The 72089-nt window shown below is 37.0% G+C and overlaps 2 long non-coding RNA genes across 3 annotated transcripts; both read right to left on the bottom strand.

Moving 5' to 3' along the window:
* Positions 1–35016: 35016 nt before the first annotated feature.
* On the bottom strand, positions 35017–41171 carry LOC141609091 (uncharacterized). Of its 2 annotated transcripts, XR_012527201.1 has the most exons (4): positions 40877–41171; positions 40554–40628; positions 38832–38952; positions 35017–35140 (listed from the first exon to the last, which is right to left on the bottom strand). It is a non-coding gene; the product is annotated as an uncharacterized LOC141609091 (long non-coding RNA). The 2 variants fall into 2 exon arrangements; XR_012527200.1 differs by lacking the exon at positions 35017–35140 and having other exon boundaries at positions 38658–38952; positions 40877–41170.
* LOC141609090 (uncharacterized) lies at positions 35379–37644 on the bottom strand. The gene is made up of 3 exons (XR_012527199.1): positions 37556–37644; positions 37371–37443; positions 35379–35484 (listed from the first exon to the last, which is right to left on the bottom strand). It is a non-coding gene; the product is annotated as an uncharacterized LOC141609090 (long non-coding RNA).
* Positions 41172–72089: the final 30918 nt, after the last annotated feature.

The raw sequence follows: 72089 nt of genomic DNA, 5'->3' as shown, positions 1-72089 counted from the left end.
AAACGTTTCTCAAACCGTCATAATGACGATTTCAACCCGTGCAACTTTCCAAATTTCAAATCTCGTTTTCGAAATCAAATTTGGCTTTACTAAGACGTCGTAATGACGATTTCAATTCTCACAATTTTTGATTTGCATACCGTCTTTTAAAGGTTAAAACGTTTTCTAACCCGTCTTAATGACGAACTCAATCCTCATACTTTCCAATTTCAAATCGTTTGAAAACGAATTTAACCGTTTTCAAATTTCAATTTAAAAATCAAATCTTTGAAAACAAATTTAACCGTTTTCATATTTCAAATCAAATTTCAAATCTTTGAAAACAAATCTAACCGTTTTCAAATTTCAAATCCAACTCCAAACCCTTTGGAAACAAATCTAACCGTTTTCAAATTTCAAATCCAACTTCAAACCCTTTGGAGACAAATTTAACCCTTTTCAATTTCAGATCCAATTTCAAATCATTTGAAAACAAATTTAACCGTTTTCAAATTTCAAATTCAATTTCAAATCTTTGAAAACAAATCTAACCTTTTTCAAATTTCAAATCCAACTTCAAACCCTTTGAAAACAAATTTAACCGTTTTCAAATTTCAAATCAAACCTTTGAAAACAAATGTAACCGTTTTCAAATTTCAATCCGAAATCAAATCTTCGAAAATAAATTTAACCGTTTTCAAATTTCAAATCAAAATCAAATCTTTGAAAACAGATTTAACCGTTTTCAAATTTTCAACCCAATTTCAAATTCTTTGAAAACAAATTTAACCGTTTTCATGGTCATTGTGATGACAATTCCAAATTCTTCAATTCTCGATTTTCAAATCCGTGATTCGGAATTTTAAAAACCGTCTTCGGAAGCAACACATTGTTTTTAGAGCCGCCCCAATCTCAACTTAAACCGTCTTTTGAAAACAAACCTAAAACAACCCTTTCAACTGGCCGACCTTCTAAAGATCTCTACTCTTCGGAAGCCGTCCATAAAACGACAAATGAATCTTTTTGAAAATTTCTATTTTCGAACATATCAGTCCACCTTTCTGATTCAGCCTCGAGTCGATTAGAGTCCAGTCGATTTCAAGTCAAGTCGTCTAGATACCGTCAAGTCTCCGCCGAGGTTAGTACCTACCTTCTGGTCTAGGTCGTATCGCCTAATTGTCGAGACATCTTCATTGACGTTAGCAGAGTCAAAACCCCTCGGGTATTAAACCCATCTCCCCCCTACATTACGGGTCAAAGGTCAAGTTTGTGTACGTGTCTTGTCCAACTACTTCATGCCAGCAACACACATCTAAACTGAGTCAGAGTTCGTCTGTCTAGGCATCACTATGCCAAAGTTGACACTCGAGTCAAAGTTCAAAATCATGCACCAAGAGTTCAAACACAAGAGGTCATTCACGATCTTTAATGAACTCATAACCTAGTCACACCGTCGCGTCTTCACGACAAAACTGCCTTTTGTACATATGTGTCGTACTTGCCTTTGTTTGTGCAATCCCTTGCCAAGACAAGTTATAATGCCTCTCGTTATATCAAATAGGAATCCCTTGGGTGCCATCGATCACCAACCAGAAACTCAAGAAGCTGATCAACCTTCATCTGCCATGACTTCTGCCGAAACCAACAACATGGTCCTACGACTCCTAGCTACCGTGGAAAACTTGAGCACTCGTCTCTCCCAAGTTGAGGACAAAATGATAGCCGGGAATTTTCCATCCTCTGATATTGAGGAAAGGGTTAAGCTCCTTGAAAGTTGGCTATTTGCCAACAACAAAACCAACCCTAGTTGGAAATCAACCAAAACCACTGAAGCCGATTCCTTTGGTTCTCCACCAACCAAAACCAGACGACCCCATAGGTCTTTCCCTGATCTGGGTATGCGTTATGCCACGGCCTTGGAAAGGCTAATCTCCAAAAGAAATCTCAAACCAATTGGTCCAACTCCGGACCCTCTACCAAACAAGCGAGGTCGAAGATGGAATAGAAACCTCTTTTGCCAATACCACCAAGGTCGCCGACATGACACTGAGATGTGTCTCCCCTTAAAAGGCGTCATCCTTGATATGATTTAAAAGGGAGAATTACCACTACCTCCCTCCACAACAACAACCCTCCAGAAAACCCTTTTGGAGACAGTCAGGGATCTTCCCTAGACTGCTCTCATCTCATCTCTCCTGACGATGAGAAAATTCATGCAATTGACGAGGATGGCATATAAAGCGCTATAATTATGCTCTCCATCTCTATCAACAACATATTCTCAAAGCTGCAAGTGGCTATCGATGATTTGAACACCCGGGTAGCTAATATGGAGAAGAGGTGTGGTAGTACCGAAAATGAACCTGACCATCAAGGAAACCAACCCTCCGTTCACCAACCAACAACTGTTGAAAATGAGGAGTCATCCGACGGTTCCCACATCCATGAACCCACCAACAAAGAACATGAAATCACCTCACCAAAACCCCCTTCAAAATGTCAAGCAACATCCCAAAAACTTCCCATTGACAACGACCAAATCCTGCTTCCGCCCAGGATTGAAAAAAAACAAAAACAAAACTCACAAAAACATTCCCAAAAACACCAATGTTGGAACCATGGGAAAACATCAAAGGGTATTCACAGATCTGGGAATAACATATGGCACCGCTCTGGAGATACTTGCTTCAGAAGGAATGCTGCAACGCATTGGTCTGACTCCGGATAAACCTGAACACAAAAGAACTCGTTTCTGGAACAATAATGCTTATTGCCAATATCATCAAGGCAAGGGCCATGACACCGAAACTTGTTTCAAACTCAAGCATGCCATTCAAGATATGATTGAAGCTGGCAAAGTCATAATTGCACCTCTCAGTCACGACAATCCTCCTGGATGTCTCAAGTCAAACAGCAAGGTTGAACGTTCTCAAAGGACATTCACCAACCTCAACATAACCTATGTCGCAGCTCTTCAAAAGCTTGTGACTAAAGGGAAGCTACAACCAATCGGGCCCACTCCGGACCGTCTGAATGCAGAAAAACCCGTTTCTGGGACGGCAGTGCATATTGCCAATATCATCAAGGAAAGGATCATGATACTGAAACATGCTATTCAAAATTTGGTCGACAACCATGAACTGGTAGCTTCATCCCTGGGCCAACCAATTGATGAAAACAACCCTAATGAACATCTCTTTCTGCAAGGAGATGAGAGCCTCATTGACTTTTGTCCTCATATCATCCCCAACAACGAGAGTGAAGTGCTCAAGTGGGCCAATGCTCAAGACCAGACATTCAAGCCACTGGATGCTGCAAAGGAGACCTTCAAGGAGGAAAATGATGATTAGGAATTCGTATCTACGATTAAGTATGAGTTCGAGTCCGAGTATTAGGCTTTCTCATATCTATCCTAGTGTCTGTCCTTTTATTCCTAAATGACAACTGGGGGATGTCCCCATGAGTCGCATGTATTCATCGAGTCCGTGCTAACCTGTTATTTATCTAAATAAAAGCACGATTTTCAACTATCATATATTCTCCCCTTTACCATTTCCCGTTGACAACGAGAATTGATTTGAGAATTGATTTAAAACAAACAATATGTTCCAATTCAATGTGAGTACACTCGAGTGACGTTCCGTACCGAGTAAGATGAGTACTCGAAAGTCCGTGTCCATTCTCTTTACCTATTCCATGTTTGGCAATAGAAACCTTTCATTAGAACCCGATGTAGAACGAGCTCTCAATCAAAGGGATCATACGACAAACCTAGATAACAAACCAGAACCTCTCCTTGTTCATGGTCAATGACGGAAGGCAAGCCCATTCCCCATAAAAACATCCCATCACCAAATATCAACCTCTCACCAACGGGTACATCCTCGTATGCACCTTTACCTGCCTCGAACGAAGGAGGGCAAAGAACCAATAAATCAAAAACCAAAGCCAAAGCAAAACCAGAGCCAAGGCCAAAATCAAAGGCCCAAGCCAATAGCCATTCACCAAAAGCCAAAGTAAAAGGCCAAAATCAAAGGCCCAAGCTAATATCCTTTCACCCAAAGCCAAAGCGAAAGGCCAAGAACAAAGGCCCAAGCCAATAGCCATTCACCCAAAGTCAAAGCGAAAGGCAAAATCAAAGGCCCAAGCCAATATCCATTCACCCAAAGCCAAAGCCAAAGTCAAAGTCAAAGCAAAAACCAAAGTCAATTCACTCAAAGCAAAAGCCAAAGACAAAGGCTACTCACCCAATGCCAAGGCCCAAGCCAAAATAAAAACAAAACAAGATTGAAACCCTTTTCTCAAAAAGGCCAAAATCCAGAGAAAGCATCCAACACACAAAATCCTGGACAAGTGAGTCCAACATACCAAGTCCAGGACCAACAAGTACAAAGCCCAGGACCAACGAGTCCAACACACCAAATCCTGGACTAACAAGTCCAAAACACCAAACAAATCAGTCCAAAACACCAAGCCCAGGACCAACAAGTCCAAAGCCCACGACCAACGTTTCTTCCCTCCAAACTTCGGGACCAACAAGTACAAAACACAAAAAGACCAAAACCTGATGTCAAAGAGCTAAAATGATAGCTCAAGACTGGTCAACTAACAACAAACCCAACCTTTCTTCACCCTTAAGTCCTTCCAGAGAATGCTACAGGGAAACCTATCTAGGATCCTGGGGATTCCCCTCGATATCATAACCAACAATTCTTCACCCCTAAGTCCTTCTAGAGACTGTTATAGGGAGACCTATCTAGGCTTCTGAGGATTCCCTCAAGCTCGTAATATCACACCTTAACCTTTAAGGTCCAGACACGGGAATCTGATCCCACATTAATTACCAGCCATTTCGTGCTCAGGCCACATCAAGCTTGAGACCCCATTCCGCACAACATTACAAGTCGTAACCTATCGGCCTAAACACCACAAAATACAAACTCCAGATTTTTATCTGTCAAACAAACCTATTATTACCATGCTCCATATTTCATAATGTCGAAGCCATTTCAACCTTAACCCAGATACGGAGTCTTCAAAAAGGACATCGCTCCCCGGAACAGGACATGCCCATTTCATTCTTAGAGTCTACTTTTAGTGTGCTCACGTAACAAGAAACATTTCCACAAACTATGCCTCTTCGATTCATGATCAAGAGGGATTTCTCTCCAATCAACCTTCGAGTCACCAAACGGAATTTACCGTCATGACCCTAAGCTCCATATTTTTATCTGTCGAACAAACCTATTAATACCAAGCTCCACATTCCATAATGTCGAAGCCATTTTAACCCTGACCCAGATACGGAGTCCTCGAATGCTTTGCTACCGAGTACGGGACATACCCAATCTACCCTTAGGGTCAACTTTTTTGTGTGCTCACATGATAAGGAACATTTTCACAAATGATACCTCTTCGATTCATAATCAAGGAGGATTTTTCTCAAATCAATTTTCGAGTCACCAAACGGCTTTTACCGTCGTGGCCCTCACACTTAAAGGTCCTAACATCTCGCGTAGTCACACACATTCAGAACTACGATCTGGTTTGATTTCACTTCACCTGAATACATAGGCAGTCCTTCAAGGACACAACCATACACCTCAAAATCAATTCAAGGTCCTAACAGTTAGCTTAGGCACACAAACACATGCAGAACTACGATCTGGTTTGATTTCGCAAACACGCGAATACATAGGCAGTCCTATTACAAGGGCGCAACCACACCCCCACAAACATTCAATTTTCATATCTTCAATTTGCAATCCATTGCACACACACTCAAAACTAAGATCTGGTTTGATTTCGCAAACACGCGAATACGTAGGCAGTCCTATTATAAGGGCACAACCGCATACTCCTTTCACAACATTTCTAATTTTCAATCCTCAATAACCAGCTCAGAACTACGATCTGGTTTGATTTCGCAAATACGCGAATACGTAGGCAGTCCCCCAACAAGGACACAACCGCATATCCATTTCAATCTCAACATCAATCCTCAAAAGCAGCCTACCCAGCTGCAAAATTTAATCTTATACCTCTTTACTGGGGGCTTCTTCCTTAAGACGTCGCCCATTCCTTGCTTTGTCAAATTCCCATCTTCTCACTCTGGGGGCATCTCTTTCAAGACGCCACCCGTCCTTTATCCTAAAACATCTTTTGAGTCTCAACTACAGTCCAAAATAAAACCGCCCATAGCCTAGTGCTCGGTTCGGACGATGACGAGGTCTTGGTTTCGTTCTCCGAATCATCATACCTCAAGAAAGGATCTCAAACGAGCAAACAGAGGCGAGGGTGTCTGAAGGAGATAATCAATTCGCGTTCCCCAGCCGAGCGGACCTTCTACCCCAAGAATCTGATGGCAAAGTCTGTCAAAGTAACCCCCGTGTCGTGTCGCTACTGAGTTTGTGTCGCATCCACGACCGCCTATTTGTCAGTCTGTCAGTATGCGTCCGTGTGCGTCAATGTCGTAACGATCACGTGTCTCCAATCCATCAATTCGTGAATCTATGAGAAATAAATTCCAACTCTTAGATAGCTTTTAAGCTTCACAACTTCCGAAACTCTTATCTCCCCTTACGCGAGATATTACGTGCTAATTAATTACATGTTTATGTGCTTACGTGCTTATATGCTTGTGTGCTATGTGCTTGTCTATGCGACTGCGGATTTGTCTGGTCACTAACCATGCAGGTAATCATGAGAAGACAAACTCACTCCAACTGAGTACTGGGTTCTTCCCAACAAACACCGACCCGTCAAGTCGAAGGGCTTTAACCCCGTCGATTACATGGCATACGCTACCTCCCAACAAGCGGCAACTCATATCCCTGGCGAGTCCCGAGAAGTTTATAACTCCCCAGCGAGTGCCGATTTTCAAATAGGATTCACACAAATGATCTATCCCCATGGAGTTCATTTAGGACCCCAGCAACTTAGAGTTCGTTGCTCCCTTGCCGAACCTCTCAACGTCAACCTGGTTGGAAGTCATTACCAGACAATATCTCGAAATAAGCCCGATGTTTTAGGCTATTTTCCACAGTCGATCATTCGTCCATCGATGGCTGGCGAGCCTATACGCACCTTCGATGGCTGGCGAGCCTCAAAACGTACTGCTGGCGAGGCTTTGCACGCGGACAAGAAGCAACTCAAGGACATATCCCGAATATGCCTCAGGTGTGACTCCTTCATATGGCTGGCGAGCCTCAAAACGCACCACCTTCAACACCGGCAGGCGAGCCTTTGCGCGCAAAAGATTCGAGGACGTATCCCGAAGATGCCTCAGGTATGACTCCTTCTTATGGCTGGCAAGCCTTTATACGTAGTCTAATGGACTTTAAATGACCCGAACTGGAACTCGACAGACTCTAAACTGTTCCCGATGGCAGGTCCTTGACTCGAATCCTCGAGTCGCCTCGACGTCGCCCTTCCTGACGGCAGGTCCTTGGCTCAAACCTTTTTGAGTCGCCTTGACGTCGCAATGGTCTTCAGGTTGTAATCTTCGATTGACCTGGAGATCATACTTTGACTTTCGCCCTGTCTAAGCCTCAGTCAAAGTGGGGGCTCTGTAGATACCCAGTATCTGCACCTCCCAAAAAACCACTCGATGGTGATCGGACTATAACGTGTTTTTGATATGCGTGCATGGATTGGCTATACGTGAGACGGTTTAATGCACTACTCTGATATGACAAATGATTTCATAAATGGTTTTCTAACTTCATTTGCATTAAAATAACATAATTTAGAGTTAAAACCGTCTTCAGACACAAAACCGACTCAGAAACCCGCAACTCGAGTCAACCTGAGTCAACCCAAATCCCGAATGTCAAAAATAATGCCATGAATGTCTTTATCATGTCATTTCCATTAAAATGACTGGTCGGACTCTTGAGGAGGTTCAGTTTTCGGTACTTGTCGTTAGGAGCACCTAGACCAAAACACAATTTATAACTCTACCAACAACTCTACAATTAGTAAAGAGGCAAGTAAAGGTCGGATCCCAAGGGATGGGAATTAAGATGAGAATTTCTATTGCAACTAGTGGTGTCTAAGGGTGTCACAATTTGGGGTTTGAAGTAGAAGATCACTAAACTAAATAGCAATAAAAGTAAACAAGCAAGATGATTAAAAAGGGATGTAATCAATTGATGAAAGGCACTAGGGTGTCATGGGATCATAGGGGATTCATGGGAATTGATCATACGAACATATTCTCAAATTATAACCAAGCAATTATTATTGTGATGGATCGAGTTGGTTTATATCTTACAATCCTAGGAAAGTTTGGGTCCCGGAGCCGAATCGATTAGATTGTACAACACCTACAAGTCGACTTAATCTTCCCTACTCAACTATATGCATGGTCTAATGAGACTCGAGTTGGTTTATGTCTTACAAGTCTCATTGAAAAGATAGGTGATGGGTAAAAAAGTGTAAGGATTCATAGGCTCACATTTCATCAAACATAACATGTGCATAAGTTGAGATCACAACAAGCAAGCAAATAAACTATGAAAACATATTAAATTGAGCATGAATCATCCCCCATGTTGGTTTCCCCTAATTACCCATTAACCCTAGCTAAGGAAACTACTCACTCATTATCATGTTGAACATGCTAGCAAGGTTGTCAATCATACCAACAAAGTGAAACATGATGAATAAATGAAGATAATTAACAATAATTAAAAATAGATTAAGAGAATTATACCTACTAATGACTCCAATAATAAAGCAAAGAATAATAGAAGGACTTGATGATAGATTGGAAGGTTGTCAATCTCCCAATAATAACCCAAATAATCTTCAATTACCCAAAACAAAGGATGAACAAGAGAGAGATTAAGGAAATGAAACTTGTATTAAAACTTGATTAAATGTTGATTACAAGATTAAAGAGAGATTTGATTGATATTAACTACACTAAAGATTGCTAAGAAGAACATGCTCTTCTAATTAGCCTAATGGGGTATTTATAGTGGGGATTAGTTACATAAATTAGGGTTTACTAAGGGCTTAAATGACGATTAAGTCCTTGAGGAATTGCCGGTCTCTAGGGAGACTCCGGTCTCCTTTTTGCCGGTCTTAGAAATATATGCGCATCCTTCCTTGAAGCTTGTAGAAGACGAAATGGCTGACAGACAATCCGGCCGTCCAGGGCACGGGACGGGCGGATTCTGGTGATTCTGGACGGGCGTCCAGCTGGGGAAGACGGGCGTATTGGACGTGTTTTGGACGGGCGTCCACAGGGGGAAGATGCTCGGATTGTTGTTGCTGGACGGGCGTCTTGTGGACAATCCGCTCGGATTGTCTTACAGCTTCTCTTCTTTTCTTCCTTTCTTCTTTTCTTCCTTTCCCTTCATAAAATCCTTGAAGATTTCCTCGGGGATGCAAGGATCTTTTCTCATCATTGCCCATCTACTATAGTATGTACAAAGGCCTTCTAATCTTGTCTTCTCTTTGATGCTTGGTCATTGAATTCAATCAATTTAGCTTTATTTTGCCATGAAAATGCAAGGTTTACACTCCTTTCCTACCAAGGACACAAAACCTCAAAGAATATGCAAAACAAAGGACTAAAGACAATAAATGATCCAAATATGCACTAAAAAGCATGGGAACAAGGCTAATTCGGGGACTTAATATGCTCTAATTATGGTCACATCAATGACCTTAATTAGAGTCAAAACTGACACCAGGCCAAAAACCGACTCAAAATTCAAATCCCGATTCAGACGGGTCAAACCCGAGTCAAGCACACAAAACACCCACCTTAAGTAACACCCAAAATCATCTTATTAGATGCCCATATTGTTACACGACATCTTATATGAATACCACATATCAAACCAACCAAACAAGGGATAGAGCAAAGGCCACGTCCAAATTAAAAAGGACAATACACCCATTTGTATCACAAGGTAGCTCGCGCCTCTTTAGGGTATCTGCTTAGCCTCTAAGCAAACTCAACCGACCTACCATCCCACATTTCTCTATAAATACCCACCATCATACACCACAATTCTCACACGAGCGTCCGCCCCCTCACTTCTCTCTTAAACTTCTAGACTCGACTTCCTAAGTCACAAAATCGACACGTGTTTACGACCTACCGATCGTAAACACAACCCTTACACATTTTGTTTGGTATCGTCGTCGTGCATTCGACCGGCCCATTTGACCAACTCAATTCATCAATCAACATGTTTTAATTAACATATTTTCAAAACAAAATCCTTTTTTAAGCCACTCTTTTAAACTTCTTTGATCGCGATTAGTCACAACGCGAAAACCGTCTCTAAAGTCGTCTACTTCGCAAACATCAATACACGTAAGTTTGAGGGTGTAAACAACTCATTTATTTCATGTCTTTACTGTTTTTATGAGTTCATATGCACGAACAATGCATAACATGATTCAAATATAGGTTAGACGAGCCAAAACCGAGTTTTGGCCCGAGACAGAAACCCTTTGCTATGCAAAGAGGCTCGCGTCTCTTGTGGGTTCTCGGGTCGGACTCAAACGTGTTTGTTCTCGTCTTTCCTCTTTATTTCATTTCTTATTTGCAATCGGTTTTTACCATTTCAAATGTTTCAAATCATTTTTATGACAAACGTTTTAGCCATAAATTATAATCACTCTTGGTTCCATATACCATGTCGGTTTAATCCGTGACTCGGTGACATTAATTGGTTAATTACATTTTAAAGGAATTTCTTTTCTTTTATTTGTCATTTTAATTCATTTTTATGATAAACATATTTTGATCATTACAAAAATCATCCTTGGTTCTTTATACCATGCCGGTTTAATCCGTGACTCGGTGATATTATTTGGTTAATTACATTTTAATGAGTATTTTAACACCCTTTTCTTTTATTTAGTATTTTTCTCATTTATTTACATTTGTAAACATATTAGTCATAATTCATAATCATCCTTGGTTCCTTATACCATGTCGGTTTAATCCGGGTACGATGATTAACTTGACTAATTACAAAGAAATGAACTTAACATAATTAGTTCAAATCAAACATTTTACATTTTTATTTGTAAACCATGCTTTTCAAACATGCAAATCCGACAACGAATATTACTAATATAATAGTAACTATTCCGAGTCATGCAAATCATACTTGCAAATCATTAATCACAAAAAACGGTTTTAAACAACCTTTTTTAACAACCAGGAGATGCCCCTTGGGTCAGCTCATGGCTCGCGCCCCAAGGCAGCTCCTATTTTCATGTTCTAAAACCTGGGCAGAGCCCTTTTACCTCGCCAATAGCCTCGCGCCTTAACAGGGCTGCCTGGCACTGTTCTGTCCCTTTTTAACATTTGTCTAGGACGATCCTGATTATGGTTAATCCGAATACATGACGGATCAGATTGACAAGCTTACGTTTTTACACTTTGTCATTTGACACCTTTTTCAAATAATGGATCGTGTTAAGCATCATAATCCGAATTTGGTAAATGGATATTTAATATTCCGTTTTCACATGCAAATCAATCTAAATCCAACTTTGACACAAATTTCTTGGTACATGCATAAACAACCGACTTAGGAAATATTCTCACATGTTAGGTTAAGCTTTTGGATGCACATTCATGCATTTAAACCATTCTATTAACTATTGCACTTAAACAACCACGATCGATCAGTAGAGGCCGCTAACGCGGGCGGGATTGGGTGTCTGATTAAAGGGCTTCCCAATACGTACCCTCACCCCTTACTCAGAACCTTTGGATAGTGGATGGCCTTATCCAGGGCGTACGATAGTCATTTTAGGCATAGAATGCTAAAAGGGGGACGAGTCCTTATCTTTAGTACCTATGTCAAACACCACTTTTTGCCTTGATTGACCTAGGTATAAAGTGGATTCGAACGGGTTCCAAGCATCCCATAAATGCTTGGTGGCGACTCCGAATATCTCAAACATCGTTTCGAGACCTTTGCCGAGATGAAACAGACTGATCTAAAGTGATCCGGTCGAAAGCATTTTTACGCCGCCGAGCGTGGCTTTCAAAAGACCGCTACATGTCCACAGATTGGCTTGGCGTGCAGGTGGCCCATGACTACGGACCGGTAGGCGGCTCTCGCCCGCAGACCGGCTTGTGGCCCATGTCCACAGGATCCGTCATCCACAAGAACCATAGGCACATTCTTTTTGAGGCACTGTACGATGATGTACAGGGCCAGGTTATGGTTGGCTCCGAAGGGAGGGATGTAACACCCCGTGATTTCGGACCATTATTATATTGCGGAAGTAATTTATTAATCAAGTAAAATTTGATATTAATGTATTTGAAGTAATAATAATTCAAAGAAATATAATTTTATTATATTTTGAAGAAAAATATTTATTTTGATAGTTTCGAAATGTTTAAAAATAGTTTCAACCGTGTAAAAACTTTTGAGTTGACCAAATCTAGTATAAAGTAGCCCTTGTTGACCTTTCGAAATTTGAGAACACGTGGTTGACCTTATTAATCATAGCTGAATTTGGGAATTTTGGTGGAATGTTGTTCGATGTAGTTCGTTAGTTCAAAGATGTGATTCTAATTTATGGTATCGGAGACTAGAAGTATTAAGTGGTGAGATAATGGAGTAAACAAGCCATGGTACTTGGGGATGACATAGTAAGTGAAGTTCAATGACGAGAATTGTAAAGGAGATACTTTGGGACTTGGATGGTAACAAATGAATTTGTGTGGTGAATTGATTTTGGCTCTTAGAACCAATTGAGTTGAGGAATACCTACCATTGTGGAGTCCTTGTTAGTCCTATAATTTGGTAGACTTTTGGGGCTTTGTTGAGCACCTTAGTGATATAACCTTATCATATCGATCATAAGCTTTGATGAGTGTTTGGTAAGCGGTAACCCTTCCATTGTGCCGCTTCTATTCTCCTTTCCTTCTCTTTAACGTTCGTTGAACCTTGTTTTTTATGCCAAATTTTACGTATCTTCTTCTTGCCCGAGATATCTTCTTAACTCGAATACCTCTTATTTTTGTCAACCGTTATCTTTACGGACCGACTCCTTAGTTTCCTAACTTGTCAGATTCATACACCCTTCGGAAATGTTTTACCGTTTCTCTATTCCGTTATCACTCCTTATCTCCTTAGTACAGTTGGTACCTTGTTGACCATGTTTACAGAGTTAGTGAGATGTGATTTGAGGATATAGGATTGACTAAGTAGTCGAGTTTGTGATTGGCTTCCATAATCACTTTGGATATGAGGGTTTGATAATGTATATGTTACCACATGAGAAATGTAAAATGTGGGATTATTAGCTGGTTTTAGTGAGTGATATTGATTACTACTTGAAGTATGGTATGAGAGTGAGAGTAAGCTACATTGTTGGGAAGTCTTAGCACTTGTGTTGGTAACTAGAAAGGGTAATGGTATGGTTGACACCAATTGTTAGGTTAAAGAACATAGTTTCAATTTATGGTTTTAGGAACTTTGAGGTGATATAGTGTTGTTATTATTGAGACCTTGTTCCTTGGGAATTTGATGGTAAGTAAGTTTTAGGGTGTCAAATTTGAAAGAATATTCCTTGAGATGTTGATGACCAAAATTGTAACACCCCGTGATTTCGGACCATTATTATATTGCGGAAGTAATTTATTAATCAAGTAAAATTTGATATTAATGTATTTGAAGTACCAACTGTGACACCCTCATTTTTTAGCGTTAAATAAACACGTAAATTCTACAGAAAAACTGACAGGATATGTTTGTAATTGGTTCAACTAGATAAAACCTGTAATTTTTAAAACTTTCCTAAACCATTCACAAACATTTCCAACTTAAGAGTGCCCAAAACCTGCAAATGCTAACAAACTAATTTACATAACATAACTAAAGACGGGGGATATAGTGATACAAACCAAAATAGAAGAGGGAGACATATGTCCCTTCAAAATATATACACAACCAAAAGTTAAAGGTTTCTACAAAATATAACCAAACTAAGTCCAAGGTTCTCTTGCTCACTAGCTCGTCCGTGTACCCCAACTAAGCATCATCAACCTGTCAATCGCATTTTATACAAACACGAAAGCCACAATTCAGTGGGGAGTAACTTCGAGTCCTCCCAACCATGAAATGTCATATTTAATGTAACATGTAGTGTAACATGTAACCAATATGATAAACAATTTAATTATCAAGTATTCTAACCTATGACCCCTAAACTGACCAAATTAAATTATAATGTGAAACATATAACAAATAGTAATCCAAACTTTATCAATTGTAACCGGCTTACATCTCACCTATTACAATTCATAAAATCACCATACAAGATAGGACAATATATCAAAGACAGGCATAAGTTCTTAGTCCCGTCAATAGTCACTCTGTAACTCGAGTCTATACCACGAGGTAGGGAAGGTAATCGAACCGGTATCTTGGCTCAAAGGTTCTATCAAAACATGGCCAAGACACAACACAACCCTAGCCTATAATCTGCGCAGACCTAGACATGCAGATACACACCACCGCACCCAAGACCCACAATTTTTCTAAAACAAAGTGAGTACCCTAAGGAGTCCACCAAAGGGTTGGCTAGTACTTAAGCTGACCACTTACTATCAAAATAAGTAACGAGGTCATGCCCCAACTTGGATATAATCCCACCAAGTCAGGAACACAAAGGCTATTAAGCAGTGAACATATACTCGTCAAAGACTATAAAGGCCTATCTATGACAAAAACAACAACCTGCAAAAAGTATTTAATACCAATACCATTTCTAGCAATATTAACAATATTAAAGGTTTAAGGGAATCTAGGGCCGTTTCTACAATATAAGAAACTATTAAATTCAATCAACAACACATGTAAACTAAAACTTAATAAATGGCCTAAAACAAGAGAAAGGCCGATTATCCAATTCATATAAAATTTCATCCAACCGAATTTTTACCCGCAACCCCAGTCCTGCGACAGGTACGGGTTAAATTGCGGCTGACCAATCACACAGCTTGATTCGACATCGATTGATCAAAGGGACCAAGGCTCAGTTTTCGGCATAATCATCCAAACATTACAATTATCGCTATAAAATTCATTTTGAGCCTATTCATTAAAATTTCATTTTATAACCTATCCTAACATGTGTCAACTACTAAAATAAACATAATTTTTACCATCAACATAATTTTTACTACTAATATGATTCATTTCAAAAGATTGCCCATTTGTTACTTATACTAATTATAACATTAATAAACCCGAAATGACAAATAATGCATGAAAAACCGCGAAACAAACAACGGGCGACCGGGCCACCGTGGGCCCGCGTGGGCCTCGCTTGGCTCTCGGCCGCCACCCCCAACCCTCCATTTCTCCATTTTTGTTCAGTTTAACATCGTCTGAAGCATCAATTAATCATTCCTATACTAATATGTTAACTTAAACTAACCAAAAGACATGAACTAGACAAGAAATTAACCCATATTATCATGTGACATAAACTACTCAAATAAAAATCACCAAAATCATACAAAAAGCAAAGAATGTGACGATTATTCGTCGAGTAACTCGAAATATGTTACCTTTAGCAACAAAATGAGCAATTAGCACCTTGAACCCAAACCCTAATATACAACTATCCACTATCTTCAACAATATACGAGTCCTCAAACTCGTCTTCCAAATCTTCACCTAAATAAACAATAAAAACACAATAATAAGTACAAAAACCGAAATATGCCCAAATTCGTCTTAAATCAACATCAAGAAAACTGAAATTAAAACATACTAGGATGTAGATCTTGAAGAGAGGATTCCGAAAATATAAATTTTGCGAAAAACGGACTAGTAACGAAGAAATTATGATGAAAATAGCTTAGAAATCTTAGGTTTTGTATAAAAATGGTGTTTAGCTAGAAGGTTCAAGGAGAGAGTAGGTGGAAAAGAAAAAAAAAATCAGAATGGAAGGGGGAAGGGAGGTGTGCCGCGGGATAGGAGAGGAAGGAACGGGTTGAGACGGAAATTTTATGAGTCGGTTTTGGTTCGTCTCGATGATAATTAGAACCGTTTGTCAAATGCAAATTCCGACAAGACCCAAGTTCTTAAACACGAGATTACAAGAAAATTGAGTACTCATATGACCCATTTCCAAAATCGTTTGCCCAATTTTCAAAAGAGTTGTCATTTTTCCCGATATGCCCTTATTTCGAAATAAAAAGTTTTTACACGGTTTAAACTATTTTTAAACATTTCGAAACTATCAAAATAAATATTTTTCTTCAAAATATAATAAAATTATATTTCTTTGAATTATTATTACTTCAAATACATTAATATCAAATTTTACTTGATTAATAAATTACTTCCGCAATATAATAATGGTCCGAAATCACGGGGTGTTACAATCACCCCTCCTTTTAAAAAGTTTCGTCCTCGACACTTAGAAGGAGAAATTATAGTAAACAACATCTTAATAATATCATCATAAGAAAATATAGGTATCTTTTCAATGAAACGGTGATACTCTTGTTGATCAGGCAGGAACATCCACATTTCATATCAAAGATAAGGTAAAAAGGCAAATCATTTGTATAAATCAAAAACCAAAATACCTTCAAAACGTTAATGAAGAGTTTTCAAGAATGTAAGTCTCATTCATGGAACGGAATTGCTCTTGTCGTGCACACAAGAACGCTAACTTTCCAAGTCAGAGACAAATTTAAAACAAAAACTATTCGCCGACAAGCGTAGAACAAGTTATCAAACTTTTCCAATAATTAGTTCTAATATCCGATCAACGTTAAAATCAAAATAAGAGAAAGGTAATCTACTCAAATTTTCTTTTTCAAGTTTTCAAAAATAGGTTAGGTTTGCAGAAGTGACATAAACCTTTATGAATGAATCGAAAGTGGTAGCTTGAAAATTTAGAAGTTGTACAAAAAGGAAAGTAACTTAGATAGCATAAAAACAAAGCATGTTAAAAAGGATTCAAGCTTAACTAATCAAAAGAGCTATGATGAATTTCATGGGGTAGGAATTGAAGTCGAACCTAAAAGGGTGTCAAAGGTGGAGTTTCATAGGTTACCAACATCAAACTTATGAGAGGAGTATGATAAAGTAAGGAAGAGAGGTATGAGCGGTAACGCTCATGATCAAGGAAGAAGGGAAATTAGACAACAAGGAAACGCCAGACACCTTCATCTCAAACAACATCACTCAAAACGGTTCCAAAAACTTCCTAATAACAAAACCCATAACCACATCCCTCCCAAGGGTTTCCTCAATCGCTTATGTTACCTCATCCTAATCTATTCCCTGAAACAAGGTACTACACTATAAGTGTGATCTCATCGCTCCAAATCCTCAAACATCCAGAAACAACTTTCACAAGCCTAAGGTCAAGGCTTCCAACAAAGCTATATTCGTATCCAACTAGTGTCAACTATGGGTTCCTCAAAAAGTAAACCTTCAATCAAGAATCCCAATACCAAGCTCTAAACTCCAAGAGAAGGGTCCTCAAATATTCCACAAGGTTCTCATTTCAAAACAAGGTAGTAACATACCAACCCTAAAATCCGAAAAAAATCGATAGGATCTCAAGTTTCTCTATCCTTTTACTTATTAAGGATTCCCAAAAGCGGAACTACACTCAGCTACAACATCATTCCATCATCACAAGTACTCAATGCGACCTCAATGTCTATAAAACTATAGGGTTAACAAATTCTTCTCAATACTAAGTCACTCTTAACTCAAGAACTCTCAAGAGCCAACTAATACCTAATCACATTACCAATCCATTTTTGTAACACCCCGTGATTTCGGACCATTATTATATTGCGGAAGTAATTTATTAATCAAGTAAAATTTGATATTAATGTATTTGAAGTAATAATAATTCAAAGAAATATAATTTTATTATATTTTGAAGAAAAATATTTATTTTGATAGTTTCGAAATGTTTAAAAATAGTTTAAACCGTGTAAAAACTTTTTTTAAACATTTCGAAACTATCAAAATAAATATTTTTCTTCAAAATATAATAAAATTATATTTCTTTGAATTATTATTACTTCAAATACATTAATATCAAATTTTACTTGATTAATAAATTACTTCCGCAATATAATAATGGTCCGAAATCACGGGGTGTTACAAGGGATATCTTCATCAGAGAATATGACCGGGTTGCTCAAGTCGGGGACATCCCTTGTCACGTGTGCCACTACTTCTTCGGGGGAGGAGGTAGAGGGCACAGTCAGTTTTCCCAAGGTTTGTAGTAGAGCTTGCCGATGTTCGAAGGATGTGGCGATTAGTTGCCAAATTGAGATTTCGGCTTTTACTTTCTGCAATTGTTTGAGGATCGAATTCTCGGGAGCCTTCGGTTGAGTGTCCATTTCTGGGACAGTTTGGTCATTTGTAGTTGGAGCGACGAATGAATTGTTCGGGTTTTGATAGGGGCGTCCGGACCGGGTAATATCACCGATCTCGTTTGCCCGTTTCTCTTTCCCTGGGACTATATAGATATCCTCAGCATCATCTCTCCAGATACAATTGATTTCGGGATCTCGATGGTACCTCAGAGGGATATTCCTCGGTGGGCAGTTTTTGTGAGGGAGATTTTTGTGAGGGTAATTTTTCTGAGGTTGATTATTGTGGGGGTGATTATTGTGAGGGTGATTATTGTGAGGTGCATGCCATAATGGTCGCGGGAGCAATCCTTCCTGGTGAGGGTAGTTTTGGGTGCTTCGGGGACCCTCCCTCGAGCGTGGTGTTGGGGGGTTGAAAATCAGTCGTCGGTAGGCGTCGTCATGTCGGGTAATCCTTTTGGAGAGACTGGCTATTGCTTCCTCAACTTGTTGGAACATGGCAAGCGTAGTTGCGGCACTGAATACGAATATATCGTCTGAGGCATCCTTCTCCAAGGCATTCACCTCGTCATCAATTGGTGAGATGAGGTGTGAGCAGTCCAAGGTCGGCTCATCATCTGAGATAGCATGGATTCCCAAAGGGTTCGTCTTGTTGTTTGGTTTAGTCTGTGGAGGCAAAGGTAATTCCCCTTTCTCGATCATGTCCTGAATGATGTGTTTGAGTTTAAAACAGGTTTCCGTGTCATGACCTTTCCCTTGGTGGTATTGGCAGTAGGCATTAGGGTTCCATAAGCGGGATTTCTTAGCATCAGACTGATCCGGGGTGGGTCCGATCGGTTGTAACTTCCCTTGGTCCATAAGCCTTTTCAGGGCGCTTGCATAAGTTGACCCTATGTTGGTGAACACTCTTTGAGGGCGCTCAGCTCTCTTGGCGGTTGGCTCGAGGAGGTTGACTTCGTCAATCATGTTCGTTTGACCATAAGGGTGAGATCCAGTTGATGTGGATCCCTAGTAGCCTCTACCGGTGGTTTTGGCTAGGGACACCCTTTCGGAGGTCGTCTTCAATGCGGGTTCCAAGGATTTGCAGATCCTGGAACGTCTTGATGTTTTGGTATCTCAGTAAGTTGGCATACACCGGGCGGAGATTGTTGACAAACTTTTCCACCAAAGTTGACTCACTCGGCTTGCTGACCAACTGAGTGCTTACTCTCCTCCAACGGGTCAAGAATTCGGTGAATCCCTCCTTATCATTTTGGGTTAGGACCTCAAGAGTACGGGTATTGGCTTGGATTTCGACATTGTCGGCATATTGCTTAGCAAATTCAACTGAAACCTCATCCCAGGTAGTGGAGTTCTTCGGGTCAAGGGAGTAGTACCATTGGCGAGGGATCGGTTCCAAGGATGATGGAAAGATCCGGGTGAAAAGTTCCTGTTTGACCCCTTTTATGGCCATGTAGTCTTTGAAGGCTCGGATGTGATTGAGTGGGTCCTCCACTCCCTAGAATTTGGGCACATCAGTCAGGGTAAAGTTGTCAGGTAGTTGATCCCCAACGGGTTCAAATCTCCGATTGTCTTCAAGGTGGATGTTGTTACCCCGGGCTAGGAGTTGTTCTTCCAGGAGTTTGAGCCTTTTCTCAGTTTTAGTTAAGGGCAGAGTGTTGTGTTCTCAAGTTTCCTTTTTTTCCAGGGTGTCGATACGGGTCTCAACATGATCCAGAATGACCTTAAGAGCAGTGAGTAGGCTGGCTAGCTGAGCAGTTGTAACATCTCTGTTGTCGTTGTTACTGTTGGACGAAGCTGAAGACGGGGCCATGGTTCTGAGGCAGAAAAACGGCTCGCATTACAACTCAATCCGACACGGTTCAAAGACTGAATGCAGAAAACACGAAGGACGGGACAAACATCAGACTCAAACAAGACGAGGGTGACCGTGTGTGGTACCTCGGTGCTGCCTCGATTTATAACGTGACGGTGTTGACCGGACTTTGACTCACGTCCAACGTAGTGGCGTGACGCCGTTGGACGAGTCTCGTGGTGAGACGACTCATAAGTAAAGACCCATAAGTACGTTTGCTTCGAGTCAATAGACACGAGGCAAAATTGGAATGGTGGACTGAAGTTTTCGAAAATAGAAATTTTCAAAAAGATAGGGATCCCCGCAAGTCGGTCAGTCGGTCAGGCCGTCTTAAGTTTGTTTGCAAAAGACGGTTTGAGTTTGAGTCGGCTCGGAAAATGAAGTACTGTTACCCAAGACGGTTTTTGAAATTCAAAATTGTATGTTTTGAAAATCGAGTTTGAAATGTTTGAAAAGGTCTCGGGGACGGTGCTGTAATACTACAGTTTTATGAGTCTCTGGGTACTCTATCGAGTAGGCCTTACTCTGTCGAGTAAGGGTGTGTTGCGTTTTAAAAATAGTTTCTGACCGTTGGGTACTCGATCGAGTAACATTGATACTCGATCGAGTAAGGGGGCACTCGATCGAGTACCTCCGCTACTCGATCGAGTAGCCCGGTTTACGGGTAATGTTTTGACGGGTTTTATTAATAATGCGGGAATGATATATAAGGCTTTCGTCACTTTTCTCAAAACACTTTTACAATCTAAAAACCTTCAAGAGAAGATTAGAAGTTACGTTGAATCATTCTCGCCGCATTATTAGCAAATCCCGGATCTAGAAGTGTCGGATCCTGTCGTTCTTTATATCTTTGTGATCCTTGGGTCGAGGGTATGATCTACGAACCGAATTTGTTATATTTAATTAAGTTTCGTTAAACCCTAATTTTGGGATTGGGGGGTTTTCTATGTTTATGTTGATGTGGTAGTGATTGTATGATTATGTGTATAGGAGAAGGGTTCGTAGAGGAAAGGTTTTGAGACAGCTGCTAGATCGTCTGATGATTGTGTTGCTTTGCAGGTAGGGTTTCCCTACTCAGTATTAGTCCCATAATGCATAGTTGGTGTTGTGTGATTGTTGAACATTATCGTATTCGTATTGTGATGGTTGTTGGTTTTGATTGCTGTTTAATGGTAGTGATTGTTTGTCTCTGGTTCTCGAGATGCGTTCTCGGCTGAGTGGAGTCACTTGCGGGAGTGGCTTCACGCCCTAGTTTCGCCCTCCGTGGAACCCGCCACGTGAGGGGATGTGCACATTAATGGGACAGGGTTATCGCTCGGTATGATGAGCGGGGATTTGGTGGGTACAGCTGCGGTCCCCTCGCGTGGTCTGGTCCGGTGGGGATCGGTGGTGAGAGATTGATTGGAGTGGGTGTGATTGTGTGTGTAACCGTGTGAGCTGCTTGTTTACTATGTTGTTGGTTTATATAAATTGTGTGATTAGTACTGACCCCGTTTAATGTTTTAAAACCTGTGGTGATCCTTTCGGGGGTGGTGAGCAGGTATGATATGACGCGTATGGGATAGTTGGGATGAGTCATCACGTGGCAGTTAGAAGTCTTCCGCTGTGTCAGACGATGTTTTATAGCTTTGATAGTTTTAGCAGTAGACCGTCTGAGAATCTTGTATTTCAGTTTCGGTTTTGGTTTTGATCATGTAATCACTTTAAACTATTTTGTTATTTAAATTATGTTTTTTCATTGTCATTTGATTATCATTTCCTCGGGTAACCGAGATGGTAGCACTTTCATGCCTTGAGTGGTCCTGGTAAGGCACTTGGAGTATGGGGGTGTTACAAAATGTTATCAGAGCGACGATCCTGAAACCTGTAACCAATGAACCTAATGAATATAGGGAGTCAAATTAAAATGAACCCGGGGTAAAAGTTGTAGGAGCTAATGCAAAGGCTTGGGAGACGTCTTGAAGTCGCGAACTCGCCCTACAATTTTGAACCGGTCACCATGGGATATGAGTCGGGATCGCTATGTGTTTATTTTGTGAATTGTGTACCAATATAGTGATGTGTGGCATGAATAAGTGTGATTTTGTATGTTGTTGGTTGAAAGCATGTTGGATGATAGTTGGTTTACCATGTTGATTGGAATAGTTAGAAAAGTATGTGAGAATGACGAATGATGTGGTGGAAAAAGGAAGTAGTTCATATGTGATGAATAATGATATTGCAGGATGAATGATTTATAATGTGTACATACTAGTAACTTGTGATTAGGGGATTTGATATGATCTTACATAATTCTGTTTGCGTAAAGTTAAATAATAAGTTCATATAATTGTCTACTGTGGTATCATATGCACTTGTAGATAAAGAATGTGGTTGAAATAGATGAACTGATTGGAAAAGATGGAGTGTCAATTGCATGAGAATATGGATTTTGTGAATATGAATATGTTTAGATGATGAAGTGGATTTATAATATTGTTGCGTTAGTAACATGGAAATAGGATTTGTAATGTATGAGAATGTTTTGTGTTACGAAAAGTTATGAAATTAAAGCCTGCGGTTAGTACATGATTAGTAAGTTAAATAATATATGTGCATGATGATTGTTGTTGCTTGACTTTTGAAGATAGTAACATGTGATTAGCAATACTGGTTTTATGAGTACTGAGTTGTTTTTGTCTACCTTGTTGTTGTTTAAGTCGTTTGGAACTAAAAATCAAGTAGTTGTGTTTTTCGATTATAAAGAGGTTGTCTTTAAACTGTTATAACTTGAGATGCATAAATGATTTTGATGTGATTCTAATTGGAGGTGATAGGGTGTTCTTTTACGATTCTAACGATAGGTCACACGCCCAAAATGACCAAGAAATGAGTGAGTTATGACCGTTTTACGAAAACTGGACAGTGCTGAGAAATGCGTAGGGTACTCGATCGAGTGGCCCCTACTCGATTGAGTGCATCTTGGTACTCGATCGAGTACCCCTTACTCGATCGAGTAACCCTGGTAAAAATTTTATACGTGCCTCTGACTTTCACCTACTCGATCGAGTAAGTCACTTACTCGATCGAGTGGCCTGTACTCGATCTAGTGACCCCTATTTTGGGCCATATGCTTATCTTTTGACTTCGTTGCATATTATGTTTAATTCAAAGGTGTTACTTTGCTTCTTTATGCATTGTTTTACATGTATGTTGATCCTGATGCGTAAGTTACCCAATCTTATGGTGTAATGAGTGGCACATGTGGTGAGTGGGAGGACATGAGTTATATGTGGTTGCGATAGATAGTGGAAAAAGAAAAGGAAGATCGTTATGGATTAATTGAGGCATAGAGCATATTTTGTGAGACGGGATGGGTGATATGATTGTGTGTTGAGTAATGTAAAAGTAAGTGAATGTGGGCAAAAGGTGATGTAAGTTTATGGAACAAGAGAATGAAAGATTGAAATGAGAGACGCATATGGTGGTAACTTTGAATGTTTTAAAGATTATGAAGGGAGGTGGTTAGCACTCAGTTGGTTAAGAATATATGTAACGGAAAGGTCGTTATAGGTATATGGAAAGAAATGGGGTATAAAGAGCTTAGATTGAGTTATGCGGCGATGTGGGTTTGCAGATAGCAAGTGAGTTTAGGAATTTGGTTTATCAAGAGGTGGAACTAATGTGTGATTTCTTGGGCAGTTAACAGTATGAAATGAGTTTGGGATTGGAAAAAAAAAACGAGATGGAGTAGACTGACCGTGTAGATTGACTAGTGGTAACTGTGAGTGATAGCATAATAAGAGAAGATCCATGGTAAGAAAGGGTGAGATGATATCGATATGAAATAATAAGATTTGAGTTTTGGAGCGATGAGAAGGTAATTGGAGCACTAAAGGGTTAGGTAGAAGTAATAAGGAGTTGAGATATTAAATGGAATTGTTGAGTATAAAGAAAAAAGAAGGGTAAAAGTAAGCTGAGAAAAATGTTCACCGGAGTTATGTGATATAAAAGTAAGGTATCATCGGGATGTATAATACTACCAAGAGTAAGTGACTTAATGGTCATACAGAAGTTTCAGGACAACATGATTAATCATGAGTTTCGAGGAATTAAGGGAGTAAGAGGTTGATTTAGTATCTGCACTCTATGAGATTTTGGTGGAGAGTTAGATGACGATACAGTTCAGGATAGTATTGGGAAGAATGTTGAGGTAATTTTGTTGATGGATTTGATGTTCGTTATTTGGGATGTTAACCAAAGATAGGAAAGAAAACGTGATGTTTAGAGATGAGTGTAAGAGGTTTGATGTCCGGACAGTGGTAGTGTTATGGTTTGTGACTAGTGGTTAAGGGTGATGGTATATTAGAAAGGTAGCAATTCTAAAGAGGTTGATTTTGTAGGGACCAGATTGATAAGTATGGTTATGAAAGAGTATAAGATGTGGTTATATGAGGCGGTTGTTAGTAGTTGAGTATTAATGGTGTGGCTACATTTGGAAGAGGGTGATGGATATGCGAATGGGAGAATATGTTATGAGGTGTATACGAGTTAAGCTCGGGTGAGAGGTAACTTTTATCAGGTGGTAACTTACGTGATCGGGATTGACTGGTTGGATGTGATTACGGGTCTGTGATATATATAAATGTTTGTGTGAGGTTTTGACCTCACAAGACGTGGTATGGTGTGATTATCATAAAGTTGTTATTTGAATGTTCTGTAATGCATGTTGGGTACGCTAATCTAATTGAATGATATTAAAAAAAGGTAATAATTTGATTGATCTTGTATGTATAGTTAAAATGGTATGTGTATTGATGATACATGTTTATTCCGTGAAATGGTAAGGATGATGTTCAAGAGATTCTTGTTAGTTCTTTCCGCATAATGTGTTGTGTTATAATCTAATAAAACGGTTTTGAGTGAGTTTTCTTGTTCGAAATGTCATATTGAGTCAGTGTTTATGGGAATTATATGTGATTGGAATGTTTATCGATGTGGTTGTGTGCCTCGAGTGGTGATCCGGGCATGGTACTTCATGTCGTGATGCGGGTATTTTCGCACTGCGGTGAGGCTGTTGGTGGCGGTGTTGCGATGTCGTCACCGGTTGTGGTGGAGTAGGCGAGATGATTATGATATGAGTTCTCAAAAGTACATATCAGTTAAACATAGTTGTTGTTTTGTTTGTTGCTGTTCCTTGTAAGTTTTGGTTGGACAGGTAGACGGTTGTTTTGTTTGCTGATGTTTCTTACCAGTTTCAGTTTGAGAATGAGGGTAGAGTATGATATGAAAGAGAGTGTCTTTGTTTCCGTGGTTGTCATGGCATAGGGATATTCTGTTGATGGGACCCAGTTGTCAGAAGTTATTACAGTACATTTGATCTTGTTGTAGATGAGACATCGGTGCACATAGTCATGGCAAGTGACTCGTAGAACATATGTGGTAATGATCTGAAAGCTGCAGGTGGTTCATAATCTTTCGTTAGGACAGTGAGGGTAGGGTGTTTGGATTTAGTGTCATGTTAAGTCATGTATGAGTTTTGCAGTGATGAAAGAAAAGAACTAGAGGATTTGGAGTGAGTGTACGTCACAAGTGTGAATCGTGAGCTATGCTTTTGACGATAGGAGTTTATATAGTTTATATAGAGAGGTATGTCGTGTTGCGGTAATGTGGAAGAGTTGGAGTATTGGTTATGCTAAGGGTTTTGTGGTATTGGTTAGATGGAGTGCAGAGTGATTTGTAATGTATGAGAACTGTTTAAGTAAGAGAGCCTTGGAAATAGGAATGGTTATAGAAATGAGGTTATAGGCGGTTATCTTTGACATGTGGTGGTGATGAGGATAATGAGATGATATAACTAAGGACGTAACATTTGTCTTAACAGGAGTAGGATGCGATAAAAGAGAGTTTCATGGTTGTGCATGTTGTAATATAATTGGAAGTAGAGTGTTAGCGTAGCGTAAAGGAGGGATTTGTTTTGTGGATGATACTGTTAAAAGGCCATGGCCGTGCTTGTAGTAGTGTGATGCTTAGGAGTGTGAGAATACTTCGATAGTGGTAAGGGTTGGATGATGATGTTTAAGAGTTCGAGAGTTTTGATAGTGGCATGATGATGTTTATGAGTGTAAGTAAACTTCGAGGACGAAGTTCCTTTTAAGGGTGGTAGAATATAACATTCCGTTTGATGTTATGAGTATCTTGATATTGGATTATCTAGTGGATGATATGTTACGGAGCTAGCAGCGCTTGTGGACGGTAGTTGGTTATGTATGAAGTTGGTGTCGTGAGAGATATATATGTGGTAGATAAGATATCGTGAGTCATGTTGTGGAAGTAAACATAGTTGGTGGAGTGGGTGTTAAGAGTTCATGTGTTATGTTTGGTCGAGTTCTTGAGTTCTTAGCTATGTTGTTGTGTCTTGGTCGAGTTAGTATGGTTGTTTTTATGTATGGGTTGAACTTCGGGGACAAAGTTCTTTTTAAGGAGGGAAGACTGTAATACTACGGGTTTATGAGTCTCTGGGTACTCTATCGAGTAGGCCTTACTCTGTCGAGTAAGGGTGTGTTGCGTTTTAAAAATAGTTTCTGACCGTTGGGTACTCGATCGAGTAACCTTGATACTCGATCGAGTAAGGGAGCACTCGATCGAGTACCTCAGCTACTCGATCGAGTAGCCCGGTATATGGGTAATGTTTTGACGGGTTTTATTAATAATGCGGGAATGATATATAAAGCTTTCGTCACTTTTCTCAAAACAATTTTACAATCTAAAAACCTTCAAGAGAAGATTAGAAGTTACGTTGAATCATTCTCGCCGCATTATTAGCAAATCCCGGAGCTAGAAGTGTCGGATCCTGTCGTTCTTTATATCATTGTGATCCCTGCGTCGAGGGTAAGATCTACGTACCGAATTTGTTATATTTAATTAAGTTTCGTTAAACCCTAATTTTGGGATTGGGGGTTTTCTATGTTTATGTTGATGTGGTAGTGATTGTATGATTATGTGTATAGGAGAAGGGTTCGTAGAGGAAAGGTTTTGAGACAGCTGCTAGATCGTCTGATGATTGTGTTGCTTTGCAGGTAGGGTTTCCTTACTCAGTATTAGTCCCATAATGCATTGTTGGTGTTGTGTGATTGTTGAACATTATCGTATTCGTATTATGACGGTTGTTGGTTTTGATTGTTGTTTAATGGTTGTGATTGTTTGTCTCTGGTTCTCGAGATGCGTTCTCGGCTGAGTGGAGTCACTTGCGGGAGTGACTTCACGCCCTAGTTTCGCCCTCCGTGGAACCCGCCACGGGAGGGGATGTGCACATTAATGGGACAGGGTTATCGCTCGGTATGATGAGCGGGAATTTGGTGGGTACGGCTGCGGTCCCCCATTGGCAGGGCTGGTCCAGTGGACAGTCGGTGATGGAGATTGATTGGAGTGGGTGTGATTGGGTGTGTGACCGTGTGAGCTGCTTGTGTACTGTGTTGTTGGTTTATATAAATTGTGTGATTAGTACTGACCCCGTTTAATGTTTTAAAAACGGTGGTGATCCATTCGGGGGTGGTGAGCAGGTATGATATGACGCGTATGGGATAGTTGGGATGAGTCATCATGTGGCAGTTAGAAGTCTTCCGCTGTGTCAGACGATGTTTTATAGCTTTGATAGTTTTAGCAGTAGACTGTCTAAGAATCTTGTATTTCAGTTTTGGTTTTGGTTTTGATCATGTAATCACTTTAAACTATTTTGTTATTTAAATTATGTTTCTTCATTGTCATTTGATTATCATTTCCTCGGGTAACCGAGATGCTAGCACTTTCATGCCTTGAGTGGTCCTGGTAAGGCACTTGGAGTATGGGGGTGTTACAGGTGCATGGTCCTCGGGATCTCGAAAGTGTCTCGAGAAAAGGGTGTGTGCTTTTCTCAGGGTTTTCAAAGAGCCATTGTCGGTGCAAAACGAGTTAAAATCCGTGTCTAGACGCGGTGATTATAACGGCGTAAAAAGGTGTTTTGAAGTGGTTGTAAAAACCGAGTTTGAAAATCGTCATTACGACGGCCTAGAAAGGCGTGGTGAAATAGTTGTAAAAACCGGGTTTGAAAATCGTCATTACGACGGCCTAGAAAGGCTTGTTAAAATGTAACGGTCGGCGAAAGACCAAGGTTCGAAATGGTCATTATAACGGCGCGAAAGTCTGTTTTTGAAAGTTTGAAAATGACACGGAAGGACTTATGATCACATAGCACATAAGCACTCACAGTTTCATTATATTATGCATAATGCTGACACGGGTTTTGGCTTAAAAGGGTGGGTTACACACCAAGCAATCAAACCCCGATTTGCGAGAGGGATACCAATCCAAACAAAATGTGTAAGGAGGGTGCCCTAGCCTCGTGCTCGAAGGTGATGAAAGCTCTTTGACGAAACAGAAATATGTATCGTCAATGCTATGCTTGACTCAATCAGGATTCGAAACGCGGGGATGAGAAAACTCATGCCGACGGGACGAGCCAATTGGTCGAAAAGGGTTAGGTTGTGGGCCCGAACAAGGAACCCGACCGTGACCGAAATATCAATTAATGCATTCCAACCAAGACCTCGTTCGAGTCTCACCATCTAGGGATAACAAAGGCACAAGTGTCCTAGTTTCCTCAGCGGAGTCGTCAATCTGTGGACATGGCCCACCTACACGCCGAGCCGATCTATTTGGCGTATAGCGGTCTTTTGAAAGCCACGCTCGGTGGCGTAAAAATGCTTTCGACCGGATCGTTTTAGATCGGTCGGTTTCGTCTCGGCAAGGGTCTCGAAACGATTAGAGATGTTCGGAGTCGCCACCAAGCATTTCGGGATGCTTGGAAACCGTTCGAATCCACTTTATACCTCGGTCAAACGAAGCACAAAGCAGTGTTTGACATAGTTACTAAAGATAAGGAATCGTCCCTCTTTAGCATCCTATCTCTAGAATGACTCTTGTATGCCCTGGATAAGGTCGTCCACTATCCAAAGTTTATGAGTAAGAGGTGAAGGTACGTATTGAGAAGCCCTTTAATCAGACACCCAATCCCGCCCGCGGTAGCGGCCTCTACTGATCGATCTTGGTTGGTTGAATGCAAAAGTTGATAAACCGGTTTAAATGCATGAATGCGCATCCATTGGTTTAAACCTAACATGTGAGAGCTTTCTATGTCGATGTATTTAATCCAAGTATCAAGTATAAGATGTCGAGTTGGATTTAATGTTGATTTCCATGCAAGACGGAAATTAAACATCCATTTACCAAATTAGGTTTATGGTGCATAACGTGATCCATTTGTCTTAATAAGGCGTTTTGCAAATACGGTGTTTGAATGAGCAAACTAGTCATCTGATCCGTCCTGTATTCGGGTTAACCGAAGTCGGGATCATCCTAGACTAGTGCTAGAAAGGGAACAGGCCCTGCATCAGGCAGCCAGAAGAGGCGCGAGCCTATTGGCGATGCAAGAGGGTCTCTTCTGGTTTGAAAAATAGAAAAAGGAGTGGCGTGTTTAGGCGCGGGTCAGTCAACGATGGAAGACGTGTTCTAACCATTGAAAAACTTTTATAAAACGTGTTGAAAAATGGGTATTTGAAGCCGTTTTGCTTTGAAAAGGTCGTTTAGGCCGCTTTTGAGTTGATTTAAAGAACGGGACTTGAATAATCGTCATTGTTTTGACAATATTCGATGTCGGGTTCGATTTTGCAAGCTTGACATGAATAGTTTTGAAAATGATTATGAACTAATTGTTTTAAGTTCATTTGAATATAATTAGTCAATATTTATCATCGTACTCGGGTTAAAATCCGACATGGTATATGGAACCAAGGATGACTTTGTGTTGATGACTAATACATTTATTTTGAATATGTAAAGAAATGATGAAAGGCTTTAAAATACCTCCAAAATGTAAAGAACTGAAATAAAAGGCTTTAAAATACCTTTTAAATGTAATTAACCAAATATTATCACCGAAACACGGATTAAACCGTCATGGTATTAGGAACCAAGTGTGAAAAATGTTTTATGGTTAAAACTTGTAAAAATGGTTTGAAAATACTTGAAATGGTAAAAACCGTTTACAAATATGAAAATAAAGAGATGAAGAGACCAAACACGGTTTGGACTTAAGACTGGGCAGGGTCCTTTAGGCGCGAGCCTATCTGCTACGTAAGTAGCCTCTACCTCAACCAAAAATCCGATTTTGGCTCATTCTTCCCATGTTTTGGACCATGTTATGGATGATTTAGCATGTTATAGTCATAAAACAGATGAAAACATGATAAAAGGAGATTTTTACACCCTCATACTTACATGCTAGGCTTATGGCGAGAAATCGACGTAAGTGTATCAACTCGTTTGGTTGGAAAACTCGGTTTAAAACCGTTTTGGTAAGTAAAAAAAGTGTTTTGTTAAGTTTAGTGATGGTGTAGTGTTCGAGATGGTCGGTCAAGTGGATTAATGCACGATGACGGTACCAAACAATGTTTAAGGCTTGTGTTTACGATCGGTAGGTCGTAAACACGTGTCGGATTGTGACTTAGGAAGTCGAGTCGAGAATTTTAAGAGAGAGGTGAGGGCGCGGACACTCGCGTAACTCTAAAATGGTTGCATTTGAGGGGTATTTATAGGAAAATGAGTGGTTGTGTGAGTTTTGACCGACGTGGCCACCTGGGCTGCTCAAAGAGGTGCGAGCCATGTAGCACGTCTTCGAGGTGTCTTGTCGCTTTCACACAAGTGCAATCATGATTTGTTCTATCCTAGGATTTGGATGAACATGTTTGGTACTTGACTATGTAATATTTCGGGAAATATTAACATAGAAGCATCTGAATGGTTTTATTTTTTGTGTTTGACTCGGATTGACTCGTTGTTGGAGTCGGGATTTGAATTTTTAGTCGGTTTTTGGTCCGGTGTCGGTTTTGACTCTAGTTAGTGTCATTGCGACCCCGTCGTCATACATTAAACACTCCAGGTACTTTTGAAAAGTTTTGAAATGTTTTATTTTCGAAATCGTTTGAAGTTTTCCGACGTAAAGTTGTACACAAACTGTCGATCAAACGCTGCGATTCCTAAGCATGTTGTAGTCCGATAATCATCGGGTGTTTATTGGAGTCTCAGCAGATATTGGGTATCTACAACTGCATTGCTTGCATTATGACTCGATCCTATCATTGAATTTGCGATTTAATAGGCTATATGGGACTCGAACCCATACCTTTATGCACAATTTGCACATTGCTCTACCATTGAGCTAATAGCCTTTAAAATATGCCAAACAAATACGAATATGAAATAACGGGCGTATCATATTATGGTAGCCTAAATAACTTGTATAAGGACACTGAAATGTTTCTCACATGTTAGTAAGATATGTAAGAGATACACTAAAATTCCTTGTAGTTACATAAAAAGACCGATAAATACATTAAATCTCCTCCATAGTCATTTTCCTTATTTCATGTACATAGAAGTTTATTTCATGCACATAGAATCTTATTTCATGCCCATATAAAATTAACGTCCTTTAACAACAGTAATTAGTATCATAATATAACCAACTAATGCAACTGAAAAACTTTTTAATGCAAATAGAACCTTATTTCATGCACATAGAACCTTATTTCCTGCACATATAATTTTATTTCACACTTATTTCACGCACATATAATTTTATTTCTTGCACATAGAACCTTATTTCATGCACATAGAATCTTATTTCATGCCTATATAAAATTAACGTCCTTAACCAACAGTAGTTAGTATCATAATATAACCAATTGATGCATTTGAACAACTTTTTCATGCACATAGAACCTTATTTCATGCACATAGAACCTTATTTCATGCACATATAATTTTATTTCATACCATTTAACACTTATTTCATGCACATAGAACCTTATTTCATGAACATTGAACCTTATTTCACGCACATAGAATCTTATTTCATGAAAATAAAATGTCTTAAAAAAAACTATTCTATAAAACAGCACATCCAAAAATCCATGGAAGAAACTCAAATCACACTGTCACACTGATGCTGGAAGTTTACTTATTGTATTGTTTGTTAAATGTTTATTTTAATATAGACTACCGGTAATTAGCTAATCACAAGAGAATGAACGTCAAATTAGATAAAGACTGAATTAGGGAAAAATGCGAAACCATAAAAATAAAAAAATACGCTATTAAGCATTACCTTCCCTTCAAAACCCGAAAGGACTTCATCAGCTTCCTTCTTTGTCTTGAAAAAAACAACACCATAACCGAGTGATTTTTTTGGAGTATCCAGAAATATAACTTCAGCTGAAAATAGGATCGCTGCCACCTGATTGGAAAAATTCTTTCAGGTCTTTGGCTCTTGCTTCAAATGGTAAATTTGCTAGATATAGGTTGTATACAACATGCGTTGTTGATTTCAGAGGGGGGAGTTTTCTTCTTCTTAGGTCAAAGAATAAAATATACAATTACTCTTTAAGAGAATTTCCACATTGACAGTGCATAGGTAATAATAACCATTTGAGAAATCTCACTGTTGACACTACTACATTTAGATTCTATAGCAACACTCTGCTATTGTTGCATAATGTCATATAAATGTTGCAATAGAGTTTATGCAACACTTAATCAAGTGCTACATCAGGTCTTGTTGCATTAGGTCATTGCAACGCTTAATGCAACACTTTTTAATCTGAAGCAACACTTTTGAAAAGTGTTGCATTGGTCATGTTTATGCAACGCTTTTTCAATTGCAAAGGCAACATTTTTTATCTTCTAATGCAACATTTCTTATGTAAAAAAAGCAACACTTCCTGAACTAATGCAATACTTTTCATGTTGATAAGCAACACTTATATCAAATTAATGCAACATTTTTATTTTGGAAACACAACACTCGTTACGTCCCAAAACAACACTTATAATAAACAAATGCAACACTAATTTATTCAAAAACAACACTTAATAAAGTGCAATGACATAAGGACTTGTAAGGCACGCAACAATTGTAATTCTCTCTAATTGTGCATTCAATTGATTCAGTCTCAAAAATATATGTCAATTACATTTCAAAAAAGGATCAAAAGTAGAACTTCGATCGCAAATGTTCAATTATTTAACTAAAACAAATATAACAAATGTTTAAATAGAACAAATAATAATTCTTAACGACTATTTGAAAGCTACTAATTATAAGTCTTCATTCTTGTATTGTGAGCATATATATGTTGCCACCCGGACAAAAAATCAACCCGTCATCATTGTTAATACCTCAAATGCAACCTGTAACATAAAAAATAGAACATTATTAGATTTGGGGATTCAAAGGCTCAATTGGCATAGATGATACGTCACACTTAATTATCACGAAATAATAAATAATGCATTAAAGAACAACTAATTAACAAGGATGTGCAGAAAATAGAGTACGTGATTGTACACAAGGTGTAGCCTATGTGAAACGTTTGAGTTTGATCTGCAAAGGTAGGCTGTCCAGCCATAATAATCACACCAAAGACTCGAGACCCCTGTTCTCGATAGCCAGGCCATTTTTCTACCTTCACAGGATAAGTATACTAACTTTTGCCTTACTCTAATAATTCTCGCATCATAAGTTCCAATCATAGCAGCCTTATTGACTACTCTATCTACCTATAGAATTTACTCTAACTACCTACTACTCGCCTCATGCTACTAATAAGGTTTATCAATGGTCCGAATGGTTGAGAGGTACACAAGCATGCACCAAAGCATAGGTGACCTGGTACAACGAGTGCCTGGAATGGGTGGGTTAGTTGTGCTAAAAATCGTTTATGGGATGACAATATGCACTAGAAGCTCTGAATACGAATGACAAATGACAAACCGATAAAGTATGACATGGATATTGAGGATAGATGCTACTTTTGTGGGCAAGGTGAGGAATGTATATATCACAAACATTCATTTTCTACAATTATGGGGTCTCTTATAGGAAGCATAAGCGGGACATAACTCATCAGTCATCAGGCATCAGGCATGGATAAACAAAAGGGTACACTACATATCCTACACTATATCATATTCATAGCAAATGAGTAATGTTGGTAATAAATATTTATGAGAAGATTGATACATCCTAATGAAAGATGAAATTGATGAGATGAGTCACCTAAAGTAGGATGAAGAAGAGTTAGCAGCAGCAGCAGCAGAAGCAGTTGACGGCGTAAGGCAAAATCGATTAAACCTTAAACCATAAAATCGATGAAATAAAGTCTGTGACTAACCTCGTGACAAGGAGTTGACGGCGGCTTGAGTAATTGGATTTCACGGTGGTCGGCGGTCAAGTAATTGGATTTCACGGTGGTCTCAAAAATATGTCAATTACATATCAAAAAGGATGAAAATTAGTAGATCTTCTAGCAAATGTTTAAATAGAACTAATGATTAACGATTATTATAAATAAAAGCAAGTCTTCATCCGTAAAAAAAAAATGTTTGCCAGCGTGCCCTCGCTTAAGGAATTCACTCCTCCTTTGCAAGAAGACATGACTAGCGCCCCTTATTTCTTCTCAGGTACATGATTTGCAGGAGCTAATAGGTGCTAAGAATAGGCCAAGAGAGGGTTTTCTTGCGTCAAAAAAGGAAACAACAGGATACCGGTAGGCAATGTGGTGATCAACTAACACAAAGAATCGAGATTGAAAAAATTAAACCCGTGCAATTAAACGACTAAGAGAATTTTGATCACAAGCAAGGAAGAAGTCAATTTCTGGTTGCTCATAATATCGAACTGATCTAACTTTAGAGGAGCACAACTGGAGTTTCACTTATCCAAATATTGAGTTCTTTATATGTATAGAATCTTTAAATAGTCTACTTTCACGTGAAATTGGAATCAACAAGAAAAAGCAAGCAGAATTCTCACAATACGAGTTCAAAGACTGGCAGGGTTTGATGCAATTGTAGACTGCTGCCAGAATGACCTGATGATGATGACATAAATCTTAGTGATAAAAGGTTCAGAGGAAGATCTAAAATGTGACACCCCTCGATGAGGCATCAAAAGAACTATTAAATCTAAGCGGAAAAATAAGGGATTTTTAAAACCTTTAAAGTTTAAAGTGTGAAATCCACCATAAGTGATCAAACGAAAATGAAAAGTAAGATGAATAAGTTTTACAATTAAAAACGAAGTGCGTTGGGGAAAAGTTATCCCACGAATAAACACAAGTCTAACGATAGGTGAGTCTAAGCAAACTATAACTAAGGTCCAAGGTTCAACGTTCTCGCTAGCTCACACGTCTTCCCCATAATCTGCATCACAAACCTGTCATTCATGTAAACATGAACGCCACAGTCAGTGGGGAGTAACTCAGGGTTCTCCCAGCCACAAAATGTCAAAATGCACATAAGCAAGAACTTAATTAAACATATTGATCATGCATCATACTTGAATAATATGAACAAGGGAATATAAACGATAATCATAATGAGATAGGCACATTGCATTCTTAATGAGATAGGCACATTGCATTCCTAATGAGATATGCACATTGCATTCTTAATGAGATAGGCATGGTACATTATATTAAACATGCATTCAAGGTAACCAAAACATGGATATGAGATTAGGCATCGAATCATATGAAGAAGGTAAACAACGGATCAATTGAATAGAAAATACATGGATGGAAACCAATAGCCATTACTTGAAAACCTCTTAACAACCATAGCACGGGACGTGGCTACTAATGTCACATTCATACTTATGGCTTGCATCTCACCATAAGAACGGATGGGAACATCAATCCCGGCGATCATATCGCAACTAGGGGCTTGCATCTCACCACTAGTATCCGATAGGACCAAGACTCTCACAAACAATCATAGAAGACGTGCACTCTCGTATATAAGAACACGCCAATGACCGTAATCAGCAAGACATTTACAAAGGCTTTGACTCAAACAAGACAGACCCCTAGACTCCAACCTCTTGGTAGGACGACGATCATAATACGGTCCTAGTCTAAACCGGATCCAGACTTCGGGATGGGCGACACCCGATTCGACAAACGATACCAAATCGTATCCAAGACTCGAAACATGGCACGCACTCGTATCCAAAGGTCGAGTAACCTCTAATCGGAAACATGGCACGCACTCGTATCCAAAGGTCCGAAGAAAGGCGGAAGGATATCCTAATTCGGAAACATGGCACGCACTCGTACCAAAGGTCCAAAGAAGGAAAGATAACCCAATCTGGAAACATGGCTCACACTCGTGACCAAAGGTCCGAAAGGGGTAAATAGGGAAAGTCAAGTCGTCACACAATGTAAGTCGTCACACTTGGGTCACAAATACGAGTGGAAAAGATTGCACAAACATAACGTAAACAATTCATGTGAAGCATGCATAAGTATAAAGGTATAAGAAACATCAAGTACTCCCATGATAAAAGAGTCTCAACACATCATACACAAGCATTAGAACCAAAGTTAAGATGCATACCCAACAAGAAACTCAAAACCCAATCTATAACAACAAGTTTAGTACTCGACTACAACAAGGGTCAACTTCAAACGGTCATAACTTGAGTTCTATACATGATAATGAGGTGAAACCAGTTGGAGGTGATAGCTTATCCTCTTACGGTTCTAACGGTAGGTCATACGCCTCAAACAAACAAGTAACGAAGAAGTTATGGCCATTTTAAGAAAACTGGTCCAGGCTGAGTGCGCAGCCTGCGCCGAGGTGCGCAGCCTGCGCCTAGATGCGGGTTTGCACGACACAACAACTTCACCTTCATCGCCAAACCATTTTTTTATCATGCCAATACAATCCTAATTCCACCATATATTACCCAAGCAACTTTATACAAGTATTAAGGGTGAAATCAAAGCATAAAAGAGGGATTAAAACACAAGGTTCGATTCAAATTCAAACAATTCCAAACTAACAAATTCGTGACATAATTAAACACAATTATTAAGCATGAATAAGACGGTTTCTTTACTAATTCATCCATATAAACATTCATGTAACCCAAAGGATTGGAAATTCCTTCAACTAACCATGAGATGGTTTCTCATACAAACTCATTCAACAACAACCATGTGAAACAAGAAAAGATTCAAACTTTAACATACATATGAACAAACTACAACATATAAACACACAAATTTGACATAATGTCGAGTAACCCATCACCGTTACCTTTTTGCACTTAAATCCACAATATACTCATCTACCTTTCAAGAATCCACTTCCGGGTTAACTAATCTTTCTCCTAGACATGAGAAAACACAAATTAAGACTAAGAATCGAAACTAGAAAAAGGGTACCATGTGTAATATGGGTCGACAGCCCTAAATAAGGAGGAAAGTCGGAGTCTTTCTTACCTAGAAAGATGGAGGGCGATGAGAGGAATAGATAGACGCGAAAATCACTTGATTCGGATAGGAATTGAGCAAATTATGGTGTTTTGAAGATTTGTAAGAGGAGAGTATGAAAATGGTGTTTATGATTGTGGTGGTGTTGCTGAAATTGTGAGGAAGGAGGAGGGGTTAGGGTTTCCCTCATTATTTTGATGAGGAGGAAGGAGTAGTAGGTGAGTCCATTGGTCATACTAGGCCCAATAAGCAAAATTGAGTCGATATACACATGAATTTACGTCTCAAGCCCACTACAACTCAAGACGGAGAATATTATTATTATTATCATTATTATCCGACCAAAATATTTATTTTGTATAACTTAAGCTTTAAAAATATAATATTTATAAAAATCATGTTTAATAATGAAATTAATTAAATTAAATAATTTAAAATATAAATAAGACAATAGAATGGTTAATTAAATTATAAATGTCAAAATGGAAAATTCGCGGGTGTTACATAAAATCAACAAAACATTTTGCGTGTGCTGTAGTGAAAAAACCATCCAACACCCTTCTATATTTAATATAGATGATGCATGTATCAAGTCTCTAGTGTGTGTAAAGCTAGAGCATAGAATGAATCTAAGTGACACACCACACTATAAGACCATCAAAAAATCGACTTTCATGAATAAGATTTCATAACGATGTTTTTGCCAATTTTTGAACATTCTGAACTAAGTCTCATTCTTTTCAGTTCTCAATCAATTAAGAGATGTAAGACCAATTATAAACACATAAGAAAACTATATGCTCAGGAAAAATACACCAACAAACATAAGGAGAGGGATTTCATGGCTCAAACGTAATGACATATTGACATGTAAGGGAAAGTTGATGTGTCATAGTCTCAATACTTGGGAGAGTCTTACTGATAATGTTACCCTAAGTTAATAAATTTCAAAAAGGTTATTCCACATATAGTTGAGGAAGTTCTTTAATTATGTTTTAGGTACCTAATCAATCATAGGCATCAATCCTATAACTTTAGCGCACAAGCAGCACATGAATCCCACAAATTAGTGTCCAAGTTCTACATAAAAAAAAATTAGAATCACACAAACTAGTGCAAGTTATATATTACACAAATTAGCCTCCAAGTACTATATTTCAGGTGCCGATCTCAGCACCTAATATATTCAGAGAACCAATAGCATCAAGCAAAGTAGCTATATAAAAAGGGTATATAGGAATTAATACTGCTGCACATAAGCAATGGCCAGATGAGATTATCTTACAGGGGATAGATGGATTGAATCTGCACATCAGCATGAAACAATTTACACTCTTTAGAAAAGATCTGTGCTTGCCTCTCTGCAATTGAATCAATTAATTGTATGTCCTTTGTCACCCGATCGTCTACACAGCAAAATAAGATAAGAAACATATTATAAACTGAGAAATAATTAAACAAACCAGATTAAGGATATACATACCATGCATAACAACCTTGCCAGTGTACAATTCCAAGAAAATCTAAAAAAGCAATAGATAACAGCAAAGTATGCAGCTATATAACAACTTGAAAGCAAAGCCTTAGATCCAAAATGATACGGGGATGGCTAACATACACCATCCTTCGATCCCATCTAAACGTAAAAAAAAAATGGGAAAACACGTAAAGGAAGCAAGAGGGAGAGAAATATGTGAAGGCAACATACATAAAAAGCTTAGAGCTAGTAGGAGATGTAAAGATAGGGGAAATAAGCACTACTACAAAAAATGCATAAGAGACCGGTTACAAATGGCATAAGAAACCGGTTTATAACCGGTCTATATCTCACAGGTGTCTTAGCCTAAGAGACCGGTTATTTGAACTGGTTTCTTATACCAAAGAAACCGGTTGTCACTAAAAACCAATCTTACAATATTTATAATTAGATTTGTATAAACTAATCCCCAATTATAAAAGTAATAAATCTAGCAAAATAATAACTATCAAGTCAACTTTGTCGTCGAAATCAGCTAATCTGTACCCAAACTCGAAGTCATCACACTAGCCTCACGCTAGCCTCGCTCCTGCACGAAGGGGAAAAAAACAGCAAAAACAAAATTCTTGTAGATACCTATTACAACATGATATTAAACATGTAGAGCTAATTTTCGAAATGGAAAAACTTAATTAAATGAAATGATATTGTACTCCATCTTAAAGTTTAGTGACCGGTAGGAGTTTCTAGTACTCCTGATGTTCAAAGAGTAACTTCACAGATGAGACCATAATTAGTTAACATTATTGCACGTGCAATTTGCTTAACCTTTCATTCAAACGAAAATTAGTATAACATGAAAAATTCTTGCTACCTGTGAATTAGCTTTAAGTATAAAACAGAAGATGAGACTACTGACATTGAATAAATTTCAAGTCCATAACATAAATTTCTAGTCCACAAGATGTTGAAACACACCTGAAAGCGGCAGTGAAAAACAGGTTCACACGGATCACATCAAAACTGTTACTAAAAACTTTGTCCATCCCGTATACCATCTAGTATCGCTAGTTTGTGTAAAGGTCGAGGAAAGCTCCATAACCAAGGGCATTCGTGTTTATAGGCGGTATTTGCGCAGAAAGCATGTTCATTCAATCGAAAATTTCAAGATCCATACAAAATAGCACTAGAATCACAAGAATTTTTCAAAGCCTTCTGCCTATTAAAAAACGAAGTACCCAAACTTACCTTACTTGCCTATTTCTGGCACAAAGATTCGCCAAGGCGATTGAAACGACCCCTCCTATGAATCCCACGGACCGAGTTGTACGACTTTGAAGACAAATGAATGAATTCTTTAACGAACATCAAATCGCCTGTGACGATAGCTTGCTTCAAAGATATTGTTTGGGAGCTTATGCAAATTGAATCTGGAGGTATTTGCAAATGAGCAACACTGAGCAAGGGACCAAACAACCAGTGAGTTGCAGGCAGCAACGGTTAGAACATTTAAGAAAGCAAAGTAACAACCTTATTCAAATACCTCCAATCGGGATTATCGGCAAACATACTGGCCTCCACAAGATCAACTTCTCGGCAAACTTACTAAGAGACATCAAAACCCTAATTAATGAACTTCCCCAAATTCAACACTAAAACTATAATTAAGAAAAGAATTTGCGGTGGTGGTGGTGAGAAAAGCAGCGGTGGTGATCGGCGTGCGGCTTGGCGAACGGCCAAGATAATGACGGTTTTGCAAGGTTTGATTGCAACTAAATCAATAAACCAACAACTCAAACTCAAAGATAAAAAAAAATTGCAATTGAAATAATAAACAAAATTAGGGTACAAACCTAATAAGAAAAGTCGCGAACGATGGTTGCTTCGTTCCCAATATGCCTTCGCCTTTTCTGGGTGAATCAAACTTGAGATTGAATGATTAAGAGACAGTGGATTGAATGCATGAAAGAGAAACGAAGAAGATCGAATGAGAAAGGAGAAGCAAAGAGACGGTGGAAGTGTCGAATGAGAAAGGACGAAGAATATCGAAGAGTTTTTGTTACTGTATCAAATAAATGAATTGAATGACGCGTGATGGAAGGAATTGAAAGATTGAATAATAATATTGATTATTGATGGGAGATTCCAAAAAATAAAAAGTGGCGCACAAACAAAATTTTTAAAGTAAAATGTTTTTGATTTGAACAAAAAAATGAAATTTTTATAAAGGGTTTATAACTTATGTGATATAAGTGTTGCACAAGTGTAGCGACAAAATGCAACATTTGTATAAAAACATTGCACTTCGAGTAATACATTGCAACACTTATATTAAAGTGTTGCCCTATGTAAGTAAAAGCAACATTTATAAATTAAGCGTTGCTTAATTAACTGAAAATTGCAACACAAACCGTAAGTGTTGCACACGAAATGTTGCATTAGGTCTATTTTTGTAGTAGTGTGATCACGTTCAATAATCATATCTCCATATGCATTATCTATATTATAACTTAATGAATGAGATCCATTAATACTCATCATATGAGTACCGTTATCAATATATTAGTCTATCCGGATTATCATAGTCCCGTTCTGATGATCCAACGACCAAGAACACTTTTAGACTAAACTCTATAATACTCGACTCTCATTATCATAATCTCCATTATGATGTCAATTATACCAGTTTAATCAAGGATTTATCATCGTATTAACACATTAAGGAGATAATAAGAAAAAGCCATCTAATTATTAATCTCCATTAATAATTATACTATATGAAATTCGTTTAAAACGTTTCATAATGATTGCTCTGGGGCATAGTTCCAACAATCTCCCACTTAACCTGGAGGCAATCGATCATATATGATCTATTGCAACATTTTCTGTGCAACACTCAGTAATTATGTTGCAATTTAGGAGTGAGATTTTAAGTATGCAACACTTTGCCTATAAATGTTGCAAATACTAATATAATGCAACACTCAGTCGTAAGTGTTGCATTCTATAAGCACAAATGCAACATTTTTATGCATGTGTTGCATTTTATAATCATAAATGCAACATTTTTATGCAAGTGTTGCATTCTATAGTCATAAATGCAACATTTTTAGATAAGTGTTACTTTTATTTATTCTGTCTACTTATTATAAATTTATAACACACCAGTTACTTAAATAACGAAATGTAATTTACCTGAAATGTATATTATACTTAAATAACGAAATGTAATTTACGAAGAAGATGAGAGGGGACTATTTGTAGATAAAGTTATTGGAAGACAAGTGAATTACGATGAGGTGGATTAGACTTGACAAAATCAACATAACTTGATTGACCCGATCCGAAAAGTTTCACCCGAGACACGAAATTGATCCGAATTGCCGCATCTGAATGAGACCCGAAACCCAAATTAACCTGGCCCATCCCGAAAATGACCTGAGCTTTCTTGACCCGTGATAGACCCTACCCGAAATGACCCGATCCGAAACCACCAAACCTGAAAATGACTTGACAAAACATAACTCTAATTGACCCAAATAGATTTGAAATAGCTTTTTTTTATCTTAATTATTGGTCGAAAATGACAACACCAGAAAGAACTCGACCCGCTTGACCCAAAACACACCCGACCAACAAATCCGAAACAGACCCATAACCCGAAATGACCCAACCCAACATGAATTAATCCAAAAATGTGAGAAACCCGAAATGATCCAGCCTGAACTGGCCCTAACCCGATTGACGCGTTTGTCAAGTCTAAATTGTGGATGATCGAATGGAAAACATTTAAAAAAGGGTGGTGCTCATTCATGGACATGATTTACTTAATCATGGACATAATTTACCAATATACCCCTACCATTTCAACCCATCTCTTTCAATTCTCATTCTAATTATTACTGACATTTCTTTCAACCACCACCCAGTGACCCAACCACCAACACCGAACCACTAAACCACCTTCCCCCACCGCTCCTTCCCTGCCCCACTCGCCGGCCGGAAACACCGGTCCTCCCTTGCAAGACTCGCTGCCCACATCCTCTTAAGATAAAAATTATAAAAAAAATTCAACCACCCCTTTACCCCTCCTACACCCACCCTATGCTCTCTGTCGATGACCACCGCCGAACACCATTGCACGCCGACGCCGACCAGTCGACCCCTTGCACGCCGACGCCGACCAGTCGACGTTCCCACCGCCGCCATCGACACTGTACCCTGCAACCCCTCTTTCCCATAAACCTAATTTCACAAATTCTGATTTTATTTAACCCCAATTTAACAATTAAATGATTAGTTACAATTTGATTAAAGAATGAAGTATGAATGAATAAAAATCAATATTTGATTGTGAAAATTAAGATTAAAATTGAGTAATTTGATGGAGATTTGATTAATTTTTAGAGAGAGAAAAAGAGAGAATTTGTTGTTTGTTTAAGGGTAAGGTATGGAAAAGTTGTAGCAAAAAGTCTATGAAAGAGTAAAACTTGTACATGAATGAGCAATGACGTTAAAAAAAAAAAGGAAAAACAAAACCAAAAACAATCCCTCGTCTTCTCTTCTGTAAACGAGTAAACTAGCAGTTCTACCCCCAACCTTCTCATTCACTCTATCTCAAATTCCTCATCGCACAATCCAGCCACCACCGTCGGCGCAAAGACCCTACATGGTGCAAAACTTTAACCTCCTCACTCCCCTGTCCAAAGAGGACTCAAATACTAAACCAAATGATCCCCAAATTTATTGCTTATTTTCAACCCTAAATTAGAATATCTCAATTTGACGCACTACACTTAATATAATCTCCAATTAACCTTTCAATCAATATAGAAAGGGAAGATGGTGCTCACACTTTCTATTTGGTTTGTTTTTGTTTATTATTCTTTGTTAATTTGGTTATTCTAAGATTATTTTTGTTGTTTGAATTTTTGGTTAGATTATTTTTATTTTTATTTCGATTTCATCCGCACTTTTGATTCTGGTTTGTTTAGGGCTTTGATTGAGGATTTTGGGTTTAATTTATTTTGTGTGATAATTGATTAATTTTAGCTATCTTATGTCAAGTTTGTTGCTCTTATTTGTGATCTAGGGTTTTGATATTTTTATAGAATTGGGGAAAAATTGATTCGATTTTCGGTTTTGCTTTTCACTTACTCTTGTTATGAGAATTATTTTGGCATGCTTTTGTGTTGTGCAGCTCATACTCGGTTGTGAGATGATAACATCTCTATTCAATTCCTTCAGATTCATGATCGAATAATTTACCAATTGATGATAACATCTCTATTAACTCTACCCTTGATTTAACGGCTTTGCTACTCTATCAACTTCTATGAGTATTAACCAGGATAGAACTACAAATTCTAGTTCTGTTCTCGAGTTGGATAACTGATACTCCCTCTGTCCCAGTCATTTGTTGTCATTTTCCATATTTGGGTGTCTCACTGAATTGTTGTCCTTTCTATTTTAAGAATGAACCTAATGAACAATTTGATCATTCAAACTCAATTTGTTCCACTTGTCATTTAGTAATTGGCCCATTCCTCTTTCCTTGGTCTTTGTGCCAAAACCAAAGGACAACAATTGACCGGGACGGAGGGAGTATATACTAGTTATTTATGAGAGCTGCTATATTGATTATGTTAGCTTTTGTCTCATTGCAGCTGTGAGGGTCCAAGAAATTGTGACCATCGTAAGTAGGTAACACCAGTACACCACCAGCTACTCAGCTAGGTCAAAGAATGTGGCAGTAGATAATGGAGCAGGTACACCCACAATCTTCGAGTCCACTAAGTTGCTTTTGTCATACATATAATGCTCTGCGATCGGTTTTAGTTATCATTTTTCAGACTTGATTTGATTGATGAATTTACGTCCATAAGTCGTAATGGCCTTAATAACCCACCTCACATTTCCAAAGTAGCTAAAAAAACATTTTTTCCTAGCATGATCAAAGATGAACATATGCTGGACATCAGTTGAAATGTCAGATTCATGCTAGCTTCACTTTTCATATGTATCTCTTGGGAAGGTGGTTTTTCCCCTTTAATTCCAACAATCATATTCACCTTGCAAGAATTTGTCCTGCCCATGAAAGTAGGACACTCATGTCTGCTATTTAAATGACATATAGGCTGTAGGTAGATATGGTAGTAAAATCTTGGGTTGAAAATCTCTCAGAGTTAATGGTTGTTATTAAAATGTTGAAGGATGTGGTTGGCAAGTTGCTGCATAAAGGGCTGCTCGAATATGGAGGAAGCAAAACTAGGCACTCTTCATACACTAAGACAAAAAAACATCCATGCTGAACAGCTATTCCCTTTTTGTGAATCTATGATGCATTTTATTCTCGATATTTAAGACTTCTTTTTCAGGTTGTAATTTGGATGATCGGTTCGTGGTAGAATTTTTTTTTTTTTTTTTTTTTTTTTGACTGAGACACAGTATTTCTTGACATCTTAGTTACATTACATCTATCTTTTTCTTGTTTTTTTTTTTCAATTAGGCTGTGAGTTTGTAAATGGGTTTCTCTTAGTTCTCATTCTCGCATTCCTAGCACAACACTTGGTCTAGTAGCAGTAGGCTCCGTGTGTTAGAAATGGAATTGTGTGTTGATACTTATCTAGTTTCCATGTGTATCTATTGTTGTACATGTGTGGTGTTTTGGGTTTACTTCATATCGATGTATTTCATCAACGTCTCGAACAGGTTAGAGTTTTTGAAAGCGATCTTGAGAATTTTAACCATTTTTTTTGTTTTGACTATATATAGGGGGAAGTGTTTGGCTTTGATGAATGACTCATTAGGAACTCATTTTCCTACTTGTGCTCCTTGGAACTAGTATATAAGAAAGAGCTTCATGTCTTGATTAAAAGGAAAGGTGATTATTACAATCATGGTGGATCTGGTTTGCTAGATACGAATCAAGGATGCCGCTCTTGGTGGGTAGGTCGTATGTGCTCATACCAAGACTAAGCTAATGACCAAGACTAAGCTAATGATCAAGAAGCATAGTAGACTCTTCACTCTATTTAAGGTTCCAAGTTGTAATTTAATGCTATTAAAATCCTTATATTATAAAGGATACAAACAAAAAGACAGTGTATTTACGTTTCTCCGTGGAATGAAATTATTGGCTTGTTACCAAAGTGTTGCATTGTCTACATAAGAAATGTTGCGTTATTGATGTCAAATGTGTTGCATCTATTTGTCGAAAGTGTTGCTTTATTCAGTAATAATATTGTTGCAAATGCTTAAAAAAGTGTTGCCTTTTAAACTACAAAAGTGTTGCAATTGATGAAAAAAAGTGTTGCCAGAAAAAAGTGTTGCATATTAAAAGAAGGTGTAACACTTTATTTAAGTGTTGCTTTTGATGATAAAGTGTTGCACAAAGTGTTGCTTTGGGCTATTGCAACGGAGCTTTAGGCAGCACTGCTAAAAGTGTTGCCTAAAATATAAAGCAACATTTATATGACATTTTGCAACATTTTCATGGTGTTGCTATAGTTTTGTTTTGTAGTAGTAACCTTGATCCTAGATCCCACTTGCGCTTGTCAAACTCCTTTGATTCAAGCGCTATAGCGAAAGGATCAGCATCGTTTCTTTCCCTTACACTAGAGGGATTTGAACATCTCCATGTTCAAACATTTCTCTGAGTAGGTCAAATTTCCGAAGAGCATGTTTAGATCATTGGTAGGCACTTGGCTCTTTAGCATGTGCAATAACTCCTTATTGACACACAATAGAGGAACACCTTCCTGTATTGAAGGAACAACACCAAGTTCAGTTAAGAATTTTCTTATCCAAACGGCTTCCTTAACAGCATCACATGCAGCTAAGTACTCTCTTTCGGTTACTGAGTCAGCTACTATAGCTTGTTTGGAACTCTTCCAACTCATTGCTCGCCATTTAAGGTGAAAGCATAACCAGAGATAGACTTGCTATCATCATTATCCAATGCGAAACTTGCATCAGTACAGTTAAACAATTTTAGCTTACAATCTCCAAAAATGAGGAATTGGTCCTTAGTCCTTCTCAAGTACTCAAGGATGGTTTTCACCACTTTCCAATGTTCCTCACCCGGATTGCTTGATGCCTACTCGCTACTTGGTTCAAATAAAACTTCGTCGTCAAAAGCTACCAACCAAAACAATATTTATAACTTTACAAACTACTCTTAGTAAAGAGGCAAATAAAGGTCGGATCCCAAGGGACGGGTATTGATGTAGGATTTTCAATTGTAAATGGTCGTGTCTTAGGGTTTCACAATTTGGGGTTGAGATAGGAGTGTAAGATTCGTATATCTCTTATTAGACTCTTCTAATAACTAAGTGTTTATTAGTTTAGTCATAAACTAAAAGGAACTTATGCATGCATAACAAAAATAGAAGGTAAGAAGAAAAAGTCGATTGTTCTTACATGAGGGACGAAAACGGTTTATACTAATTTGGTCTCCTACCAAATTAGTCATCTTCAGTATATTCCAAATGCCCCAAAAACCTAGATCTAATTGCAAGATCTACTCCTCAAGGATTGTACCAAAGAAATCCTTCTTAATACAAATATTAATTTTGTTACTAGAAATTAATATTTGTGTCCTTAAAATACTAATATTATGAGATTACTACTTCTAGTAATATGTAAATAATATTAGAGATTAATGTGAGAGTTTAGGATTTTGTTCAACAACAAAACTAGAGAGATAAGGTTTTTCTCAAGTTGTAAAACTAATTGGAATGAATTAGAGAGAAGAGAAAATACACTACTTGTGTGTATTGTGGAGGAGCACACCGGTTTTGGGTGGGTAGAGTGCCCAATACATTTGCAATTTTCTCTTCTCAAGAGTATAAGTATGTAAACCTGTGATTAGTAGGTAATCATTATGTTACCCACTAATTTAAAGTAATAAAACACAAATCCTCCTTCCTCTCCCATTTTACACGGTTCATGTGTGTAATATGGATCCATTTTAACTTTGTTAATTTGTTAATTTGTATTGTGTGACAATTTGGACATGTTACTAGACATGTAGTTTAAAAAATGCATTTTTAACAAATTAAAAATCATTATATAAATGAAATAAATCACATACAAAAATTAACTAGTAATTCTCAATTACAATTACTTAAAATGGGTCATAGAATTATAAATCACAACTACTTGTATTTATAATAAACAATTCACTCTTTAATTTAATTATTTCATAAACAATAAATAAACCTTAAGTAATAAAACAATTTAATTACTTAGTACGAATCTTATTCAATCGGATTATAATAAGATACGTATTAATTCTCACAAAATCATTTGTTCAATTTTAAGGAATTAATTAACTTGTATCGTCATACAATTAATTAATTAGTCAATTAAGAATGTTTCCCTAGAGGTATGACCTTAAGGGATCAACTGATCACCACCGTCACACGACAGTAATGTCAAACTCTAGTCAGCCAATCATTACCGATTAATGTGGATCAGTTGACAATAAAGTGTTACTTTCCCTTTAGCATTCTTAATATGAGATTTAAACATGCGATCGCATTATTGTCGAGGACACATATTCTAACAATCTCCCACTTGTCCGCGACAAGTGTGCGTGACCCATTCTCTTGTCCTATTACTACCCCCACTCAATGCAAGGTGTCTTGTAGGTCGTACTTGCATTTGATCATATCATGAGTGGTTTCCTCGACCTGGAGAATAACTGTCTGACCGGAATCATCTACCATAGATACCTTCCGAGCGTGGCCACGCATTTCCAGTTCATTGCTCCTCGAGTGGCCTTGAGATATAAGATAACCCTGACGGGGATGGACAATTCATATTGCACTCTTCCCTTCGATTAGACACAGCTCATCATGACCCAAAACATGCCCATTATACCCCAATTACAAAGGTCGCCGAACATAAATCAAAGTCACTCTGAAACTGTGCCATCTTAGGCGAACAGTCATTAGTCAAAGAATCGACTCATAAGAATACCATAGTAGCTCTCGCCACGACCAGGCTATAAAAATTGCCATAACTCTATAAGCGGTCATAAGCCCGACAGAGTGTCCCTCACAGTCTGCCTATGTGATCGACTAGTCATCTCTTATGACTTTATGGCACTTGAACTTGCCATCAATCGCATCACACTCTAGTTGCTTCGAGATGTCACCTCATATAAGTAACTGGGGGCGAATACTATGTTAATCCAATTCACTTTAATGGGGTTCAATATTGTCTCAACAACCCATTTGGATGTAACAAAGTACAAGATGAGTTAACGATAACCTAAACAATAAATGTGATTATCATACATGAGTAGTCAATACCATTTTACCACTCAATGTCTTAAAATCATAAGTGTAATAATGCACTTGCTCAACGCGATAAAAGTTTGGCTTGTGAACATACCACGTGTCCAAGTGTTCAAACTTTGTGAATTGCGATTTCCTTCAATTTCATGTTATCCCTTATAACATGAGTTTTACTAAGTACATGTCTAGACTTCATACTAGACATAGGTTCTTAAGCCTAAAAGAAGCTCTTTGTTATCACATAACTTGTGATGTGGGTTTCGGTGGACAACACTACTTATAATTTAAACGTACACCACTTAATCACAACGTACTTAGGTTCATTTCATAGAATCTTGCAATGGATGACAATAAAACACTCTTTTCAGTCATTTACTTCTTAGGTCAATAAAATTAGCCTAGGATTTTCATAAATACTAATGAGTTTGGAAACTTGAGTTTGTTTAACCTCTTAACGCACAACTAAGTATCCTTCCAAACTCCAGAACAGACCATTAGTTCTCCTTGAGAATTCATGATGGTTCCTTGAGGCATACCAATGACTCTCATATGAGTTAACTTGTTATCGACTTATCATACTCCAAGCATTTATTTCATCTAGGACATGTGCATTAAGGTATACATGATTATACTAATGGCGGAAACATTAGTGATTGAATTCATGTAGACAACAGTTCTTAGGTTATTTAAATAACCATGACTCTATCATGGTAATTCTATATTCATCGACATGAATAACCTACTTAACTGATTGATTTCTTTAAGATGAAGAATCATTATCAACATAAGATACTTATCTAAGTGCCAATCCAACATCCCATGTTTTAATGGATTCACATGATGTCCAATATTATCCAGAATTGAAAACCTAAATACTTCTTTATAAAAGACAGTATATGCTCGTCATTCCCAATGAGTAATATGTTATGCAATTCATGAAGGGTGATTTCTCCCACTAAACTTCATGTCTAAACATGACTGTCACCAACTCCCACTCAATTCCACATGTTTCGTTTTTGACAACTCATTCGAAACATTTTATGAATTGTAATAATCATTGCTTTTCAAGGTGTTAGTTAAAGCCATATATGTCATTCACATATCCCTTTCAAAATACGCATTTTGGAAAGTGGTCTTAATAACTTACTTATTACATAATGAAGTATAGCAATGATTTTGAGTCTTTAGCATAGCTAACAATTAACTTAGCTTTCTATCTATGCAACTCTTAATCATAAATTTCCATTTACTTTGGATTGATCTCCACAATCCCAAATAAATCCATTTACATGCATAGACACCATTTTTAGTTTCATAAGGCTCTTAAGTAAAATGTCGAATTTTAAAATCCCTAGTTATATCCCTTCATAGATCAAAATCTAATTTTCCAAGAACATCTTCTTTTGGTCTCCTCACGTAGTTCCCTTAAGAACATCTTCTTTTGGTCTCCTCACGTAGTTTCCTCAAGAACATCTTCTTTTGGTCTCCTCTATAAGAAGAGTTTGTGGCTAAACTCACTCCCACTCTATCTTTAGGAAAAATGCCGTTTTTCTTCAAAGATAGCGTTTGAGCCACAAAACAATTTAATAGTGATGGAGAAGGAGGAAAAACGTAGTACATATCAACTTAATAGTGATATAATCGAGATATATTAAAAGGATAATATAGACTAGGTGATTTAATTTTGATAGGTGTATCAAATAAGGTTGGCAACGTTACCTTGTGTGAGTTCAACAACTCAATCATAACTTCATAATTGATCTTACATTAGTAAGTTGTGACTTTAGTCACAAAGGCATGAGGAGAATCGAATTCATAGCTCATGGACATATAATGACTCAATCATTATAATTGTCTATTTGATCAATTTAAGTTGATAAAATCTTAATGTTTCTCGAAACAAGTAGTGTATGATGATAAAATTTAGAACAAATGATACGATAAAATAAGTGACTTGGGTTGCAAACCAAGTCACCAATATCCAAAATACAACCATTGTTTAAGGAAACAAACAAATTTCCAAGTCGAACGAGGAAATCAAAATAGTTCTAAAGTTTCAAAATACAACATGAAATAAAGATAAAATAAAATAAAGCCAAGCTGCCATCGATCTAGCATCATGGCCGGCTACATCTAGCTTCCCTGAAGATCTTCTAAGCTTGCTTTTCTTTTCCCTTGTCCTTGCTTGGATGCCCTAATTACAATAAAAAGGGGTAAATATCACAACTTGTATCAAAATACCAAAGTTGAGATCGAAACATAAAAGATAGGGATAGTTATTTATCTACGGGAATGACTTTTCCAGCTTTGATGTTGCCAAGGTACTTAGGACAATTTCTCTTCCAATGCCCAACACCATTACAATAGTGGCATTTGTCCCTGGATAGGGCACCCTTCTTGGGCTTAGAGGAGCTAGCTTCACAAGCTTTTCCTTTGTTCTTGTAGGGAGTTGGCTTCTTTCCCTTGTGACCACCTTTCTTGAAATTCCCCTTGCTCTTATGATTAATGTTGAGCACATCCTTGGTGGTGCTAGCATTTAGCCCCATGTCCCTCTCGGCTTGCACAAGCATTTTGTGCAATTCATCGAGTGACACTTTCAAGTTTTGCGTATTAAAATTCACCCTGAATTGAACATATGCCTTAACCTTATTCAAGGAATGAAGAATTCGATCAATGATGAGTTCCTCGGGAATCTCTACCTTTTGCATTTTCAGGGTCTCAACATGCTCCATCAACTTGAGCACATGGGGGCTAACATTTTGGCCCTCCTTAATGTTGAGATCAAAGAATGCGGTTGCCGCTTCATATTGAATGATCTTTGGAGCTTGTGAAAACATGGTCACAAGCTTCGTATAGATCTCATAGGCGGTGCTAATCTTTATAGCACTCCTTTGGAGTTCGGCCTCCATAGAGAAGATCAACACATTTTTTATCGCGGCCGACTCCTTTTGGTAAGTCTCATAGGCTTGCCTAGCGGCGGGAGTAGACCTAGCGGTAGGTGCGGCGGGAGAGGCCTCAGTAAGATAACGAATCTTATCGTCACCCTCCGCGGCCAAGCGAAGTTGTGCGTCCCAATCGGCGAAATTAGACCCATTCTTTTCTAATTTACAACGATCCATGAAGGATCAGAGCCATAAAACATTGGTGAGAGTGTTCGAGCTAGTGGTTGCGTTTGAATTTGGAGTTGCCATTGCAATTGAGAAAACAAATTTGACTAGAAAAATAAAAGTGAAGGAATTAATAAACATCTATTATTTTAATAATACTTGTAAACACTTTAAACAAGTTTTAAGCATTTATATAGTGACCTCTACCCAACTATTATAAATGATCCCGAGATCCAAATTCATATCAATTCGGGCACGGTGAGCCGATTCATCCCTTATCAATATAACTCGGTGGATTAACTCTTTAATCGATTCTACTTCTATAACTATCGGTCGATAAAATTACTCTAATATTTATCTTTAGCCCGGAACACGTGCGACTATGGTCACGAATACTTCCGTTGAGCTCAATCCAAATTTCGACGTAATAACATTTTACTACCCACTTACCCAACGTAACAAGTTTAGCACCCCGGTGAGCCGAGCCTACTTCCTTATGAAATTGGGATTCATGGTTTCTACTATTTGGTAAGGCTAACTCTCAATTATTATTTAGACGTAATAACATTTTACTACCCACTTACCCAACGTAACAAGTTTAGCACCCCGGTGAGTCGAGCCTACTTCCTTATGAAATTGGGATTCATGGTTTCTACTATTTGGTAAGGCTAACTCTCAATTGTTATTTAGTGAGAGGTCTTGTCAATTTATTATCTATCTCGTTTTAAGTGAACTAAAGCGGTGAACTACGATAATTATAATTGACACGGTCGAGGACTCGATAAAAGATATGCATGTGTAGTTATGGCGATTTGGCTATGCATGAAAACATATAAAACAAATGCAAAGCATAAAGATAAAATCCTAGTATGGCCTTCCTAAAATAGTAAATAAAATAAACTATTTACAAATTCGGAAACCAACTCCTTTGGTCCCTTGAACTTCATTTGGCACGCACTCCAAGGCAACACCGTCTTTGTTGGACCGCCTTCTTAAATGGCACCGTCTTCAAGGAACTCCGGAATAAATAAATTACATAGCTATTCTACTTTATACAATATAAAATAAAATAAAACTAAATAAAATAAAAGTGATACGAGATCACATTAATTACAACCGAATTGATATCCCCATTCATTTCGGGAAATACCAATTAAAACTAAGGTCATACTAAGTACAAATTACATAATTCAAAATTGCATAAAATTAAAATATGACAATCATACTAAAAATGCAGCATTAATATATGTATAAAACATGCCATGTAATGTGCCAAACCACCCTATTTAAGCTAATATCGTATATATTGTTCGGTTTTTTGGATTATTGTGACGATTAACCTATTAAAATCACAGAATATTACATAAATCACATCTATGTCCAAGTTAATTACCCCAACCTCTTAGGACTCAAAATTTAGTCTTCACTAAAAATTTGACAATAATTCAACTTGATATTATATTATTGCTCTTTAAAAACTATTATTTATAATAATAAGGAAATAATTCCCAAAAAGTCATAAAAATTCGAAACATTCAAAATCATAATTTTTTATATTCTGGAAAATTCCCAACATCCCAAAATTTTAATAAAATTTGCCCTTTAAATTATTTTAATTTATTTCACAAATAAATCGTATAAAACACAATTTTAACCCTTTAATTCCAAATTAAACATAAAATTATGCAATAAATCAAAATTAAAATTTTGAATATTTTTAACAAGTTTCTAGAACCTGGAAATGATAAATTTTAAGCCCAAAACTCGAATTGTTATTTTACTGACTATTAAAGTTGTTATTTATCAATTTATATCCCATAAAAATTAATAACCATTAGAATCATATGAAAAATAACATGCAACTTTAGATCTGAAGTTCATATCATATATACAACATTGGAAAAAAGTTTCATGCCATAAATTTTATTTTAGCTATTTTTGCCAAAATAGTCACTATTTATACGATTTTTACATCTAAAAATCATAAATCATGCAAAATTAAATCAATTGATCTAAAACTTTAAATACTGTGTGTAAACATTGCATGTGACAACATACTAAATTTTCATGGGCAGGAACAAAGTCTAACCATTTTTAACATAAATACCTCTATTTCATTGACTTTTAACATGTAAAAATCATAAATCATGCTACATAAAACCATTTTATATGAAATTTTACATACAACTTGTAAAATATGCATGTGAGGTCGTGTAAAAATTTCAAGGTCAGAATCATAGTCTTGTAGGAATATGTGTCCTCCGACAATGATGCGATCACAATTGTTGATCATGATGATCACATGTTTAAGTCTCATTCTAAAGAATACAATTGGGAAGTAATATTTTACTGTCAACTGGTCCACACATATCGGTAATGATTGGCTGACTAGAGTTTGACATTACTGTCGTGCGACGGTGGTGATCAGTTGATCCCCTTAGGTCATACCTAAAGGGTAACACTCTTAATTGATTATTTAATTGATCGTATGACGATACGGGTTAATTAAATTACTTAAAATTGAGGGACGATTTTGGAAGTAATATTTACGTGTCTCATTATAATTTGATTAAATAAGATACGGTCTAAGTGATCGAATTGTTTTATTACTTAGATGAAATTATTGTTTAAGGAAACAATTGCATTTGAATGAATAATTTATTATAAATACAAGATGTTGTGATTTATAATTGGTAAAATATTTTGGTACAAGTAATTATGAATTACTAAGTCAATTTTGTATATGACGTATTTTTATTAATGCGTTGATTTTTAATATGTTAAAAATACATAACAATTTTATATGACATGTGACATGTGACAAATTGACAAATTGACAAAGATAAAATGGAATCCATTTTATCTTAATATGACCGAAATAATGGGGAGTATTAGGAAAATATTATGTTGATTAACTAAGTGGTAAACATAATCATTTTCACCTAAACCTAGCCATGCAAACCTAGTGCCTCTTGTGAAGAGCACCTTGCTCATGCATTGGCCCTCCAAACCCCTCCCTCTACCCGGTTTTGTGAAGAGAAAAACCATGGGTTTTTCCTCTAATTTTTACCTAATATACACTACTTGAACATTAGTGTATTATTCATTCATTAACCATCTAAAATAAGAGTTTTAGAGAGATAAAATTCTTCCTCTTTCTCACTTCTCTTAGCCGAAATATTAAGAGAACAAAATAATATTTTGGTCATTTTTATTCAAATTAATATTGTTCTAGTATCAATAATATTTATTTTATTTAGAGGTTACCTTGGGTATTAATCCTTGTGAGGGATTCTATACTTGAATCCTTGTTCATCCAATATTTGGAGAGCTCAAGAACAAGTGAGTAGGAGAACTCACTTGTGCCGAATAATCCGAAATATCAATGTAAGGGTTGATGATTTCTTCCTTATTCTTTTTATTGTTTGCATGCATAAGATCAACTTTTAATTTTATGACTAAATTAAATTGAAACATATATGAATATGTTTAGTTATGAGATATAGATTTCGAACAAGCGGTATCATGAGCCTTAGGTTGTTTGCATGCAAATCGGTTATAGTTTTTCCGAGTTATATGATTAACATATAAAACTTATAAATTTGTGTTTATTATGATATATCACGAAATCAATTATGCATGTTAAATTTTATGGTCCTAAAATGTATTTAGGATATTTTGGTTAATTTATGGATTTTTATTGTTCATTTTATATAATAATGGCATTAAAAATGTGATTTTATGATAAAAAAAAAGTCATTTTCGGACTAAAATTAGCTAAACTTTGAATTTTCAGGTGGTTTTTTGATATGATTTCACATATATTATTTTTATATGACCTGTAAATTTTCAGAATTTTTGGAGTTTTTATGGTCGAAATATGGATTTTTCATGATAAAAATCGAATTTAAATGAAAAATAGGTTAATATGAGATTAATTTCGAATCTGATCATAGAAATTTAGTATGTTGTCACATGAAATTTTACAAGATGTGTGTAAAATAATAGGCTATAGTGAAGTCTTTATGCATGATTTATGAATTTTTGATGAAAAATAACATAAATAGTGACTTAAATTAGTGAATAATTGCTAAAACATACTTCATGACTAAGGAAAAACGTCACATGTTGCATTTTCTTACCCAATTCAGATCTAAAAGTGAAAAGTTAATAAATATAATTTTTCTCATATTTTTATGATTATATTTGATAAATCCGATAAACCGCAACATAGTTTTTCCTTGATAGTTTTCGAAATTTTTAACCTAAGTTTTTTTAACATTATGAGCGTCATGATATTTTTCCAGAATGTTCATGAGTTTAAATTTCAAATTTTGAATTTATTTGAAATTTTTGTGATTTATTTGAAGTTTATAGCATTTTATTGTAATTTTGAGTCCATTAATGAACAATTTTAAGAAATATAAGTTAATTATAGTCAAATAGTTAGTGGAGACTAATTTTGAGTCCTAAGTTGGTTAGGGTAATTAACTTGTGCATAAATATGATTTTATGTAATTTATTGTTATTTTAAAAGGTTGAATCACGCAAATCCGTAAAACCGATAAATATACGATATTGGCTCCTTATAGGCGATTTAGCATAAAATTGGGCATGTTTATACATATTATAATGCTGCATTTTAGTTATGATTGTCATAATTTTATTTTATGCAATTTTTGAATTATGTAATTTTTACTTAGTATGGCCTTAGTTTTTTTTAATTGGTTTTACCCGAAATGTATGGGAATATCGATTCGGTTGTAATTTTTTGTGATCTCGTATCACCGTTTTGTAATTTAATAGATTTATTTTATTTTAATTACAAATGTATAATTGGAAATTATGTAATTTGTTATGTAATTTATTTATTTCGGAGTTCCTTGAAGACGGTGTCACTCAAGAAGGCGATACATAAAGACGGTGTTACCTCGAGATGCGTGCAAAAACCGAAGTTCTAGGGACCAATGGAGTTGGTTTCCGAATATGTAATAGTTAATTAGATTTTCTGTTTTAGGAAGGCCATACTAGGATTTAATTTATGCTTTGCATTGTATTTATATGTTGTATGCATCGCTAAATCGCCATAACTAAAACATGCATTGTCTTTTTAATCAAGTTTATCGACCGTGTCAATTATAATTATCGTAGTTAACTGCTTTAGTTCACTTAAAACGTGATAGATAATAAATTGACATGACCTCTCGCTAAAATAATCAATTGAGACATAGCCTTACCAAAAAGTAGAAACCATGAAAACCTATTTCGTGAGGGAGTGCACTCGGCTTTACCGGGGTACAAACCTTGTTACGTAGGGGAAGTGGGTGATAAATGTCTACCCACCGAGTTTATAAAGATGAGAGTTGTTTTCGGCTTTACCGATGCCCAAGTTGATGTAAATTTGGATCATGGACACATTTATTCGAAATTTGGGTTGAACTCAACGAAAGTATTCTCGACGGTTGTCGGATGTGTATCGGGCTAAAGATAAATTTTAATGTAAATTTATCGACCAAGAGTTCTAAAAGTAGAATCGATTAAAAGGTTAATCCACCGAGTTATATTGATAAGGGTTGTTTTTCGGCTTTACCGATGCCTAAATTAATATGAATTTGGGTCTTGGAATCATTTATCAAAGTTGGGTAGAGCACACTAGATAAATGCAATAAAACTTGTTTAAATTAAATTTTACGAGTATTATTATTTTGAAAACGACATATGTTTTATTCCTTTAATATTCGTTTTGTAGATCGCATCTATTTCTCATAACAAATGGCCACTCCAAACACCAACGCCACACCTCTCACTAATACTTCATGGCTCCGATCCTTTATGGATCGTTGTAAACTTGAAAAGAATGGGTCAAATTTCTCCGATTGGGATGCCCAACTCAAATTAGCCGCCCAAGGTGACGACAAGCTTCGTTACCTCACCGAGGCCTCTCCACCCGAACCTAATGCTAGGTCGAGTGCCGCTACTAGGGAAGCATATGAGGCTTACCACAAGGAGTCCGCCGCAACGAAAAATGTGTTGATCTTTGCGATGGAGGCGGATCTCCAAAGGAGAGCCTTTAAGATGGGCACCGCTAATGAAATCTATTCCAAGCTTGTGACAATGTTTTCACAAACTCCGCGGATCGTCCAATATGAGGCGGCCGCGGCATTCTTTGATCTCGACTTCAAAGAGGACCAAAAGGTTAGCCCTCACGTGCTCAAATTAATGGAGCTAGTCGAGACTTTGAAGATTTAAAAGGTTGAAATCCCCAAAGAACTCATTGTAGATAGGATTCTAAACTCCTTATCCAAAGTCAAAGCGTATGTTCAATTCCGGGTGAATTTTAACATGCAAGACAAGGACGTGTCTCTTGAAGAGTTACATAAGTTACTTGTGCAAGCCGAAAGAGACATGGGGTTAAATGTTAACCCACCTAAGGATGTGCTTAACATAAGCATCAAAAGTAAGGGGAAGTTCAAGAAGAATGGGAAGAAGGGTAAGAAGCAAGCTCCCACTTTCACCAAAGCTAAGACTTATGAAGCTAGCACTTCCAAGATCAAGAAGGGTCCTCTTGATAAATGCCATTATTGTAATGGTGTTGGACATTGGAAAAGAAATTGTTCCAAATATCTTGGTGACATTAAAGCTAGAAAGATCACTCCAGTAGGTAAATGACTATCCTTTCTTTTATGTTTCTAATTCAACTATGGTATTGTGATACAAAGTTGTGATAATGTATCCCCTTTTATTGTAAATAGGGCCTCCACCAAGCAAGGACAAGGGAAAAGAAAAGCAAGCTTGAGAAAATCATCAAGAAGCTAGGAGTAGCTTCCATGAAGCTTGGCTTTTTTATTGTCTTATTTTAATTTATGTTTCGGATTTTTAGAACCTTTTGATTTCCGTGTTCGACATGAAAATGTATTTTGGATAATGGTTGTATTTTGGATAATAGTGGCTTGGTTTGCAACCCAAGTCACCCGTTTTATCGTATTTTTATCCTTGTTCTAAAAATTCGTCTTTATATGCTTGCTCATAGAAACATATGATCATTCACTTAAAGTGATCTAATGGACAACTATAATGATGGGATTCATTATATGTCCACAATCTTAAGGCTTGTGTATGATCAATTATAAAGTGATATTGAGTTGATGAACTCTCTTAAAGGAATGTCTATCACCAAGTACACTTATCAAATCTAAAACAATTAGTCAACCTATGAGATAGTCCTCCTTATACTTCAAAAATCATTATTTGTGTCTCATAAGCTATCTTTGAATCTCTAGTGTATTCATTCTAAATATAGAGTGGGAGAAAAATGAAGACACAAAGAACACCAAGAAAAATTTGTGTACTTGTGTAAATGAGATCTACGCAAGGGAGAATGATTTGAATAAAAGTATACCTATTTATATAGTATACACGAAGAGATGAGATCTATGGTCTCGAATAGATCTACATGACAAAAGAGACCAAGTGAAGTAATCAAAAGAATATGTTCTCAAGATAACTACACGAGGAGACCAAAAGAATGTTTTGGAAGAAGAATGACTAATGTAAAGTCTTAATTGACTAGTTTATGATAATTTTTTGACCAATAGTTTAAATATTGATATTTACTTAAGAGCCTAAATGAATCAAAGTTGCATCTTAGAAAATAAATGAGATTTATGACTAAAAGTTGCAAATATTGATATACCGATATTCACAAGAGCTAAGTTAAGTATTAACCACGCTAATGTCATTACTTAACCTCATTATGAAAATGAAATGGTTAAACCTCCTTCCGAAAAGGGTATTTTGAGAAGGACGTGTATTAGATATAATTAACATTTAATCTAATGACATTGCCCCGCATCATTATAAAATGAATGAGTTGGACATCAAAATCTCTTTCCATAAGGTTAAGATTGAAACCTTTTCAAAATAGGTATTTTGAAAGGATATGATGGGAACATATATGGTTTTATCTTAATAACTTGGCAAAGCAAAATATATTTCAATTCTTGAAATGTTTCGATTGAGTAGTCACTAGCGAAACATATGGAATTAAGTGGGAGTTGGAAATTATCATGTGAAGACATGGAATTTAGTGAGAGCTATCATCTTGTAAAAGTTTATAACTCATTACTCATTGAGAATGACGAGCTAATACCTTCTTTCACAAAGTAGTATTTGAGTTTTCAATTCTGGATGAAAATGGACTATGATGAATCCAATCACATCATGAGATGTTGGATAGATATTGAGATATACACATCAAATCAACCAGAAACATAGGTTATTCATATCGATGAAAATGGAATTACCATTAGCAGTCATGGTCATTCATTGAACCTAAGAATAGTTGATGACATGATTAAAAGTTACTAATATTTACGGCATTAGAATAATCATGCACATGTCCCATAATGAATCATATGCATAAGAGCATGATGAATCATTGACAAGCCATAGAAGAATCGTCATGAATTCTCAAGGAGAATCCGATGAACGATTTCAGTGTTGAACAGAACACTCTGTTATGTGTCAAGAAGTTGCACATATTAAAGTTCGAACATGCGTAAGGATTTATGAAAATCCTAAGCTTTTCAAGCTAAAAGGAGAAATAAGAAGTTTGGAAAGATACTTAGTTGAAGTAAGAAGTTACTCAAAACTAGTATTTTCTAATATGCTAGGACTTGTGAGAAGTGCTAGGCTAATCATCTTGACAATTGTTGCAAGACTCTACAAAACATATACCTAGTGCATTGTGAGTTGGTAGAACACTTGACCAGTGCAAGTTATATCATCCACCACAAATTCGTTGGTTGTGTGATAAACAAACCAGAAATTCATTCAAGATAAAGAACCCAATCCAAGGTTGGGAACCTGTATGTGCACTTGGTAAGGTTCATGCTATGAGAGATGACATGAATGTAAAGGAAAATGCGATAAAAGAAGTTTGAACATATGGACACATGGTATGTTAAACTTCTATTGCAATCAACTAGTGTTTACACACTTACGATATGCATCACAAGGTTGTAATTCGGTATTGACTACCCGAATGTGATGTCGACATTTGTCGTTTGAGTTATTATTAACTCACCTTATACTTTGTTACATCCAAACGGGTTGTAGAGACAATTGAACCCCGTTAAAGTGAACATGGATTGGCATTGTATTCGCCCATAGTTACTTACATGAGGTGACGTCTCGAAGTGACTAGAATGTGATGCGATTGATGGCAAGTTCAAGTGCCATGGATTCATGTGAGAATGACTAGTCGATCACATAGGCAGACTGTTAGGAACACTTTGTCGGGCCTTATGACCGCTTATAGAGTTCTGGCAAATTTATATAGCATGGTCGTCGCGAGAGCTACTATAGTATTCTAATGAGTCAATTCTTTTGACTAAAGACTATTCGCCTAAGATGGCACAGTTTCAGATTAACTTTGATTTGTGTTACTACGACCTTCGTAAATGGGGTCAAATGGCCATATTTTGGGTTATGATGGATGTGGCTAGTCGAAGGGAATGAGTGCGATAGGAATTGTCCACCCCTAGTCAGGGTTATAATAATATCTCAGGGCCACTCGAGGAGTAATGAACTGGAAATGCGTGGCCACGCTCGGATGATATCTATGGTAGATAAATTCGATCAATAAGTTATTCTACAGAACGAGGAAACCACTCTCGATATGATCACTTGCAAGTACGACCTGAAAGACACCTTGCATTGAGTGGGAGATAGTAATAGGACAAGAGAATTGGTGACGCACACTTGTCGAAGACAAGTGGGAGATTGTTGGAATATGTGTCCTCCGACAATGATGCGATCACAACTGTTGATCATGATGATCACATGTTTAAGTCTCATTCTAAAGAATACAATTGGGAAGTAATATTTTACTGTCAACTGGTCCACACATATCGGTAATGATTGGCTGACTAGAGTTTGACATTACTGACGTGCGACGGTGGTGATCAGTTGATCCCCTTAGGTCATACCTAAAGGGTAACACTCTTAATTGATTATTTAATTGATCGTATGACGATACGAGTTAATTAAATTACTTAAAATTGACAGACGATTTTGGAAGTAATATTTACGTATCTCGTTATAATTTGATTAAATAAGATACGGTCTAAGTGATCGAATTGTTTTATTACTTAGATGAAATTATTGTTTAAAGAAACAATTGCATTTGAATGAATAATTTATTATAAATACAAGATGTTGTGATTTATAATTGGTAAAATATTTTGGTACAAGTAATTATGAATTACTAAGCCAATTTTGTATATGACGTATTTTTATTAATGCGTTGATTTTTAATATGTTAAAAATACATAACAATTTTACATGACATGTGACATGTGACAAATTGACAAAGATAAAATGGAATCCATTTTATCTTAATATGACCGAAATAATGGGGAGTATTAGGAAAATATTATGTTGATTAACTAAGTGGTAAACATAATCATTTTCACCTAAACCTAGCCATGCAAACCTAGAGCCTCTTGTGAAGAGCACCTTGCTCATGCATTGGCCCTCCAAACCCCTTCCTCTACCCGGTTTTGTGAAGAGAAAAACCATGGGTTTTTCCTCTAATTTTTACCTAATATACACTACTTGAACATTAGTGTATTATTCATTCATTAACCATCTAAAATAAGAGTTTTAGAGAGATAAAATTCTTCCTCTTTCTCCCTTCTCTTAGCCGAAATATTAAGAGAACAAAATAATATTTTGGTCATTTTTATTCAAATTAATATTGTTCTAGTATCAATAATATTAATTTTATTTAGAGGTTACCTTGGGTATTAATCCTTGGGAGGGATTCTATACTTGAATCGTTGTTCATCCAATATTTGGAGAGCTCAAGAACAAGTGAGTAGGAGAACTCACTTGTGCCCAATAATCCGAAATATCAATGTAAGGGTTGATGATTTCTTCCTTATTCTTTTTATTGTTTGCATGCATAAGATCAACTTTTAATTTTATGACTAAATTAATTTGAAACATATATGAATATGTTTAATTATGAGATATATATTTCGAACAAGTCTAACTATTTTTAGCATTTTAATTTTCATTTTAATCAATAAATTGTAATAAAAATACTAATAATCATTTTAAAGAACAATAAATTACCATAAATCATGAAAATGACCTAAAATCAATTTAGGACCAGAAGGTTTAACATGCAAAATTTTTCTGGCATTTATCTTCATAAATCACAAATTTTAAGTTTTATATGTTAACATATTAACTCGGAAAAACAAAACCGATTATGCATGTAACAACTCTTGCTCTGATACCAATTGTAAGATTCGTATATCTCTTATTAGACTCTTCTAATAACTAAGTATTTATTAGTTTAGTCATAAACTAAAAGGAACTTATGCATGCATAACAAAAATAGAAGGTAAGAAAAAAAAGTCGATTGTTCTTACATGAGGGCCGAAAACGGTTTATACTAATTTGGTCTCCTACCAAATTAGTCTTCTTAAGTATATTCCAAATGCACCAAAACCCTAGATCTAATTGCAATATCTATTCCTCAAGGATTGTACCAAGGAAATCCTTCTTAATACAAATATTAATTTTGATACTAGAAATTAATATTTGTGTCCTTAAAATACTAATATTATGAGATTACTACTTCTAGTAATAGGTAAATAATATTAGAGATTTATGTGAGAGTTTAGGATTTTGTTCAACAACAAAACTAGAGAGATAAGTTTTTTCTCAAGTTGTAAAACTAATTGGAATGAATTAGAGAGAAGAGAAAATACACTACTTGAGTGTATTGTGGAGGAGTCCACCGGTTTTGGGTGGGTAGAGTGCCCAATACATTTGCAATTTTCTCTTCTCAAGAGTATAGGTATGTAAACCTATGATTAGTAGGTAATCATTATGTTACCCACTAATTTAAAGTAACAAAACACAAATCCTCCTTCCTCCCCCATTTTACATGGTTCATGTGTGTAATATGGATCCATTTTAACTTTGTCAATTTGTTAATTTGTATTGTGTGACAATTTGGACATGTTACTAGACATCTAGTTTAAATAATGCATTTTTAACAAATTAAAAATCATTATATAAATGAAATAAGTCACATACAAAAATGAACTAGTAATTCTCAATTACAATTATTTAAAATGGGTCATAGAATTATAAATCACAACTACTTGTATTTGTAATAAACAATTCACTCTTTAATTTAATTGTTTCATAAACAATAAATAAACCTTAAGTAATAAAACAATTTAATTACTTAGTACGAATCTTATTCAATCGGATTATAATAAGATACGTATTAATTCTCACAAAATCATTTGTTCAATTTTAAGGAATTAATTAACTTGTATCGTCATACAATTAATTAATTAGTCAATTAAGAATGTTTTCCTAAAGGTATGACCTTAAGGGATCAACTGATCACCACCGTCACATAACAGTAATGTCAAACTCTAGTCAGCCAATCATTACCGATTAATGTGGATCAGTTGACAATAAAATGTTACTTTCCCTTTAGCATTCTTAATATGAGATTTAAACATGTGATCGCATTATTGTCGAGGACACATATTCCAACAAGGAGATCAATTAAATCTAATCAACAATAAAAACAAAGCAAGGTAGATAAAATGAAGGTGTAAACAATTGATTAAAGCACTAGGGTATCATGGGTTCATAGGGGAATACATGGGAGTTGATCATACAAACATGTTCTCAAATTATAAGCAAGCAATTATTATTGTGATGGGATTGAGTTAGTGTATATCTTACAATCCCTAAGAAGGTTTGGGTCCCAGAGCCGAATCGATTAGATTGTACAACACCTATAAGTCGACTTAATCCTTCCTATTCAACATTATGCATGGTCTAATGAGGCTCGAGTTGGTTTATGTCTTACAAGCCTCATTGAAAAAATAAGTGATGGGTAAAAAATGCAAGGATTCATAGGCTCGCATTTCATTAAACATAACATGTGCATAAGTTGGAATCACAACAAGCAAGCAAATAAATTATGTGATCATATTAGATTAAGCATGAATCATTCCCCATGTTGATTTCCCCTAATTACCCATTAACCCTAGCTAAGGAAACTACTCACTCATGATCAAGTTTAACATGCTAACAAGGTTGTCAATCACATTAACAAGGCAAAACATGATGAATGAATGAAAATGATTAACAATAATTAAAGCAAGGATTAAGTGAATTATACCTATGAAGATTCAAAAATAATAATGCAAAGAATAGTAGAAGTACTTGATGATTGATGGAAGGTTGTCAATCTCCCAATAAACCCAAATGATCTTCTAATTACCCAAAATAAATGATGAACAATAGAGAAATTAAGGAAAGATTAAGTATTGAGATTTGTATTAAGACTAAATTAAGAGTTGATTACAAGATTAAGGAATGATTACTAATTGATTACAACTTGATTACTAGATGATTAAGAGAGCATGCTAATCTAAGTAGTACAATGGGGTATTTATACTAAAGATTAGGTACATAAATTAGGGTTACTAAGAGCTTAAATGACTATTAAGTCCTTAAGAAAAGTTGAGGAAATGCTCCTCTCGAAGGAAATGAGCATCTCCGTTTTGCTAGTCTTGCCATGATCCGAGCGATTTGAAAACAGGCACGGGCTCTCTTTGGTACGATCCGAGCGGATTGTCAAGGGAGACGCTCAGATCTTCTTGCTTCAGGACGAGCGTCTTGGTCACGGGACGCTCGGATGGTGGTGGGGAGACGCTCGGATCCTCTGTGATCCGCTCGGATCCCTTGGCAGACAACATTTCTTCTTTTCTTCCTTCATAATCCGCGAGGATCAATTCGGGGATGCAAGGATCCTTTCGTCATTGCCCGTTTCACTTTATTATCTACATAGGCCTTCTAGTATCGTCTTCCCTTTGATGCTTGGTCATTAGATGCGATCAATTTAGCTCCATTTCGCCATGTAAATGCAAGGTTTGCACTCCTCTCCTACCAAGGAAACAAAACCTCAAAGAATATGCAAAACGGGAAACTAAAGATAGTAAATGACTCAATTATGCACTATAAAGCATAGGAACGAGGCTAATTCGGGGACTAAATATGCTCAAATATGAGTCACATCAAACAAACCCAAACCGAACCTTTGTTCGTCCCGAGTAAAGAGGTGACAAAAACTAGGACCCTTATTCAAACTAACCTACTAATATAGCCGATGTGCGACAGTTAGCGGGTCTCACTCTGCCCCTTCCACTCACAACAAGACAACCATGAGGTAGGATGATTTCTTGCAAAGCAAGGTGGGGCTTGCCAAAATGGCGATACATCCAATCATTAAAGCACACAAATCAAGTAATGGATGCATCTACAAAAATGAATAGCCACTTTCCTCATCTAAGTGGCGGAAATTATCTACAAGGGAAGCAATCTAAGGGTACAAATTCAATTATAGATACGGTTTCTTCAAACTACTAGGCCTAGAAGGATACCAATAAATCACCTCCAAGTTGTGTCAAGCTAGGGTACCTTTATCCTCAATCGTTAAATGCTTTCATCAAGAGTATGCTCCCTATGGTGTTAGAAACACTGGAGGATCGCGGAATTCCCCTTCTTGCCTAGACAAGAAGAAGGGTCGTCCCCTCTCTACCATGCACAAAAGCGGATTCGATGGAAAAGGGATCATTTGTATTTGAGTTTCATATGGGAGTTTGTTTTTTGTTGTTTTTATTCCCCCCAATTTCTTGTGTTATTCGACATTTTGAGAACAATTTCTTTTTGCCATTTCTTTTGATGTTTGGCATTTCAATACTTGACAACTTTCAACTTTTTGCATTTTCTTTTGAACATTTTCAAAGCTACCCCATTTGTAGTGAGGGTGCTTATATTTGAAGCATAGGAGTTTTCATTTTTGTTACTCCTCTTTCCTTTTTGATGCAATTGCAAACTTTTTGACTTTCATTTCAATTCTTGAACTCAAATTTGAACAATTTTTGTGCCCATTCCTTTTTTGATGACAAAATGTGGTAGAATATGGAAGATGGTTGCATGGCTTCAAGGGTCACCTTGGAATAAATGGTAACCAAGGAATTATCACACCACAAGGTGCTCTTGACTAGGCCTTAATCCATGGGTCAAAGGATACTAGCATGACACATCCTAGGGTGTTTTACAAGTATTCTAACAAGCGAAGTCTTAAGAAGAAAAAGTATCTACAAGGGCCTATATACACTTTTCAAGTTTCCCAAATAGATGTTTTCACAAAATCTTTTCCTAAATGCAACTATATGCCATGATGCAACTAACATTTCTACATCCTAATGCATATGCTTCTACCAACTAGTATGCCAAATAATCTAAATGCAATCCTATAATCACATTGTTTATACCGCATCAATCAAAATAAAGCCACATAGTCATTAACATAAATAGGAAAATGGAGATTAGAAAGATCATACCATGCGTTCTTCAATATCCTCATGTCTCGGATGTGGCGTAGTCGATCAATGTGACAAAGGATAAACAAACAAGCAAACAAACAAGTATATACAATTCTAAACTAAAAAGGAATGAACATGTTTTTGGATTTTTGCATTTTTCAATTTTTTATGAATTTTATGTTTTTATGAAATAGAAAGGACACGTTTTTGTTTTTTCAAAAAATTTCAATTTTTATCATTTTTGTTTTATAAAAGTCATGTTAGAATTTCCCATCCCCAGACTAGTATGGGCATTGTCCTCAATGGCCAATACGATAGGAAATTATGCAAGCTATATGAAAATGCATGATTCCTAAGCTAAATGCAAACTATATGATATATATACAAAAGTGAATTCAAACTAAGCTATGATATATGATGCATGATTTTTTGTTTGGTTGGAGAGCATAATTTGAATTAACTCCCAATGCATATGCATGAACTAAACTTGTTATTTTGGATTTTTCATGTGGGAGCAATAAAAGACAACTCAATGAGACCGAGGTGGGAGTCCTCTATGTGGTGCTAGGACTCAATACTGATGATCAAGAATAAATTAAAAATGTTATAAAGACAAAGCTAAAAGGAGGGGTAGGAAATTCACAATGGGTAGTGGTATCCTCCAAAAGCTTGTCTAATCCTCAATCGTCGCTCATAGCGACATCACTACCATCTCCATCATCATCATCATCATCCTCACTAGCATCATTATCATCATCTACCAACATAGACACTACTACAGATACAGGCTATAACAACGGTTAAAAATCGTTGTTATATAAAAACGCGGACGTTGTTAAAGCGTCCGTTGTAGTAGGTTTTAACAACGGTTGGTTTTTCTAAGAAACTCGTTGTGAAAACTATTAACAACGGTTTAAAGTAGAAAAAACCGTTTTGGAAAGGGTGACTAAATTTTGGTGGGAAAGTTATAACAACGGTTACAGTATAAAAAACCGTTGTTATAACTAAAAGAATGAGTTTTTTTAAATAACCGTTGTTGTTTATTTAAAAAAAAAATTAAATTAAATATTACTAGATGCATGCATTATTACGGCGGCCCGTTATAATTCCGATGCATACATTATTACTGCCAATCCCTGCATATGAATGGACAATATACCCTGCATATGAATGGACAATATATGGAATGAGAAGGGTTATAAGATTTGAAGCAGAGATATGATGGCACAACTTCCTAAACATATATTAATTAAAAAACAACTCAAAAGACACATTACTTAGTATAAATACATGCATTATCTCAACCACCATTCCATTATCTCACTATATATCTCCAAACCCTAACTGCTAAAACAAACTCCAAACCCTAAATCTTTCAAACAAACTCCAAACTTCATCAACAATGAATGATACCATCCGTAAGACTGTTACTATGACCGAGCACAACAGGAGTTTCATCCGCCGGTTGCTGGACATCGAGGACAGGTACAGGAGCTACCTTGAGGACGCTCGGACCGCACTCAAGGATGCCAAAAAATATGGCTTGACAGTGCAGCAGTTGTTGCAGCTATATGACGATATAGCAACTGCTGAACGAAACCTCCAAATAGCTAAGGAGGAGATGATGGATATCATAGAAGAGAATGAGACTCTCTATGCATATCTAAGAATTGCATTTTTATCAATGTAATTCATTTTTTAATTTATTTATTTATGTATTTATGTATATGTATATATATATATATATATATATATATATTAATTAATTAATTAAGTTTATCGTGCATTCCTCTCTATCATCTTGCTTCTTCTTTGTTTTATTTTATTTAATTTGTTTTACAAGCTAATAAACGCAGAAAAACAACAGTGACAAAACTAATTAAGCGAATAATACTTAGAGAAAGAACATAATGATCGATAAAAACACATGCAAATGAAATAATTAGAGAAAGAAAATAATGACTGAGATGACAAAACCTAAATTAAATCATGCATATTTACCTGATAATTAGAGAAAGTAAGAGACGATGAAACCTACAGTGACGGCGAGATGATAAAGCGACGATGAGGAAGAGAGAAAGAGACGATGAGAAAGTGTGTTTGTGTTTGTGTTTGTGTTTGTGTTAGGTTTGTGTTTTGTGGCTGTAGCTGATCTGTGTTTGTGTGGTTTATAGTATGGAAAGTATTGACAACGGTTGTTAAACAAAAACCCGTTGTCATTACAGAATATATTAACAACGGGTCCATATTAAACCGTTGTTAAAAAGTATTAACAACGGGTTTATAAATAACCGTTGTAATTACTTTTCACTAACTTTGCGCCAATTTTGCGCCAAATTATTAACAACGGTTGTGCATGTTTGACCCATTGTTAAAACCTATAACAACGGTTATGGAACCATAACCGTTGTAATTAATTTTAGTAAAATTTGCGCCATCCGTTCTACAACGTCTTATGGTGATTTTCGTAGATAAGCGTTGTTAAAGGGGCGTTGTAGTTGCCTGGATTTGTAGTAGTGAGAGCCGGAGGCTTCACCATCATCACTTGAGCTTTCTTCTTCTTCCTCACTCCCCTCTTCTTCTTCACCCTTCTTCATCTTCTTTTCCACTCTCAACAACAACCTCCTCATCACCCATGCTAGCATCCCTAGGAGCATTAGGAAAGAAAACTTCCCTATCCGCCCAACTAGGCAAAGGACATGATGAGTCAAGAAGTCCTTACCTAGCTAGGTGTAAGAGGGGCGGATATTGAGCTCTATATGCATTGACTCAGTCTTCATGGGCTTGCTTATGCATTTCTTGCATCAAAAGAGTCAAGTAATCATTCCCCACCGTAACATTTTCGGGTCGGAATTCATGGTAGGTGAACGGGTAGGGTGGAGTGACAATAGAGGAGGAGGGTTCGGCAATGGCCTCCCTCTGGTGTTGCATTATAGACTCGGCTTCCTCGGAGAGTGGGAGAAGATAGTGCGGGCTTCGGACATTTAGTCGGCAAATTTTGTTCGGTAGAATGAAGGACTTGGCATCTTTTGTAAGCCACTCAAGTTTGTTGTCAAGATTGTCGTTCTTGACCCAATGGAATTTGTGAACCATAGTGGATAGATCAATGAGGTGGCCTCCCTTAACCGGCTTATAAGTGTCATATTTGTTGAAATTCCGGTTGAAGTGCTTTGCCAACCACGTTACCAATCCCCCATTTACTATAAAGGCCGCACCTTACTTGCCATGATCGATATTAAGCCACCTTTCGATTAAAAGTTGAAGGATATTGTATTTCTTGGTGAACTTCTTGTCGACATTCAAGGTTGGCTCGAGATAGATAAAATCAAGTTCGGTGAAGTGATTAGTCCCCTTCCTAGCAATAAGAGTATTTCCCACAACCTTGTGCCACACCTTTATGCCCGGGTGATGAACATAAAGGGCACGACATTCATGGAAGGACTCGAATTTCCTCCCGGTAATAGCTTTCCACAAAGGGGCGGGATCATATTTTGTTGAAGGTTTCTTCACATAAGTCGAGTCATTATCAAGACCGAAAACTTTTCCAAACTCATTAAAGGACATCTTCCTATCCACATTCTCAAGGCGGAATTCAATATTCGTTCGAGTCTCCACCTTTGTAACTTTCAATGAGCTTAGAAATTCCAAGGTGAGGGAGAGGTAGGTCAATTCTTGCATATCAAATAATGTAAGCAACCCCATAGACTCAAAGAAGTTCTTGGTCCTTTCAAGGACACATAATTTGGTCAAGGCATCTTGGCAAATAAACTTGGTGGGTAAAATCGATTTCTTAGCAAGAGACACAAAATTTTTCCTATGAGAATCGGATGTGAAAGTTACCTCCGGATATTTTTCTAGTTGCTCAATAACCGGGATAGAAGTAGTAGCTTCCACCATAGGAATAGGAGTTTCTTGAATTTCAATTCTTGCTTGTTGAACCACCAAAGCCTTTGAAGCTTGAAGTGCTTGTTGCCTTTTGGAAAATGTTTGGTTTTGTAGGTGCCTTGCTTCTACCTTTAGTCCAAGCCATTGTTCTTCTCCTTGTATGTATCAACAACCAAAGATTTGCTTGAATTCTTCTAGTATCCTCAAGCTTCAATAAATCCCAAATCGATTTAGGATTTTCGAAATTTGCCTTTAACCCTAGAAAATCGATTCAATTTTTGAGGATTTGGATGTTTGAATGGCTTTTTGTTAATAGAGGAGTGATTAGTTTGA

This window comes from Silene latifolia, chromosome 10 (genome assembly GCF_048544455.1).
Source record: "Silene latifolia isolate original U9 population chromosome 10, ASM4854445v1, whole genome shotgun sequence".
Classification (NCBI taxonomy): domain Eukaryota; kingdom Viridiplantae; phylum Streptophyta; class Magnoliopsida; order Caryophyllales; family Caryophyllaceae; genus Silene; species Silene latifolia.
The sequence above is the reverse complement of the archived record's forward strand: the minus strand, read 5'-3'. Positions and strand labels throughout refer to the sequence as shown.